The 70,244-nt window shown below is 43.1% G+C and overlaps 3 protein-coding genes and 1 pseudogene across 5 annotated transcripts; 1 reads left to right on the forward strand and 3 right to left on the reverse strand.

Annotated features, from left to right (window-relative positions):
* The first annotated feature begins 914 nt into the window (after positions 1-914).
* On the forward strand, positions 915-1,286 carry LOC130842097 (myosin regulatory light chain RLC-A-like). The gene has a single exon (XM_057718756.1). It carries the CDS (start codon positions 915-917, stop codon positions 1,284-1,286), a length of 372 nt encoding a protein of 123 aa, XP_057574739.1.
* Positions 1,287-15,222: 13,936 nt separating this feature from the next.
* Positions 15,223-18,058, reverse strand: SMIM10L2A (small integral membrane protein 10 like 2A). The gene is made up of 2 exons (XM_057718980.1): positions 17,471-18,058; positions 15,223-15,867 (listed from the first exon to the last, which is right to left on the reverse strand). The coding sequence occupies exon 1, from the start codon at positions 18,044-18,046 to the stop codon at positions 17,810-17,812; it is 237 nt and encodes a 78-aa protein (XP_057574963.1). The 5' UTR covers positions 18,047-18,058; the 3' UTR covers positions 15,223-15,867; positions 17,471-17,809.
* A 25,960-nt stretch (positions 18,059-44,018) lies between these two features.
* Positions 44,019-44,546, reverse strand: LOC130841378 (cAMP-responsive element modulator-like; annotated as a pseudogene).
* A 5,425-nt stretch (positions 44,547-49,971) lies between these two features.
* ZNF449 (zinc finger protein 449) lies at positions 49,972-67,888 on the reverse strand. Of its 3 annotated transcripts, none has more exons than XM_057719421.1 (6): positions 67,841-67,888; positions 64,935-65,379; positions 63,016-63,220; positions 53,086-53,199; positions 52,279-52,899; positions 49,972-50,200 (listed from the first exon to the last, which is right to left on the reverse strand). In XM_057719421.1, the coding sequence occupies exons 2-6, from the start codon at positions 65,286-65,288 to the stop codon at positions 50,178-50,180; spliced, it is 1,317 nt and encodes a 438-aa protein (XP_057575404.1). In that variant the 5' UTR covers positions 65,289-65,379; positions 67,841-67,888; the 3' UTR covers positions 49,972-50,177. The 3 variants fall into 3 exon arrangements, with proteins under 3 accessions (XP_057575404.1, XP_057575403.1, XP_057575405.1); XM_057719422.1 differs by lacking the exon at positions 49,972-50,200 and adding an exon at positions 61,741-61,826 and having other exon boundaries at positions 52,768-52,899; XM_057719420.1 differs by having other exon boundaries at positions 49,972-52,899.
* Between the last annotated feature and the right edge of the window lie 2,356 nt (positions 67,889-70,244).

Raw genomic sequence — 70,244 nt, forward strand, 5'->3', positions numbered from 1 at the left:
GAGGGGAAACTGCCATAGGGTGCTATTGACAAGAGTAGTGCAGAAATGCTTGAGCTGAAAGTCAGGCAACCTTGCTGCTAACCTTGGCTCTCCTACTTGCTAGTTGTGTGGCTTTGCGCACATCACTGTGAGCCTTCCTTAGTTCATTTGTAAAATACAGTTCACTTATGTCAGCCTCTTGAGCCTCAAGCTACCACAGAGTAGTGCTTCTCAAACTCTAATGTGCGCTGGAATCACTGAGCATATTATGAAAGTGCACATCCTGATTCAGTTGGTCTGGGGTGGAAGCCTCAGAGTCACAAGCTCCCACGTGATGCTGATGCTGCTGGTCCCTGGCCCACACTTTGAGCAGCAAGCAAGCATAGACTACAGGAGTGGCTCAAGGGCTCTCACTGCTGGTGTGGATGGAAGGCCAGAGGCAAGATTTTAGTGATCACCTCCTCCCCAGCTTCAGCCGGAGCAGCTCGCCTTTGATTTGTCTTACATATTAGGGTTCCACCTAAGATTTTATTTGAGAAACAAAAGGAGTCATTTTGTTTACTTTTTTAAGAGCTTGACAGCCACTGAATTGCAGCCCTTTTGGGGGAATGGGATAATTTAACCTATTTTTATTATGGAAAATTTCAAACATACAACAAATTCAAAAGAAAAGTCTAACAAACTCGCAAGTACCCATTACCCAGATTCAACAAGTACCACAATTTGTCAGTCTCGTTTCATATCCAACTGATAGGAACTTAAAAAACCAGGGCACAGGCAGCTCTCATGTCTGGCCTTGGGCTCTGTTAAATGAGACTTCTACAGTGGCTGACTGGATATTCATTCATGCTTTAATGGGACTGAGTTTGGACAAGATTAACTGCAACATCTGAAGGACAGCTTCCCAGAATTAAACAGCCACCGTGTAGAGCAAAATGGCAAAGGATAAGACCACCAAGAAATGTCTTCAATTCGCCACATCCAATGTGTTTGCCATATTTGACCAAAGACAGAGTCAAGAGTTCAAAGAGGCCTCCAACATGATTGATCAGAACAGAGATGGTTTCATCAACGAGGAAAATTTGCGTGATATGCTTGCTTCACCAGGGACGAACCCAGCTGATACTCACCACGATGCCATGATGAATGAGGCCCCAGGGCCCGTAAATTTCATCTTGCTCCTCCTGGTGTTTGGTGAGAGCTTAAATAGTGCAGATCCAGAAGGTGTCATCAGAAATGCTCTTGCTTGCTTTGATGAAGAACCAATAGGCACCATTCAGGTGGATTATCCAAAACTGCTCAGATGACAATGGGAGATCAGTTCATAGACATGGAAGTAGATGAACTGTACAGAGGCAATTGACAAAAAGGGAAATTTTAATTTAATTGAGTTCACGTGCATTCTTAACCATGGCGCAAAAGACAAAGTAGACGTGGAAAGAACTTTAGCTAAAAACTCCCAATTACATAAAGATCGAAAGAAAAAAAAACTTCCAATTACTATGTCTTACTCTTTAAAAATTTTTTTTATTAGAGTATAGTTAATTTACAATGTTGTATTAGTTTCAGGTGTACAGCAAGTGATTCAGTTATATATATTATACATATAAATATATATATTCTTTTTCACATTCTTTTCCATTACAGTTTGTTACAAGATATTGATATAGTTCCCTGTGTTATAGAGTAGGGCCTTGTTTATCTATTTTATATGTAGTAGTTTGTCTTACTCTTTTTTTTAATTGAAGTATAGTTGATTTACAATATTATATGTTTCAGGATTTTTAAAGGTTACACTCCATTTACAGTTATAAAATAGTTTCTATATTCCTTGTATTGTACCATATATCCTTGTAGCTTATTTTATGTGTCTTACTTGTTAGTATTTCCCAGATACTTAACCCCACCCTCATAGAACCTGTTGAATGCGACTTAGTTTCACGGCTTCCCCCCATCCCACTGTTTTTGGAATATATTTATTCCGGAACTTTCTGCCACTTAACATTTGTATAATCAGACTGAAAATGGTGATCAGGTTGTCAATTGTATTGAAAAAGAGGTTGTGAATAAAAATCTACATGTGAACCTCCAGAAAAATATATCCATAACTCTGGTTTTGCTAGCTTTTTATATTTTTGGTATAATAAAAATATTTTGAAATAAAGATTATTCTGACTGAAATGGAATATAATGGCAGGTTAAACAAATGAGTGGTGGTTTGGAGATAGTTCTTTTTTCAGGTTTGCAATGTCACGTAATTCAGATTTCATGGTAAATTTGATTTTTCTCATATATGGGACAATGTCCTTCAAAACTCTTAAGTACACTTTAACATTAGTATGCACTAAAAACTAGTTGCCTTTTTTTATGCTTCTAAGTCAAGACGTTTAAACTATTGAATGACACGTGTAGAATGTATCTGAGAGAACATTAAACATTTTATTGGTCTAAGATTCTGAGAAGATGAGGCAAAGTTCCGCAGAATAGTTATGACTGAGCATTTACTGTGTCTGAGGCATTGCACATATACGATTTTCACTGAATCTTCCCAACAACCTTGTGAGATAGATATTTATTCTCCCTGTATTTCAAGTCCAGGAACCGAGCTCTGAGTAGCTGAGTACTTGATCAGAGTCACTCTTCATACATGAGAGTTGGAATTCCAACCTAGGGTACCTCACCACAGAGCTTACAGTGCTGGAACCACTATACTCTCTCTACGAAAACTCCCAAATTCCTAAAAAAACAAGACATTTCCATTACAACATAATTCTGTAGTCACTATTGAAATTTAAAATAATTGGGGTAACTGATTATTTGAATCGAATTTCAGAAAATTCTATCCCAGGTTTAAAAAAATACAGAAGACAAAAAACGATAAGCAATACCACTGTCTGTTTGAAGGCAGCTCGTGTAGTGTAGACTCTAGGGAAGGGGAAGCACTGAAAAACATGGAGACAAGGCTGCTAGGAGCTCATTTTAAATTCTCAAGGCCCAGCAATTTGAGAAAGAGGAGAGAACAATTTTAAAAAGGAAAGAAATCCATTGAAAAAACGTTTCTCAACATTGTTCAACACCTATTCCCTCTCCTAAAAGTGTACTTTATCTCCTTAAAATCAATGCATTTACATACTGTTTAATATTAGTGCTTTATAGCTTGGTGCAGTAGGCAGATCTTTGTTGACCTGTTATCACTTAAATTTTTTTTCTTGGCTTCTTTTCCCCACAGAAATAGAAAACAAACTTATCGCTACCAAATGGGAGAGGGAAGGGAGCAGGAGTAAATTAGGAGTATGGGATTAACAAAGTACTATACACAAAATAGATAAGCCGCAGGGACTTACTGTATAACACAGGGAACAATATTCAATATCTGGTAATAACCTATAATGGAAAAGAATCTGCAAAAAAACAAAACAAAACACAAAACCCTGAAACTAACACAGTTGAAACTAACACAATATTGAAAATCAACTCTACTTCAATAAAAAAAAAAATGAGGGAGCAGTTCGACCATGGTGGTCTAGTACAGTGCTTTGAAGTTCATAAGCACTTTCTCATTCATTACCTAATCCTCACAGCCCACAAAGTAAGTAGAGCATAAGTTGAGTTGAAGTTTTGGAAAGTCAAAGCACTTATCTAAGGTTTCTCAAGTACAAGAGTCCACATGCGGCTCCCTTTTCTACTTACAAGCTTAAAGTCACAGTGACGTGTCACAAAACCAGGTGGAGAATCCCTCTATGTTTAAGGAAAGGGGATAAGATGGTAGGATTATCTTGATCACCATTAAACAAGTATTTCTCAGGCATTGTTTGAGTGTTGGGGACAGCTGGGGGCAGGACAGACAAGGACGCTGCCCTCTTGGGATTCACACTCTCTAGTGAGAGCCAGATGATCAATGTCATCTCAAATAAGACCTGTGGGACAAAGGACTGGGCATGTGCAGCAGAGGGTGGTCAGGAAGGGCCTCTTTGAGATGTCATGTTAAGCTGAGGTCTCAATGACAAGAAAGAGGTCTCATGAGATGATCGAGGTTTGAAAGGGACAGATCCTCCCAAGGCACTTGTGGCAGGAGCATTGGGGGAGCACGAGAGAACACGAGGATGGTGTTTGCTGCGTAGTTTAAGTGTGGAATCCTAAGGCTTTAGGCAGGGAAGAGACATGATTCATGTTTAAAAAAACTCAACCTTGCTGCTCTGTAGAGGGGCAAGATGCTTCCAGGTAGAAGGCTGTCACCATCATCCAGGCAAGACATGGGGACAGCTTGGACTCGGGAATTGGTTGAGGAGGTGGCTATAAAAAGCCTCTCCTTGTCTGACCTATTTCCTCCCCTCCAACTACCATCTTTCTGGCATAATTTTAACTTCATTTATTCTATTGCTCTGCTTGGAGCCAGATTCAAAAGATTGGGCGGGGGGGGGGGGCAGTGCGGGGGTAATCTTTCAAGATTAAAAACAAAACAAAACAAACTTGGTTGTTTCTTGAATGCCTTATGTTCATCTGACACAAGCTGCTCTGTTTCATCTATATTGTCTACAAAGAACATTGTAGAATCCAATACTATAAGGCACCTAGGTCAGAACCTTGTTCCTCTTCAAGGGCCAATAAATATTATTAGCGATAATGATGCAATCAAACCTTTTTGTTTGTTTTTCTGTTTGGTTGATTTGTTTGTTGCCTTTTGTTTAAAGCAACAACAAAGGAACATGAAGACTATCTTTGGTTCAACAAGCTCCAGAACCTCACTGGCTGGACTGAACGGACAAGCGGGGAATAAGTGGGCCCAGTTTGGAGCATCCACAGGAAGAAGGGACAGGAAACTGCACGAAGCATTGCAAGGCCTGCTTCTCCCTGCCAAGGCGAAGTCACAGGAAGGACGGAGTGGGGACAGGAATGTGGCCGGGCTCTTGTCCTTCACTTGTTCTCCCAGAGGCACTGGCAAGGAGAGACAGGGCTAAGAGGCTGCGGGAGGCCAAAGGTTCAGGTGAACTCAGCCTCTGGACATTTCCAGCAAAGCTGTGAACCAGCAGAGGAAGGTCGTGAGCTTCAGGGAGGCTCACTGCGGATTTCAGCTGTAGTCCAGCCATCAAAGTCATAGGGTGGCTTTGTCTTTTCCAAATCCGGGGAAATATTGATAGATAGAATCCCCTCCGTTTCCTGTTTTCTTTTTCCCCTTTGGAGCTCGGCTACCCCCTCTGTGCAGCTGAGGGCCAGCAGACGAGAACGGGGTGAACGCGGGGCTGACCAGGCGGAAAGAGTGCATTGGTTCAGGGAGGTGCGCGGTGCGGGCGCCCCCGCGGCCGGGTTCCCAAGGCAGCCGCCATTCACCCAGCCAGTCCCAAGAGCCAAGCCCTTCCCCATGCTCGCGGCCGCATTGGACCCCGCGACAGCCGCCAGATGGGTGCTGCCCACGCCAATTTGACCAGTCACGAAGCTGCGGCTCAGAGAGGCCAGTGTCATCCCGCTGCCCTGATTAAGTGGTAGAGCTGCTGTGTCTAACGACAGAGTTTGTGCTCTCGACCCCGACGCAGTGCTGCCTTTTGACGTTCTGATTCTGAGCGGCTGGTCTGATTCAGGCTGATCACTAACACAGACGAGTCCTTGTGTACAGACCGCTTCCACGTGTCAGCCACCGTGCTCAGTGTTCACTGATGGATGTGCGTTAGTTCACCGTTTCCTCAGAGAACCTCGGAATTACTCATCATCTCGCAGGTGAAGGAAGCGAGGCGCAGAGAGCCTGAAGGACCTGGCCATCCGGCTGGTAACCTGAAGGGCTTCGAACCCAGCTGGTTTCGCCTCCCAAGCCTGATCCAACCGCCGTGCGCCTGGTTTAAAGATGGGCCTACACATGTCCAGTACTGATGGTGTTCTGAAAAGTCCTTGGTGACTTACTGGGATGCCCTGCTACCCGGCTGCATCTGCAAATCTTGCAGCTTGCATAGAAATAGGAAGCACATAATCAGCTCATAGGTTCTTATTTGCTCAAGATCTTGCACCTCGTATAACTCGAAAACCTGCATGTCTCATCCTCATGGTTTGTTCATTTACAGAAAGCGAATTCTGCCCAAGCTGGGTGAATACTCCACGCCCCAGCGCGAGGCTGGCCGGCGTTAATGGAGCATCGCCATCTCCTGGTGGATTCCTTGAACTACATCAGAAACCGCTGGAGGGTGTTGTGTTGCCAAGGCCTTCAGCGACAGGAACAGTCACCTGTGCACGCCAGTTTTGATAAGGGGAAGAGAAGGAAGAGAAGAGAGGTCTTAGGGTATAGGGAAGGGAGTGGGGAGAGTGGTTGTCAATGTGAGGTTGTAGAGCCTCTGCTTTAGCCATTTCGCTGTGATCCCCAGGGTGATAGAATCTGACTTTTTATTAAAATTGACATCAGAGAAAGGGAACCCAACAGTGCAACATTGAGCCGCAGGAATTCCCAGGTGGCATGTATTGTGGTTTTGGCTCATATGTATGTCATGATATCGAGTTAATGTTTGTATATGATGTGAGTTAAGTTTTGCGTGCTGCAACAAATATCCCACATGCTGCAAGTAAGACCCAGAGCAGCCAAATAAATAAATAAATAAATAGATAGATATTTTTGTTTAAAGTCAAGTTTTGTTTTTAAAGATGTGTTTTTCCAATGTTTCCAGTACTTTGTTGAAAATATGATATTTTCTCCGTTGTATTGCCTTGACACCTCAGTCAAAAGGCAATTACAGTTGTGAGTATATTCTAAACTCTCTGTTCTGTTCCATTGATCTCTAAATCTATCTTTATGCCAAGATCACACTGCCTGGATTATTCTGTACTAAGTCTTGAAATGAGGTAGTGCAAATCCTGCATTTTTGTTCTTTTTCAAAAATGTTTGGCTGTCCTTAACCCTTTGCATTTCTATAGAAATTTTGGAATCACTTTGTCAATTTCTTTTAAAAGTACTACTGTGGTTTTATTGGGAATGCACTGAATCTATAGATCAGTTTGGTAGAGTTGACATCCAGCAACACTGTCTTCAAATCTGTAAGGTATATCACTCCATTTATTTATGTATTATTTAATTTCTTCTGTAGTTTTCAGTGTACAGGTCTTGCAGAACTTTTGTCAAATTTATCTCTAAGTACTTAATATTCCTGCAAAGAAGACGTATAAATGGCCACCAAGCAAATGAACAGATGCTCCACATCATTAGCTCTAGTGAAATGCAAATGAAAATTAGGAGATAGTACTTCACACATACTAGGAATGCCATAAATTTAAAAAAGAAAAATAACAACTCTTGGAGAGGATGTGGAACCATCGTACATTACTAAGTGGGACTGTACATGGTGCCACCTCTGTGTAAAACAGTTTGGTGGTTCCTCAATAAGTTAAACATAGAACTACCATGTGATCCAGCAAGTCCACTCCTAGATGTGGACCCCCAAAATTGAAATCAGGTGTTCAAACAAAACTTGTACTTGAATGTCCATAGTAGCACTATTCACATGGCCAAAAAGTGTAAACAATACAAATGTCCATCAACATATGAATGGATAAATAAAATATACATCCATACAATGGAATGCTATTCAGCCATAAAAAGGAACAAAGTACCGATACATGCAATACTGTGATTGAACTCCCAAAATCTTATGCTAAGTTAAAGAAGCCAGACATAAAATGTCACATATTGTATGATTCCATTTTTATAAAATATCCATAAAAAGCATATACATAGAGATAGAAAGCATATTTGTGTTTGCCTAGGGTAGGGAAGGAATGGAGACTGACCATTTAATGGGCATGGTGTTCTCATTTGGGGTGATGAAAATGTTCTAGAACTAAAGAATGGTGATGGTTGCACAACACTGTGAATGTACTTCATGCCACTGAATTCTATACTTTAAAATGGCAAAATTTTTATATGTATTTTGCCACAATAAAAGGCCCAATTGATCATAAATTTAAGGATGTTTCATAGTCTCTCGATCTGTTCCACTGATCTACACACCTATCTTTGCACGAGTACCACACTGTCTCAATTACTGTGGATTTATAAGTTTTGAAATAGGTATGGTAAATCCTTTAATTGTTTTCCTTTTTCAAAATGTTTTGGCTGTTAAAGGTAACATAAATGTATGGTCCACATACATTTTAAGACCAGCTTGTCAATTTCTACAGGAAAGTCAGCTGAGTTTTGATAGATATTGTGTTCAATCTACAGAAAAATTTGGAGAAGCTTGCCATATTGACAATATTGAGTCTCCCAATCCATGAACTGCCTCTATTTATCGAGTTCTTTAAATTTTTTCAGCAATGTTTTGTAATTCTTAGTAATTTTTAGTATGCAGGTCTTGTACGTATTTTATCAGATTTAACCCTAATTGTTTTATTCTTTTTTAAGGCTATTGTGAATCAAATTGTTTTCTTAATTTCGTTTTTGGAATTTTTGTTGCTAATATATACAAATACAATTGATATTTTTATGTTGATATTGTGTCTTGTGGCCTTGCTAAATTTGTCTTTCAGTTTAGTAGCTTTTATGTGTGTGTGCATCTCTTGGGATTTTCTCCATATAGGATCATCTGTGAATAAGTACAGTTTTATTTCTTCCCTTCCAATCAAGATGGCTTTATTTTGGTGGGGTTGGGGCTTATTCCACTAGCTAGAACCTCCAGTACAATGTGGAAGAGAAATGGCAAAAGTGGACACCCTGCATTGTTCCCAATAGGAGGGAAAATACTCATTCTTTCACTATTAAGTCTTAAGCACACTGAGGTTTCTGTAGACACTATTTGCCAGGATGAATTTCCTATCCCAAATTTGTTAAAAGTTTTTAAAATCATGAATGGGTGTTGGATTTCATCAAGTCCATCTTTTTAATCTATTGCAATGATCATGTGTTACTGTCACTTAGTGCATGACAGGCCAATAAATTGGAGACAGGTGTTGAGGCAAGGAATACAACTTTATTCAGAAAGCTGGCAGACTGAGAAGATAGCAGAGTAATGTCTCTAAACTAACCATCTTATCTGGCTTTGGAGGTCAGTTTCTTTTATATAATGGGGGGGTGGGGATGAGGAAGTAAAGTAAAAAGGCTGTAAGATTTGCAAATGTCCCCTGGAATGGCCAGCCTCAGGTTGGGGAGGGGATGTGTTAATTTCTTCTTTCTTGCAGCCATCCACATGTGCACAGGGTCAGGATGTTTCCTTGAACAAAGGCACTTTGGTTTAACATTCAGGCAGAAGGGCAGGGTTCCCTGAAGTAGGCCATTGTGTATAGACAGCATCATTTTAGTGAACAAAAGCAATGGGAGGCAAAGATTAAAGTAAAAGAGACAGATCCAACATGTAGTCAGATTTAGCTCTTTCCTGCTATATTACCCCTCTGTTCTATTAATATGGAGTATAACGTTAATTGGTTTTCTGATGTTAAACCAACTTTGCAATCCTGGGATAAATGCCACTTGGTCATGGTATATATGCCTCGGGTGTTTGGACCAGGCCTCCCTATTTCCCATTTACAGAGGATGTGATCCATGAGGCAGGAAAAAGAGAATCATAGTAATGGGGGTGTGGATCGCCCAGGTTCTTCTAGGGCTGCATCTCTGATCAAAAAGCCACATCTTCCATTCCCGGCTCCCATCCTCCCAAGGACTCCACAGACCAGCCCCTCATCCCCTGAAGCACACACAGGGCATGGACCCCAGTCTATTTCCTTACAGCCACTATATTGGTGCCCTCACCAATGATGGGAGGAGCTAGAATGTCCCCGCTCACCTCCTCTTAGTGATCATAGGAGCCTGTCCACCGCACCATCATTGGCTGGAGGGCAGCAGAGGTGGGCCCTGTGCATTGCACACCCAATGGGATTCGAGCATGCGGCCCGTGTCGCCTCCTAGGGTGGCAGCAGGGTCCACTAGGGGCACAGAGGCTGAGGACTGACAGCAGGAGCCTCAGGCCCTGAGAGGTTACTGTGGCCAGAGGCCCTGAGAGGTGACTGTGACCAGAGGGTATCCGCGAGGCAGCAGCTTTGACAGAAGCAGACCTCATGCTTCCTCCTGTGTGGCATGTGCCCAGGCCTCGGTGACCACACTTAGGCCTCTGACCAGGGCGGTGCCCATCTTCCATAGAAGGGGGGAACCCTCAGAGAGAGAGGGTACTCAGGCAGCAGTGCTCCCGCCAGGTATCCTCTCGTTTCCCTGTCCCCCATGCAAAGACCCTACCCAGAGGGGCTCCACCACCCCTGTTCTGACAGCAGAACTGGCTCCATCTTGTGTGCGTTGGTCCCAAGGGGAGAAGGTGGGGGCAGAGAAGGCCCGTGGGGGCACTTCCCAGACCCTGCATTTCCCCAGCTGCTCCTGTAGCAGATGCCTTCCCAGATTTCCCGTGCAGTGCATCGCCCTGAGTTGAGGGTGAATTTGATTTTGTTTCACAAATGCCCATGTATTAGATGCCAAGTGGATGAATCATGTATCTGTTCCCAGTCGGAGGGCAGAGATCGCATTTAACTTGCTCTCCTTTGTGCCCTAAAAACCTGCCCCAGCGTCTGGCACTGAGGGGATGACTCGGGGGACACTGAGAAGGTGTCATTTTGTTGGTGGGAATCTATTAAACTGAGAAGGTTTATTAGGGAAAATGACATCGGTGCTCTGATTGCATTAATCCTATTGTTTGTTGAGTATTTGTCTGTGCCCAGGCAGGAGAAGGAAGTGAGCACCCGACTTCACCTCAAACACAGGCAGGCTGGCCTCAGCACCACCACAGCTCCCGTACCTCTAGGTTCTAGACTTTAAAAACAGAACTACCATATGATCCAGCAATTCCACTTCTGGGCATATGTTTAAAGAAAATGAAAACAGGATATTGAAAATATATCTGAACTCCCATGCTTATTGCAGCATTATTCACAATTGCCAAGATATGGAAACAATCTAAGTATCCATCAATGGATGAATGGACAAAGAAGATGTGAGATGCACGTGTGTGTGCATACACACACACACACACAGGAATACTATTCAGCTGTGAAAAAGAAGGAAATCCTTCCATTTGTGACAACATGGATGGACTTTAAGGGCATTATGCTAAGTTAGACAAGAATAATAGAGAAAGACAAATACTATATGATATTACATTATGTGGAATCTAAAAAAACCAAACCCATAAAAACAGAGTAGAACCATGGTTAGCAGGGGTTGGGAGGTTGGGGAATTGGGGAGATGTTGTTTCAGGATACAAACTTGCAACCAGTAGGTGAAAAAGTTCTGGAGATCTAATGCACAGCATAGTGATTATAGTCAACAACACTGTATCATAAACTTCAAAGTTGCTAAGAGACTAGATCTTAATTATTCTTACTACAAAATAGAAACGATAATTATGTGATGTGATGGAGGTGTCAGCTACCACTACAGTGGTAATCTAATTATAACATATAAATGTATCAAAGCAACAGGTTGTACACTTTAAAGGTAGACGATTTACAGGTCAATTATATCTCAATAAAAAATTACTCCCTACAGTTAAAAACTACAATGGCTAATGGACATACAAAAACAATTATCTTGATATGTATTCAAAGGCATGCAAAATAAAATTACCACAATAAATTATTTGGCTTATCTAATTGAGAGATTTAAAACCTGTCATGAGACTTCCGTACAGGTAAAGGGGAAGAGAAGAAAGAAGGGATCCTCGCCTTTACCCCAAGACAATTGGAGACTGTATTTAATTCTAGCCATGAGTTGGGGATGATGGGAAAGGAAGAGTTTTAGGGAAATGATGAGTTAACTGAAAGATTATACGCATCTTGAGAAGAGAGAAATGCATCCAGCTTGAGGCAGGAAAGGCAGTAACAAATTTTAAAACCTGTTGTGATCCAGAACTGCCACCCTTATCTCAAAACAGTCTCCCTCCTGAGTGGAATGAGCAGAGTAGCTCGGCACCACTGCTCCGGAGGGTGTCAAACCCCTAAGACATGCATACCCTTTGGCCCACTTGCAGGAGTGTCTGCTGAGACAGTGACCGTGGCTGTGCCACGGCATTTATCCACAATGACATCTGTCACCGCATCATTGATAAAAACAACAAGAGCAAATGAAACCCAGTAACAACCCCAAATCCAACCCCCCAAACAAAAAACAACAAAGGAAAACAACTGAGAGGCAGTGGGAAATACATGATGAAAGCTTCATACCAGAGATGCTGTGTGGTTTTAGAGGCAGAGCATACTTAATCACACGGCAAGACAAGCAGGAAGAGTTTATATCCTAAAGTGAAAAAAGTCATATGTTCCTAATTTTATATACATAAGGACATGAATGCAAAGTGAAAATTCATCCGAAATCAAAACTCTATATTCATTAAGCTGCGATATCTGTTTCTTTGTGACAGACAAAACAGACATCTGAAACTTGGCAGTTTCCCTCGGGGTGGGGTGGGCTGGGACGCTGTACGCCGTTTGCATCTCTCCTGTTCTGACTGTAGAGGCTCTAGTCCTCCTGGAACTGGTTGCTCTTTTGCCCTCCCTGGACTCAGTTGCTTGGATCCCAGTCAGCCTCCAGAGGTGGGAGGTTCGGGAGAAGACAGGTGCCCACCTCAGCGTGGCCCCAGCTGCCCCCACTGGGGAGCTCCATGTTGATAACACTCCCAGCTCTGCCCCAGGCCCTGGATTTCTAACCTGTCCGCTGGTGCCTACCCAGAAAGACCAGGGTCGCCTTCAGCCTGTGCCCTTCCACCACCTCTCCAGCCTAATTCCCTGCCCCTCCAGGGGGCACTGGGGCCTCGGGAAAGGAGCTTCTGCTTGGGGTTCTAGTTCAGACTGGGCTCCAAGCCTCAGCGTCCCCCCAAAATGGGGATAACGGTGGTGCTGGTATGCAAACTGGTCCTGTACACAGAAAGCAAAGAGAGACCTAGAAAGAGGCAGAACGCTCCAGATTGGGAAGGGGGCAGGGTTCAAAGACAAGTAGATCTCCGCAGCCGCCTGCCAGAATCTTAAAATGTTATAGGGAGGCCTTAACGGGATTCTGTCACATATTCAGGCCAGATGGTCTTACTCTCTCAAGGCTGCACCCTTGAAAGGGCTCTGGCTTTGGAAACAGTGGGCAGGACCTGCATTCCAAGGACACGGGAAGGGTGAGGAACCTCTGACTGCCCTGGGCCAGCTCTCAGGTCAACCTGCAGTGACATCCTCTCGGTGACCTCCTCCAACAGGTGGCCCGGGGATTACGCCGTGAGGGAAACAAGGCACCCAGCACTGTGCCTGCAGCTCAGCAGGCTCTCATCAGCTGTCGGTTCGTTTCCGTTCCTCATGGTGACAGGGCTGCTCCAGCTGAGACCTGAGGACACTTGTTAAAGAGACATCATCACACTGAAGGCCCACAGCACCCTGAAGGCTCCCTCCTGAAAACGCACGAGTGCTCGTGGCTGGCCTGGGGCCCTGCCGCTGTCAGTGGAGGAGCTGGGCTCAGGGTTCAGGTCTCTGGTCTCCTAGGTGCCCCTCTTAACCAGAGCACAACGTACCAGCCTGCCTTCCTCCCTGCAGGGAAACGTGGTCCTCCCTCATCATGGTGCCTCGGCCCCCGGGCATTGCATCGTCCTCTCCCATCTGCTTGTGCCAGGCTACCTGGTCCCTGAAGCGGGTGTGGGACCATCAGGGACTGAACAGAACCATCCGGACAAAGGGGCAGGAAGCTCGGGGCTCTGACAGGGACAGGGTCCACCCCTCCCTCCTGTGGTGGCAGATGGTGGAAGGGGCCCTCTTGTCAAGATGCTTTCACCCCTGGGGAACTCTTGGCAACAGGTGTCTTACCCCAGGCTGTGTTTCTCGTGTGGCCACACCAGGAGTCCTCAGGACACCTCTCTCCTGGGTCCTGCGGGCCTTCCTTCCTCTGAGGCGGGTGCTGTGTTCCTCGGCAGGCCACCCTCCCCCTGCGGCAGCCTCAGAGCCCCCACCCCGGCTTCTCTGACAGGACAGCCTGGGTGTAAGGTGGGGGGACGGGACGCAGATTTCCAGTCCCGGAGGCGGATCTTCTCCAAAACTGGGTACTCCCTGGTGGCTGCCAGGGAGGCAAGGGGGACCTTGCCACCTGCTGCTGCAGAGGGGCCTCCGGGTGACACAAAAGGATCTGCAGACAGGCCATTTCACCTCACCTACCCCAGCCCACCCTCGGGGCTCAACTGAATTAAGCGCTTTCTAACATCAGGCTCTAAAATAAAGACTTAGTTGATTGGTTATTCAAATAAAGTTTTGTGAATGGGACAAACTGGGACACATTGCCACCTCTTAGGCCAGGCCTATGCAGCTGCCTTCTCCTCACGGGGGCAGTGGTCCAGGTCAGGTCGGCTCTCGGCTCTCGGAGCACCTTCTGAACAGGCCACTGTCCCCTGCTGCGGCCCCGCCCCCTTAGAGCCCTCAGGGTGCTCCCCTCCCCCAGCTCCTCACCACCGGCCCCTCTCTCCTCCAAGGCGGCACCACACCAGAAACGGGAGGCCTCCAGTTTCCATTTTATTGAACTCAAAGGACGTTTTTCTTAACTTAGACGGACAACAAGTTTTGACAACACCGGAAACGAGAACATGTCTCTGCCCAGACTGTGCTGACTGCTGCAGAGTTCATCACACACAGAAACGTGAACGTCGTCCTATTCACGTCGGTGTCCAAGCGCCGCTGTCTGAGAAACAGACTGCAGATAAATAAAGTGCAGCGAGAGCCTGTCAGGCAGCAAGGGCCCAGTGGGGGGACGAGGAAGAGGTGGGAAAGCGGAAGCAGCGGACTACTCAAGGCCAAAACGGTAAGAAAGGCAGCGGCAGGAACACACGCTGAGGACGTGTCCCCGGCCCCTCCCACGGCCAATCCCTCTGCGCGCAGACAGCCCCGGCCAGAGCCACCGCCGTGCCCCTCTCATGGGGAGGGGATGAGATTCTCTGCAGGAGAGAGGGGGTCTCTGAGCCCGGGGACCCTGAGGCTCCAACACACTTTCTCCCTGCTGGGAAGCGGCCCCAGGCAGCTCCGGGTGAGCCCCGAGCCCAGGGAGGACAGGGCACCCCGAGCAGCTCACCCTGCTCAACAGCTGCACGCCCGCTACAATGCACAGCCACTCGTGTGCGTGTGGGAACATTCACACACACACACGCACAGTCACACACGCGCACACACGGTCAGTGAAGAGCCTCCCTCGTGCCATTCCCGGGCCCTCCTCCTCCCTGCCTGGCCCAGGAAGAGGCTGGAGCTGGGGATCGAGTCACCCAGAGGGGGAGACCTGGGCTTGAAAGGGGCACATCTGCCCATCACCTCCAAGGAGGCCCCTCGTCCTCTCTGCTCTCTTCCCATCAGCCCCACGTCAGTCTCTCAGAGGCTGTCCCCAGAGCTCCACGGAGGCAGTCCGCAGGCTGGCAGCCTCCCAGAAGTGGTCCTGGGTAGACACAGTCGGGGTGGAGGAGGGGCCACCAGGATCAGGGACTCCTGGGTGACTTGGCACAAAGAAGGAAGCCTTCAGGCCCCGTCTGTGGCATCTGCGAGGGGCACGTGGTGGCCTGGGTGCAGCCTCAGGCCCTGGGATCTTCATCGGCTCTCAGGCTGGGGTGGACAGCAGCCTGTGCGGCCACAGGACCCGGGCTCCAGCTGGGCGGCTGAGGGGGGCACGTGGTGAGGCTCGGCCACTCGGTCCCGGGGCGGGGGAGGGGCAACCAGGCTGCTGTGGTTCTCCGTCCCAGGAACTCTGAGTACGTCGTGGACCACGAGCAACCAGTGCCCGAGCAGATGTGGGACCGGGTGGGGGGTGAGGGCCAGGGTCTCTCCCGGCTCCCCTCTGCACTGCTCCGGGTGCGCCAGTCAGCAGCGCAGCCAGGCCCTCCAGGACCAATGCCGGCCCATCCAGAGGAGCCTCTCCCATGCGATCCTGGGCAGGGGGCCAGCCTGGGGACAGAGACATGGGGTCATGCGTGGGTGTCAGCCACCATTATCCCTTCCCCTCCTGCTTACACCAGGTCCCCAGGACCCACCCAGCACCACCACCCTCCTGACCCCATCACCCAAACTGAGAAGCCTGTGCCACTCAACCCTGAGGAGCCCTTGGTCAGGCCTTGGGTGGGATTAGGGGAGGGATGGGGAGGTCCAGCTCAGTGGGGGAGGGCCTTGCTCCCCACGGGGTTCTGGGACTCATCGCTCCTCTTCCCATCTCAGCTCAGACTGTCCCCCTGGTCTTCCCTGTGACCTCCCATACACCCTACCTTCCCTACCATGGGTCCCTCTGTCTCTAGGTCCCCTGGGAGCCTGTGCACCCCTCCCATCCCAATGTCCTAAGTCTTCCAGAAGAATGGAGGGCAACTGGGGGAGTGCAGGCTGAGAGGCAGATTCAGCTCCACCACTTCTTTTCTCTGTGACAAGGGCAAAACCCTCCCCTCCCAGAGCCCCAGTAGGTGGGGAGGACAGACCTCCCCAGAGTGTCACTAGGTCCGTCCTTCCTTCCCCATGCCAGAGCCAGACCACTGGGCAACCCCACCCCTCAGGGTCTCTGCCTGGAAGGCCCTTTCTCTACACATGGATCAGGCCCTTCTCTCAGCTGCTCCCCAGGCAGCTCTAGGGTCAGGGGCGCCCTGGGCAGGGATCTGACTCTCTTCGCAAGACCAGAGAAGGCGCGGGCCACCTCCTATAAACACCAGTTCGTGAGAGAAAGAAAGAGATCGGGACTTGAGAGTTGCTCCCCACCCAGAGAGGTCCCTGTCTCCCCAAGTGTTGCCTCCTCTACAAGCCCCTTCTCCATCTGCTCTCCACCGCAGCCTGAGAGCTGCCCTCCACTCAAGGAGATTCCCACTTCCCCAAATCCTTTGGGACACGGGGGCTGCTGGAGGTCGTCCAGAGCTAGAGGACCGCATTCTGTGGCACTGGGAGGGCACTGGGAGGAGCTGGAGGGAGCGTGGCTGAGATGGGGGGAGGGCCGGGGCGGAACCCATCTTTCCCACTCTTCCCGGTCCCCAGATGCAGAGCTTTGGAGGATGCCCTGGGAGAGTGGGGACGGGAGCAACAGAGACAGCAGGAGCAGGCAGAGAGCAGTCCCCTGGCCCCAGAGACCGGGCAGGAGGCAGTTTTGTGAAGGGCTGAGAAAGAGACAGACCTGGCATTTGGCCAAGAACACCATCCTTCCAGGCTGCCTCCCAGGCGGATGGAGGACAAGGGTGGCAGCATCTTTTCTCCTTCAGGGCCCTCCCCGGGCCTCCCCAAGCCCATTTCCTCCACTCCCCCGTGTTCAGGTGACACCGCCGGGGCCGTGGGCGGGAGGTGATGGGCTGACCCTCCAAGATGCCCAGGCCGTCGCCCCTCACCCCCATCTTGGAACTGTGACAAGGGAGTCTGGACGGCCTTCGTCCGCCCTGTCTCGCCTGCTCTCGGCTCGGCAGCTTTCCGGGCTGGCTTCCTCGGGCCCCTTCCACGTCTCCCTCAAACCGCCGAGGGGCCTGGTCATCTAGACGTCATGGCAACCACCTCCCTCCCTCCGAAAGTCCAACCTCTGGCCTCCTACCGCTTTGGTCAGGGCCAGTCCTTCAGGTACCTGCTGCAGAATTTCTTCCTTCTGCTCCCCGCTTCGGCCAAGGTGAGGCAACAGGTCGGCCGCAGGCAAATAATTTTCTCGAGTTCGATGGAAAGGGCCCGTTTCACGAGCTTCTGTGCAGTTCAGCACTGGCCGCGTCAAGGGTGGCAGGAGCGGGGGCACGGGGCTCGGTCCTCCGCGCAGATCTAGGGCCCTGGGGCGCGGGCCGCCCCTCCTCCTTCCCCCGCGGAGTGCCGGCGGCCGCGGGCCCCGCGGTCCTTCATGCTGGTGCCCCTGCCGTCGCGGCCGGGCTGAGGTTGCCGCGGATGCTCACTCGATCCGCACCTGCAGGCGGACGTTGAGCATCACCGAGGCCACGATGTAGAAGTAGGGGAAGTTCATGCGCAGCCGCCAGGCCAGGTCGAAGAAGGTGATCAGCGTGCGCGTGAGCCCCTTGCAGAAGGCGCCGTACGAGCCGCGGGCCGCTGCCGAGCGCGACAGCCGCACCGCCAGGCCCGACAGGGCCGCCGCCGCCGCCGCTGCGGACAGGGCCGCTGACGCCGCCATGGGCCAGGGCCGGCGCAGACCCGGGACAGACTGCAGCGGGAGCGGGCGGGCAGGTGGACGCGAGGCCTTGAGCCGCCTGCCAGCAGCCCTCTGGTCCTCGCCCGCCCCGCCTCCCCGCGCCCCGCCCTCGGTCTCCCCTCCCAGGCTGGGCTCCAGCTGCAGCGGCAGCCCCGGCCCCAGCCAAGGCCCCGCCTCAGCCGCCCAGGGACAGCTCCGCCCCCTCGCCTGCTCTCGGAGTGGCGACCGCCAGCCTAGCTGCGCCCCCAGCGTGGCCACGCCCCTTGCCGGGCTCCACAGAGCTGCTGCTGCCTACTCGGCCCCGCCCCCGGGACCCGCCCCGCCGGCAAGCCCCGCCTCCTCTAGGACTCCCAAGAAGTGAGCCCCAGGACCTGAGCGCTTTGGAAGGCGCTGCTCTCCAGGGATCCTTTTGCAGAATGCGCTAGAGCAGGGGAGTGGAGTCCCAGAGGGTCTGGACCGCTGTGCTGATTCTGCGGTCAGAATCAGCCCGTTTACCCTGTGCCTGTTTACATCATCCCCTTTCCCTCAGTTTCTCCGCAGAAAACCGGGCCAGCCAATCCATTGTACTTTAATTCACATTTTTCTGGTACCTCTGCGCTATGGAGTTTCACCGAACCCACACGCACATGTTTTTCTTTCTGGTATATTTGCTGGTCATGTGTATTTCTTTATTCGTGAATTGCTCCGTTGCCTCATTTTCCTTACCTTTGACCCCATAGTGATTTCTTAGCACTTCCCTTAGTCTATCTTTGCCCTGGATACTGCACAAGGTCCTCTCGGGTATTCACTTGCTCTCATTCATTGACTTTTTCTTCCTGTTGGACTTTAAAGCCCTTTCATAGCGACTTCCCTGGTGGCTCAGTTAAGAATCCACCTGCCAACGCAGGGGACACGGGTTCAATCCCTGGTGTTGCGGCAGAGCAACTACGTCCATGCGCCACAACTACTGAGCCTGTGCTCTAGAGCCCACAAACCACAACTACTGAAGCCCTCGTGCCTAGAGCCCGTGCTCTGCAACAAGAGAAGCCACGGCAATGAAAAGCCTGCGCACCACGGCGAAGAGTAGCCCCTGCTTGCCACAACTAGAGAAAGCCTGAGCACAGCAATGAAGAGTCAACACAGCAATAAATAAATAAATAATTTTTTTAAAAAGCCCTTTCGTGGTTTCATCTTATCTTTTTCTAAACCAAATCCAATCCAAACTCCATCACGTTTTCAAGACTATTGAAATAAGCATGCTTCATTATAGTCAGGACTTGCAAAAAGCTGTCTGCAAGAAGTTGATTCACGAAGACCTCATCCCAATTTGCACAAGGAGGGCTGGCCTAAGTTAATACCTTAATAGTCCCTCTCAAAATGCCTGTTCACCATCACACTGAATATCTCTGTGGCATCTGTATAAGCATGTAAGGAACCCAGCAGATTCATGTACAGTTGTAATAGAGAAAAGCCAAATCTGACTATATGTTGGATCTGTTTCTTTTACTTTAGCATTTGCTTCCTGTTGCTTTTGTTCACTAAAAGTATACTGTCTATACCTCACGGTCTGCCTCAGGGAACCCTGCCCCTCTGCCTGAATGTTAAACCAAAGTGCCTTTGTTCAGGGAAACATCCAGACCCTGTGCACCTGTGGATGGCTGCAAGAAAGAAGAAATTAACACATCCCCTACCCGAGGCTGGCCATTCCAGGGGACATTTGCAAATCTTACAGCCTTTTTACTTTACTTCCTCATCTCCTCCGCCCTTTCTGTACTATAAGAGAAACTGGCATCCAAACCCAGATAAGATGGTTATTTAGAGACATTTGTCTGCCATCTTCTTGGTTTGCCGGCTTTCTGAATAAAGTCATATTCCTTGCCTCAACACCTTGTCTTCAATTTATTGGCCTGTTGTGCGGCGAGCAGAGTGAGCTTGGACTTGGTAACACATGGATATGAATGCATAAAAACAACCAGGGCATATATGTATCAAATTACTGAATATTGTTTACTCTGGTTAAGGCAGTAAGAAGGAAGACATACTTTTTATTCTCCGTGTATAGGTATGTATATCCATATGTATAAGTATTACTTGTATAATATAATAAAAAATTATTTGGAAAAAGAAACAGCCACAGGAATATAGACTTGAGCTTTATTGAAACCCTTTGTTCCAGACTGGATCCAGCCTCATTCATTTGCAGAGCCTGTTCCCTCCAATCATTTCTGAAACCTCTCCTTGCCCTTATCTCATTTATTTTTAAGATTTTATTTTGATATAATTATAGACTCACAGGAAGTTGCACAAATAGCACAAAAAAGACCTTGTGCCTTTCACCCAGCTTCCCAATGGTGACATTTTCTATAGATGCAGTATAATATTAAAACCAGGAAACTGACACTGGTATATTACTCTTGACTAGACTACAGGCCTAATTCAGCTTTCACCATTTTTCTCACCTGCAATAATGTGTGTGTGTGTGTGTGTGTGTGTGTGTGTATAGCTCTAGCAATTTTATTCCATGTGAGGATTCATGTAACCAACACTACAATCAAGATACAAAAATATTTCATCACCACAAAAGAACTGCTTTGGTCTACTTCTTTGTACTTCATCAGCAACCCTGTACTATTTTGTTAGAGTTACATCTATCTCATTTCCTTTAGAGTGGCTGTAAGTGGTACTGTGTGTTTAATTTTCATTTACACATGTTCATTGTTAGTATATAGAACTGCAATTGATTTTTTAATTAAAATTTTTCTTTTAAGATAATTGTAGATTTACATACAGCTGCAAGAAAAAAGTGCCTTTTACCCAGTTTTCCACCTTTTGAAGTTGGTAGCAACCTCAAAACTGCAGTACTGTACAATATCAAAATCAGGATTGTAGTGGGAACTCTAGGAACTTTAGGACCTAGAGGCCATAATTCAACCGGAGAAAAACAAAGCTGGGTACAGTTGTTATCTATATGTGCCTGCTTACTCCACAACTCCTCTTGCATGTTTTCTGCATATCTTCCCTTGTAACTCTGAAGCTGCCCCAGAGGCCTTGAGAGAAGAGTATCCAATCAAGTCACATGCTACCTTCCGTGTTACCTTATTTGGGGGACAAAGAAAGCCTAATGTATAGAAAGTTAACAGAAAGTATAAAAGAAAGGGTCCCGCTTTGTTCAGGGCTCAGCCTCTGGATATGAATCCGCGGGGCCTATGCCGGCATAAATAAATGCTGCTTCCTGCATATAGCCTCGCTCTCTTGCTTCACTCTGTAAAATCCTACAACAGGATATTGGCACAATCTATCTTGTTCAGATTTCCCCAATTTACTTTGTGTGTGTGTGTGTTTAGTTCAATGCAGTTTTATCACTTGTGTGGATTCATGCATCCACCATCACCAACAAGATACAGAACAGGTCCATAACTATAAGGATCCCTTGTGTTGACCTTTTTTGACCACACCCACTTGCCTCCTGATCTCCCTCCTTAATGCTTGGCAACCACTAATCTATTGTCTGCTTCTAAAATTTTGTCTTTTTGAGAATGTTATATAAATGGAATCATACAGTATGTAACCTTTTGGGATTGGCTTTTTCACTCAGTGTCATTCTTTGGAGAGTCATCCAAGTTGCTGGGAATGTCAAGTGTCAATAGTTTACTGCTTCTATTGCTGAGTTAGTATTCCTTGGTATGGTTGTACCATAGTTTGTATACCAGTTACCCAGGAAGGACACCAGGGTTTCCAGTTTTTGGCTATCAGGAATAAAGCTGCTGTGAATATTTGTTCACTGGTTGTTGTGTGAACAAAAATTTCTATTTATCTGTGATAAATGCCCAAGAGTGCAATTGCTGGGTTGTATGGTAAGTGCATGTTTAGTTTCATAACACTCAGCCAAACTTTTCCAGTGTGGCTGTAACATTTTACATTCCCATCAGCAGTTTATGAATATATCTAATTTCTCTTCATCCTCATCAGCATTTGGTGTTATCACTATTTTTTATTCTTGCCATTCTGATAGGTATGTAGTGATATCTCATTGTGGTTTTAATTTATATTTCCATAATGGCTAATAATGGTGAAAATCTTTTTATGGGCTTATTTTCTATCTGTATATCCTCTTTAGTGAATTGCCTTTTGTCATGTTCTAATTGAACCATTTGTTTTTGTTGTTAAGTTTTGTGAGTTCTTTATATATTTCAGATATACCTCTTTTGTTAGATATATGGTTTGCAAATATTTTCCACCCAGTCTGTAGCTTGTCTTTTCATTCTGTTAACAAGGGCTTTCTCACAGCAAAAGTTTTTAATTTTGATGAGGTCCAATTTTTTTATGGATCATGGTTTTGGTATCATACATCAGGACTTTTTACCAAGCCTTAGGTCCTAAAGATATTCTCCTATGTTTTCTTTTAAATTTTTTAAAGGTTTTATTTCACATTTAAGTCTGTGGTCCATTTTGAGTTAATTTTTATGTAGGGTTTGGAGGTTTAAATCCAGGTTCAATTTTTGACTATGAATATCTAATTGCTAGAGCACAGTTTGTCTAAAAAGGCTCTCCTTCCTCCATTGAATTTCTTTTTCACCTTTGTCAAAAACCAGTGGAGTATTTTTCTGTGGGTCTATTTTGGTGTTTTCTCTTCCATTCCATTGACCTATGTGTCTATCTGTCCTTTCTCCAATACCACACTGTTTTGATTACTGTAGCTGTAGAGTGTGTGTTAATATCAGGTAGGGTGATTCCTCGAACTTTATATTTCTTTTTCAACATTTCTTAAGCTATTCTAGGGCTGGTGTTTGTCCATATAAATTTTAGAATAATCTTGTCTATGGATACAAAAAACCTTGCTAGAAATAGTTAAACTTACAAACCGCTCAAAAAAGATGGTGGCGAAGTAGAGGGATGTGGAATGCATCCCTCTCCACAGATGCATTGGGAATGCACCGAAGGACACAATAATTCCCACAGAGAACCAGCTGAACACCAGCAGACGGCCTCGGACACCAGAAAGGACCGCAAGGAGCCAGACATAACCGGTAGGGAGGCATCTACGACAGCTCAGAGAGGGTGAAGCGGTGGAGCTGTGGCAGACGGGAGGGAGTGAGAAACACACGCAGGGTCCGCACCACAGCTCAGCATTCTGGGACCGAGACGACGATCCACAGCTGAACAGAGGGTCCAGGAGCAGGAGCATGGGAACCGGAGAGCTGGTTCAGGGTGAGAAACATTGTTGCCAGTAAGGTGACGGACTGAGAGGACAGGAGAGAAGAGGTCCGCGGCGAGGAGTTCCCGTCCCTGAGAGCTGCCAGGCCATGATGGCGGCTGGAAGGTGCAGGCTCATGGGCCAGGGGCGGGGGGGGGGAGGAGCAGCGGGCATAGCCTCTCTCTCTCTTTCGGCGCCTCTGCAACAGGCAGTGGAGAGATGCCCTGTGGGCCACCTAAGGCGCTCAGGGATAACAAGTACCCTCAGACACTCGGGTGGGGCTAGATTAAAACCTCTTGGAATGCCGGCAGCAGGGAGGCTGCTGAGAAAAACAAACAAACAAACAAAAAAAACCCGAGAGAGGCCCAACTCTAAGACTTTCTGTTTACACCTGAGCCACCGGCATCCCTCTGCAACAGGCACCTCCAAGCCCGACTGAAACAACAGTGCGCCACTGCTCACTCATTCCCAGGGGAAGGAGCCATTATTGTACCCTCTCCCTCCCCAAACACTGATGCTTACAGACAAACAATAAAGGAACTTCTGCTGGTCACAGAATAATGCAAAAAAACCCAAGGTGAGTAGAAGGACACTTACAGCTGAGACTCTAAGGAAACAGAAATATTAGTATCAATCCTATTGAACTGGCCCATTCTGGGATCAGTTCTGGATTTTTTTTCTCTCTCTTTTTTTTTTTCTTTATTAATTACGATCTTAGTCCTAAGAGATCTACAAGTTTTATAACATAACTTTTAATGCTATTTTTTATTCTATTTTTATTTTTTTATTTTTTATTTTTTTGCCTTTTTTATATACTTCTATATCTAGCTAAGTTTTTGGTAGTACAGACAATATATCTCTCATACTTTCCTTTCATCCCTATCTTTTATACATTTCTAATCCTTTCTTTTTATTTGCATATTTCCAATCACACTACGCTCTTCTGTTCCCCTTTCTTCCAGCCATTTTAAGTTTATTTTATCTTAACATACTTATAAGCAACACTGTCGATCTGCTCAGACTCCTTGCTCTATTCTCCAGATGAACCACCACCTTGGTATTTAATATGGTATTTAATATTAGGTTTTTGTCTTTATCTTAGTTCTTAGTACAGTTCTCTAATTTCATTCTGAGAATCTCCATTCTGTCTGGTGGTATTCTAGCTCTTTTCTATATTTGATCCTAGCTTACAAAATCTCCCTGGATTAGTGTTTGTATGTGTAAGGTGTTATTTGTTTGTTTGCTTTTGCTTTTGTCTCTGATTTGTTCTGTTTCAGTTGTCAATTTCTGTTGGGTTTCTCTTTGAATATATATCTGATAGCATACTGGGGTTCTGTCAGGTCTTTTCAGAGCCTTATGTCCTAATGTATTCAGTAATTGTGTGTCTTATACATGTATGTGTTTCCTAGACTTAGTATTTGTTTAATCCAATACTTGGACATTAGACTGAGGCTTGGACAGTCTTCTATAAACATCTCTATCACCAGGACAAGCAACCCCAAAAGTTTGGACAACCATGAGGAAACAAAGAAACACCATGCAGGCAAAGGAGCAGGAAAAAAACCCACAAGACCAAATAAATGAGGAGGAAATAGGAAAAATGCCTGAAAAAGAATTCAGAGTAATGATAGTAAAAATGATACAAAATCTCAATAACAAAATAGAGAAAGTACAAGAAACAGTTCATAAGAACTCAGAAAAACAAACAGCAATGGATAACAAAATAACTGAAATTAAAAATACTCTAGACGCTATAACCAGCAGAATGACTGAGGCAGAAGAATGAATAAGTGAGTTGGAAGATAGAACGGGGGAAATAAATGCCACAGAGCAGGAAAAAGAAAAAAGAATAAAAAGAATAGAAGACAGTCTCAGAGACCTCAGTGATAACATTAAGCGTACCAGCATTCGAATTATAGGCATCCCAGAAGAAGAAGAAAACAAGAAAGGGTCTGAGAAAATATTGAAAGAGGTTATAGTGGAAAACTTCCCCAACATGGGAAAGGAAATAATTAACCAAGTCCAAGAAGAACAGAGAGTCCCATACAGAATAAACCCAAGGAGAAATACACCAAGGCACATATAAATCAAACTAATGACAATTAAACACAAAGAAAAAATATTAAAAGCAGCAAGAGAAAAGCAACAAACAACATATAAGGGAAAACCCATAAGGATAACAGCTGACCTTTCTACAGAAACTCTGCAGGCCAGAAGGGAATGGCAGGATATACTGAAAGTCCTGAAAGAGAGAAACCTACAGCCAAGAATACTCTACCCAGCAAGAATCTCACTGTGATTCGACAGAGAAACCAAAAGCTTTCCAGACAAGCAAAAGGTAAGAGAATTCAGCACCACCAAACCAGCCTTACAACAAGTGCTAAAGGAACTTCTCTAAGTAGGAAACACAAGAAAAGGAAAACACCTACAAATACAAACCCAAAACAATTCAGAAAATGGTAATTGGAACACACATGTCAATAATCACCTTAAATGTAAATGGATTAAATGCTCCAACCAAAAGACACAGACTGGCTGAATGGATACAAAAACAAGACCCTTCTATATGTTGCCTACAAGAAACCCACTTCAGACCAAGGGATACATATAGACGGAAAGTAAAGGGATGGAAAAAGTTATTCCATGCAAATGGAAGTCAAAAGAAAGCTGGAGTAGCAATACTCATATCAGGCACATTAGACTTGAAAGTAAAGACTATTAAAAGAGACAAGGAAGGATACTACCTAATGATCAAGGGATCCATTCAAGAAGAACATATCACAATGGTAAATATCTATGCCCCCAACATAGGAGCACCCCAATACATAAGGCAAATGCTAACAGCTATAAAAGGGGACATCGACAGTAACACAATAATAGTGGGAGACTTGTACACCCCACTTACATCAATGGACAGATCGTCCAAACAGAAAATAAATAAAGACACACAAGCTTTAAATGACACATTAGACCATCTCGACTGAATTGATATTTATAGGACATTCCATCCAAAAATGACGGACTACACTTTCTTCTCAAGTGCACACGGAACATTTTCCAGGATAGATCACATCTTGGGTCACAGATCAAACCTTGGCAAATTCAAGAAAATTGAAATCATATCAAGCATCTTCTCAGACCACAACGCCATGAGACTAGATATCAATTACAGGAAAAAAACTGTAAAAAATACAATACAAGGCTAAACAATTCACTCTTAAACAACCAAGAAATCACTAAAGAAATCAAAGAGGAAATCAAAAAATATCTAGAAACAAATGACAATGAAAACACAACAACCCAAAACCTATGGGACACAGCAAAAGCAGTTCTAAGAGGGAAGTTTATAGCAATACAGTCCTACCTTAAGAAACAAGAAAATTATCGAATAAACAACCTAACCTTACACCTAAAACAATTAGAAAAAGAAGAATAAAGAAACCCCAAAGTGAGCAGAAGGAAAGAAATCATAAAGATCAGAGCAGAAATAAATGAAAAAGAAAGGAAAGAAACCATAAGAAAAATAAATAAAACTAAAAGCTGGTTCTTTGAGAAGATTAACGAAATTGATAAACCATTAGCCAGACTCATCAAGAAAAAAAGGGAGAAGATGCAAATCAACAGAATTAGAAATGAAAAAGGAGAAGTCACAACGGACACCACAGAAATACAAAAGATCATGAGAGACTACTACAAGCAACTATATGCCAATAAATTGGATAACCTGGAAGAAATGGATACATTCTTAGAAAAATACAATCTTCCAAGACTGAACCAGGAGGAAATAGAAACCATGAACAGACCAATCACAAGTACGGAAATTGAGGCAGTGATTAAAAATCTCCCAACACACAAAAGCCCAGGACCAGATGGGTTCACGGGCGAATTCTATCAAACATTTCGAGAAGAGCTAACACCTATCCTTCTCAAACTCTTCCAAAATATTGCAGAAGGCGGAACACTCCCAAACTCATTCTACGAGGCTACCATCACCCTGATACCAAAACCAGGCAAAGATGTCACAAAAAAAGAAAACTACAGACCAATATCACTGATGAATATAGATGCAAAAATCCTCAACAAAATACTAGCTAACAGACTCCAACAGCACATTAAAAAAATCATACACCACGATCAAGTGGGGTTTATCCCTGGGATGCAAGGATTCTTCAATAGACGCAAATCAATCAACGTGATACATCATATCAACAAATTGAAGGATAAAAACCATATGATCATCTCAATAGATGCAGAAAAAGCTTTTGACAAAGTTCAACATCCATTTACGATAAAAGCTCTCCAGAAAATGGGCATAGAAGGAAATTACCTCAACATAATAAAAGCCATATATGACAAACCAAAAGCCAACATTGTTCTCAATGGGGAAAAACTGAAAGAATTCCCTCTAAGAAGAAGAACAAGACAAGGGTGTTCACTCTCACCATTATTATTCAACATAGTTTTGGAAGTATTAGCCACAGCAATCAGAGGAGAAAATGAAATAAAAGGAATCCAAATTGGAAAAGAAGGAAAATTGTCACTCTTTGCAGATGACATGATATTATACATAGAAAACCCTAAAGACTCTACCAGAAAACTGCTAGCACTAATTGATGAGTTTAGTAAAGTAGCAGGATACAAAATTAATGCACAGAAATCTCTTGCATTCCTATACACTAACAACGGAAGAGCAGAAAGAGAAATTAAGGAAACTCTCCCATTCACCATTGCAACAAAAAGAATAAAATACCTAGGAATAAACCTGCCTAAGGAGGCAAAAGATCTGTATGCAGAAAACTTTAAGACATTGATGAAAGAAATCAAAGACGACACAAACAGATGGAGGGACATACCATGTTCCTGGATTGGAAGAATCAACATCGTGAAAATGACTGTACTACCCAAAGCAATGAACAGATTCAATGCAATCCCTATCAAATTACCAATGGCATTTTTCACAGAACTAGAGCAAGAAATCTTACGATTTGTATGGAAACGCAAACGACCCTGAATAGCCAAAGCAATCTTGAGAAGGAAAAATGGAGTTGGTGGAATCAGGCTTCCTGACTTCAAACTATACTACAAGGCCATAGTGATCAAGACAGTACGGTACTGGCACAAAAATAGAAAGAAATATCAATGGAATAGAATAGAGAACTCAGAAGTAAGCCCAAACACATATGGGCACCTTATCTTTGACAAAGGAGGCATGAATATACAATGGAAAAAAGACAGCCTCTTCAATAAGTGGTGCTGGGAAAATTGGACAGCAACATGTCAAAGAATGAAATTAGAACACTTCCTAACACCATACACAAAAATGAACTCAAAATGGATTAAAGACCTCAATGTAAGGCCAGACACTATAAAACTCCTAGAGGAAAACATAGGCAGAACACTCTATGACATCCATCAAAGCAAGATCCTTTTGGACCCACCTCCTAGAATCATGGAAATAAAATCAAGAATAAACAAATGGGACCTCATGAAACTTAAAAGCTTTTGCACAGCGAAAGAAACCATAAACAAGACTAAAAGGCAACCCTCAGAATGGAAAAAAATAGTTGCCTGTGGAACAACGGACAAAGGATTAACCTCCAAAATATACAAGCAGCTCATGCAGCTTCATACCAAAAAAGCAAATAACCCAGTCCACAAATTGGCAGAAGACCTAAATAGGCATTTCTCCAAAGAAGACATACAGATGGCCAACAAACACATGAAAAGATGCTCAACATCACTAATCATTAGAGAAATGCAAGTCAAAGCCACAATGAGGTATCACCTCACACCAATCAGATTGACCATCATCACAAAATCTGGAAACAACAAATGTTGGAGAGGGTGTGGAGAAAAGGGAACTCTCCTGCACTGTTGGTGGGACTGTAAGGTGGTACAGCCACTATGGAAAACAATTTGGAGGTTCCTTAAAAAACTACAAATAGAACTACCATATGATCCAGTAATCCCACTACTGGGCATATACCCAAAGAAAACCATAATCCCAAAAGAAACATGTACCATAATGTTAATTGCAGCACTATTTACAATAGCCAGAACATGGAAGCAACCTAAATGCCCATCAACAAATGAATGGATACAGAAGATGTGGCATATATATACAATGGAATATTACTCAGCTATAAAAAGGGATGAGATGGAGCTATATGCAATGAGGTGGATAGACCTACAGTCTGTCATACAGAGTGAAGTAAGTCAGAGAGAGAAAGACAAATATTGTATGCTAACTCACATATACGGAATCTAAAAATGGTACTGATGAACTCAGTGACAAGACAAGAACAAGGACGCAGATGCAGAGAATGGACTGGAGAACTCGAGGTTTGGGGGGCGGGGGGTGAAGGGGAAGCTGAGATGAAGCGAGAGAGTAGCATAGACATAAATATACTACCAACTGTAAAATAGATAGCCAGTGGGAAGTTGTTGTATAACAAAGGGAGTTCAACTCGAGGATGTAAGATGCCTTAGAGGACTGGGACGGGGAGGATGGGGGGGACTCGAGGGAGGGTGGGGGGGTAGTCAAGGGAGGGTGGGGGGGAGTCAAGGGAGGGAGGGAATACGGAGATCTGTGTATAAAAACAGATGATTGAACTTGGTGTACCCCCCCAAAAATAATAAATAAATAAATAAAATTTAAAAACAAAAAAAAAAACTTACAGACCAATTTGGGGGAAAATTGACATCATTTATATGTTTTGTCTTCCAATCCACAAACACAGTATATCTCTTTTTATTTATTTAGATCTTTGATTTCTTTCATCAAAATTTCTATTATTTTCTGCATTCAGATCCTGTACATGTTTAATAAATATGTTCTTAAGTATTCATTTTCTTTGAAGCCATTATAAATCACATTGTTTTTTAATTTTAGTTTCCACATGCTCGTTGTTACTATGTAGAATTTATGGAGAATTAATTAGAAGTGTGTTGTTTATTTTCCACGTTTAGAGATTTTCTTGCCGTCTTTGTTATTAATTTCTAATTTGATCCCACTGTGGTCAGAAATTGAACTCTGTATACTTTCAATTCTTTTAAATATTTTAAGATTTTTTTTATGACTTTAAGAAATACATTCCTTTGGAATGTTTCCAGAAGAAGGTGATGTGGTAATTGAGCCAGATCCATATCTTGTGATGAATGGTTGAAAGAAACATTTGTAGTTTAGAGAACAAAGACTTGAAAAGGAGATTTGAGAGCACATTCAGATACTTGAAGGTCTACCATACTTAAGAGGGATTAAACTACAACTGTAGTATTGCTTGGATTAGAATTTAAGCCAATGGGCTGAAACTGTCCTTGGTCAACATAGGGAATGGACAGCCTTGAGGAGGAATGAGGCTCTTGCCATTTTAAGTGTCGTAACACCATCTGGAAATTAATTCTTGGCCTAGGATATTGTTAAATTAAGTTTTCCATGATGAGGCCATTAAACTAGGTGGCCTGATGAGGCCATTAAACTAGGTGGCCTGAAAGATCCTTCACAATTCCAGGCTTGTTTGCTTCCAAGTTCACTATTGTTTATGTCCATTATAAAATTAAGTAATTTTATTTTGTGATTTATTTGGAAAACATGTTTTTAGTGTAAGAAGTATGACGCTTAAAATGAATAAATCTTTAAAATAACATAAAAATTTGAAGTGAGGTGCTTGTAGACAGCTTAGTTGGGTGGTGGTGTTTAAAAACCTCTGCTAATTCCTGTCTTTTAATTGTTATTCTTACACCACTTACATTTAAAGTAATTATTTGTGGAGCCCTATACCAAAATCACAAGACAAAATTCCAGAGTTAACCCGACCCCCATAGCAACCTAATTCCATAGTTAACTTGACCCGCATAGCAACCTTTGTCACATACATCCCATGACTCATGACTTGGGCTAGCCGATGACCAGACCCCATATTAGGGAAGGTATTCACCATATAGGATCCTAGCCTATCACCAAACGACACCCTTCGCCTTATGGCGCACTGACCAATTGATTAACACTGTTTTCTTAGCAGGAATTTTCTTTGTCTTGGGGTTATAAAAGTTGGCTGCGAGCCCACAAAAGGGGTCAGCTCTCCCTGGTCTGCCAAGAAGTTGGCCCGCTGTTTCCCCAGCGCCCTTCCCACCATCTCTGTTCTTTGTTCTCAATAAACTTGCTTTTTCCTACACTACGTTATGCCTGGAAATTCTTTTCCAACCCGCACTCGGTCCACAATGTTATTGATATTTTAGAGCATAAGTCTGCCAGTTTATTATTTGTTTTCTGTTTATTCATTTTGTTTCTCATTCCTCTGTTTTCCTTTTCTTGCTTTCCTGTGGGACACTTGAGCATTTTTTAGAAATTCCATTTTTATTTATTTATAGTGGTTTTGAATATACCTATTTATATAGTTTTATTATTTTATTTTATAGTTTTATTATTTATTTTATAGTTTCTAATGCAATATGCATGTGTACATATCACAGTTTACTAGTATTAGCATGTCAACCACTTCGGGTCAAGTAGAAAAACTATACTTTCATTTTGGTTCCTTTATCCTCCTGCTTTTAAATAGAAATAGCTTAAGTATTTCCTCTATGTACATTGAACCCACATCAGACGATGTTATAAATTTTACTTTAACCATAAGGCATGATCTTAAAAGCTCATGAGGAGACAGTATTCTATTATATTTACCCCAACTTTTACTCACTCCATTGCTCTTCCTTCCTGAAGACCCATCCTCCTTGTGTTGTAATTTCCTTTCTGGCTAGAGAATTTCCTTTAGCCATTCTTTAAACGTAGGTCTGTTGGCAACCAATTCTCTTAGATTTCCTTCATCTGAGAATATCTTTATTTCACCTTCATTCCTGAAGGTTGTATTTGCTGGATACAGAATTGGCTGTTGACATTAAAAGAAATGAAATTGTGTCATTTACAGAGACGTGGATGGACCTAGAGACTGTCATACAGAGTGAAGTAAGTCAGAAAGAGAAAAACAAATATCGTATAATATTGTTTATATTTGGAATCTAGAAAAATAATACAGATGAACTCTTTTACAAAGCAGAAATAGAGACACAGATGTAGAGAATGGATGTATGGATACCAGGGAGGGAAGGGGAGATGGGATGAATTGGGAGATTGGGATTGACATGTATACACTATTATGTATAAAATAGATAACTAATGAGAACCTGCTGTATAGCACAGGGAACTCTACTCAGTGCTCTGTGGTGACCTAAACGGGAAGGAAATCCAAAAAAGAGGGGACATATGTATACATATAGCTGATTCACTTTGCCGTACAGTAGAAACCAACACAACATTGTAAAGCAACTCTACTCCAATAAAAATTAATTTTAAAAAATAAATAAAAATTAAAAATGAAAGCTGAAAAAAAAAAGAATTGGCTCTTGACAGCAGGTGGAAAAGTAGAGGGCTGATTAGACCTGCCCGCCTATTTCCATGAGGGGAATTGAAGATCGGCAACCAACGCAGCCCTGCTGAAACATTAGAGAAACGTGAGTTACTTAGACTGGAGGAAGATGGCTATTGCCAAAAAGGTGCTCTGTTCTGTTAGGCCACCCTTTACCCAGTACTTTGGCTTAGGGAGGACAGCTTTTCTTGCAGTTTTTCTTTGTTGGTGGTTCTGGGTTGCAGACTCCTATATTGTGGAAGGCTAAAAGAACACCCAGGGAGCTCACTGCCATGTCTTTCCTCAAGTCCCAAGGTCCCTAGGGAGTCCTTACTTCCACCTTTCAGAGTTTCCTAAGTTTGAGGCATAATTAACATGCAACCCTATTAAGTACACATTTGGTTGAGTTCTGTTAAATGTATTCATCTCTGTAGCCATCGCCACAATCAAGATATAGAACATTTCCATCACAACGAAAAGTTCCTTTGTGCCCCTCCCAGTCAAATGCCTTCCTTCTATGCCCATGTCCAGGCCACCCCTGATATGTTTTCTGTCACTATACGTTTGTTTTTGTTATTATAGATTTGTTTTTCTAGCTGTTTCACATACATGGAATCATACACTATGAAATCTAGCCTCTTGCACTAAGCATATTATTTTCTTTGTTGTTTTGTTTTGTTTTTCTTTAATTTTTAAATTTTTTAACTTTTATTTTATATTGGAGTATAGTTGATTAACAATGTTGTGATAGTTTCAGGTGTACAGCAAAGTGATTCAGTTATACATGTACATGTACCTATTTTTTTTTCAAATTCTTTCCCCTTAAGGTTGTTACATAATATTGAGCAGAACGCCCTGTGCTATACAGTAGGTCCTTGTTGGTTATCTATTTTAAATATAGTAGAGTGTATATAAACATTATTTTTAAGATTCATCCTTGTTGCATGTTAATATTTAATTCCTTTTTATTGCTAAGTAGTTTTCTATTGTATGGATATATCATAAATCATTGAGCAATTCACTTACAGCAATCAGCGTTTAAGGTTGTACCCAGTTGTGGTCTCAATAACTTATACTGCTTACCAAGCAGAATGAAAATCTTAACAACTTCTATGATCTTAAAAATACACTGGCTGAATGACTCAAAAAAACAAAAATTGCATCCAATGATCCCCACTGCCTGGTATTCACTCCCTTGGGCAATCACAGTTTTTAATGTGGGCTGGACTTACTGACTTACATTTAATAGCAACCCTTGGTAGTTTGAGTGTTTTTAATACTAGCCATCCTAATGGATGCATACTGATATTTCATTGCAGTTTTCTTTTGCATTTCCCTTACGACTAATGATGTTGAGTATTTTTTCATGTGCTTGTTTGCCATTCAATATTTATTTTCTTGTAGAGTATCCATTCAAATCTTTTACTCCTTTAAAAAAGTTAGGTTGTTTATTTACTATTGAGTTGTAAGAGGTCTTTATATAGTCTATATACCAAGCCTTTTGGGAATGTATGTTTTGAAAGTATTTTCTCCCAGTCTGTGGCTTACTGCTTAATTTTCACAAAGTATTTCAAAGACCAGAATTTTCAAATTTTGATGAAGTTTAATTTATCAGTGTTTTCTTTATGGTTCATGGTTTTTGATCCTGTGTAAGAAATCTGTGCCTGTTACAAAGTTGCCAAGACCTCCTAAGCTTTATTTTCAAGGTCTTATAGTTTTAGTTTTGCATTTTGATCTGTCATCCATTTCAAAATAATTTTGGTTTTCCCCTACCTGGCCAGAATGGTGGCTGGGCACTTCTGGCTCACAGTGCAAAGAACTGTCAAGAGAGTAGGAGGGTGGACTTGCTGGAATTGTCTGCACACAGGAGAGATTTTGTCGACTATGGGCAAAAAAATGTGTGTATGTGTGGCATGAGAGACAATGTTCATTTTATTTGTTTTTAATTAATTAATTAATTGGATTTATTTTATTTTTTTATTGGCTGTGTTGGATCTTCGTTGCTACACATGATCTTTCTCTGGCTGTGGCGAGCAAGGGCTACTCTTCATTGTGGTGGGTGGGCTCCTCATTGTAGTGGCTTCTCTTGTTGTGGACTCTAGGTGGGTGGGCTTCAGTAGTTGTGGCATATGGGCTCAATAGTTGTGGCTCATGGGCTTAGTTGCTCTGCGGCATGTGGTATCTTCCTGGGGCAGGGCTCGAACCCATGTCCCCTGCATCAGCAGGCAGATTCTTAACCACTGCGCCACCTAGGAAGTCCCCATTTTATTGAAGTATAATTGACTTACAATATATGGAACATATTTAAAGTACATCATTTAATAAGTTTTGACATATGTGTGTCCACTTGAAACCATCAGTACAATCAAGTGAATATATCCATCACCCGCAGTTCTCCTCATTCCCCTTTGTAATTTCTTCCTCTTGTCCTTTCCTGCCTCCCACGCCTAAGCTACCACTGATCTACTTTCTGTCATTATAGGTTCATAGTGGAAGGGCCACTCACCAGGAACCACAATTGTGGAGGGACACAGCCACAGCCAGAGACACAATGTAACCGAGTAAGACCCTATGGGGACTTCCCGGGACAGACCCCTCCCACATAACCTCTGCTGTAGCTCCTCCCTGAAGTACCTAGATAATGGTATCTGGTGCATATTTCCTGAGTTTTCCAGATGCTAAAACAACCAAAATCCAATGGAAGAAATTAACTTCTTGATGATCATGAGCACCATGTAGCCCCTAGACCTTCTGGCACCTAAGGATTGATCACCATATACCCATCAAAGAACTGTGCATGAGCTGATCTTGCCCCTCCCTCACCTGGCCTTTAAAAATGCTTTGCTGAAACCCTCTGGGGAGTTCAGGGTTTTAGAGCACAAGCCACCCCTCCTCCTTGTATTGGCACCTTTACAATAAATGCTGCCTTTTCCTTCACCACAACCCGGTGTCAGTAGATTGGCTTTACAGCACACAGGCAAGTGGACCCAAGGTTGGTTTGGTAACAACAATGACAAGTCAGGGTTGTGGTAGAGAGTAAACACCTGGGCCTCTCTCTGCCATCCTTGGATTTCATGAAGTTGCTACCCCAACTATCAGCCAGAGGGCAAGGGAGCCCAGGTAATACAGCCTTCTAGGACACATAGCACATAGAGATAGTCATATGTACATAGCATGTACAATAGTCATTGTTTCAGGACCTGCTGATGGAGAAAGTTTAATACTGGTCAGCCTAGGGACCTGTGAAGAAAAGTAGAACCAGAACTAATTGTCAAGACCAGCTAAAAAAGTAGTGTGTCTCCATGTAGTGGGAGGTGAGGGGTACTGGGCAGAGGCAGCTCGTCTCTCCTGTCTCCTGTACCAACATTAAAGATGGTACTGAAATCCCTTCCCTGGATGTCTAGAGACAGGAACTACCAGCAGTGTCAGGGTCACTGTGGGGCACTGCTGATTTGCTCCATGACAGAGACCCCATTTCTATAACCTACTCCTTTCACTAGTCAGCGCCATCTTTTTCCAGCCCTAATTTGTGTTCCTCTGTCCACTGTGGGTGCTGCTGTAACAGACACATTGACTTTACTAGATGGTTCTCATTTAAAATAAACCTAACTTCGTTCTTTTAAGCACCAAAGTTTTGGTCTTTATTTTTATGCTTTCTTAAAAAAGAAAGCCTTACCATAGCAGGAAGCAGCAGGAAGATGGACCGGATAGGATTGCAGGAGTGCTGCTCAGGTGCCTTTGTCTCAGGGATGGGAACGTGGATCTAAATGTTATTTAAAGGCAGCTTTATCCATGAAAAAGGGGAAAGATGGGACCCGTGGACCTAGTGGGGAGTGGGCACTGGTACTCTGCCAGTCTCCCCCTGCAGTGGTGTAGTAGGCATCTGGAAAGGGTTTTGAAGGCATAGACCAACAAAGTAATATATACATCAATATTACTCCACATCTTTACCTTTGATATGTTGTTGTCCATTCTTGCTTTGCAGACATTGCTGAGACTACAAACCATGTCCATTCACGAGTCTCCATTATCTGAGTCGGAAATGAAACAAAACTGGACCCTATGATCCTTCCCCCCATGTCCTCTGGCTGCCTTTTGTTTGTGGAAAAAATTTAGCCAAAGAATAAGTTTAATCAGAGAAGTGAGAAAATACAGAAGCAAAGGAAAACAGTCAAACAGGACAAAACAAACAATAATAGTTTAGTCAGTAAACAAAGTCAAGGACCTTTAGTTCCTTCTCAAGGGTTATAGATAACATTCTGAGCCATATCCTGTGAGCTGTCTTACAGATGCTGAAACCCCCACCAGGTGGAAGAAGTTAACTACATGGTGACCAGGCTATAGCCACAACATAAGCTGCCATGATTCCTAGAATTGGCGTCAAAGAAATGGGAACAAACCCATCCTGGAACTGAAGACAAACTATATTTAAAACAATCAAGATGATACTGGTCAGACCACTGCATGACCAATGTCAAGATGACTGTCAGAGCTGACTGTGCTGTTTCTGCATGTAGCCCCCTCCCTCTGTCTATAAAAGCTCTTCCCCCTGATTGTCTGAGGTGGGAGGAGTTGGCCTTTGGACAGGCTTCTGCCCACTCCCCCACCCCTGGTTGCCGGCAACTAAAATTAAGCAAACTTTCCTTCCCACCAACCTTGCCTCTTTATTGGCTTTTGAACGACGAGCAGCTGCACCCCAACTTTCGGTAACAGAAAGACCTTTAGCTCATTCTCACTAAATCTCATCTTCAAGCCTAAGTTTCCTCAGCCATAAAATGGGAATCGTACTTTGCTATCAGTGATGTTGTGAGGATCAAGTGTGATTATCTTTCTAAAATGCTCAGCGCACAGGAGATACTCAAGGAATTAGTATGCCGTGTCCTTAATCCATATTTTGGAGCAGGACGTTATGGCGCTTGGCTTACCATTTCTTCCTACCCAACTGTCTTCCCATCCCTCATCCCCCTCCCCTCCTCCTTCCAAGCTTTTTAGACTTTGTCTCCATTTCCTTTCATTGCTTGCTTTCTTCCCCAGGGCAGTAAGTTTCCTCAGAGAGTACATGGGCTTCTCTTTGGAAACCATACTCCAGTAATCTTGCTGTGAAGCAAGAGGCAGCCCAGGACCCCAGGCTTCTCCTTGCTCTGAGCGACATTCTGCGCTGGTCAACTCAGACCCCTTCCGTGGAGGCTGTCGTGGCTCCACACCCGCAATTGTGAGGACTTTCTAGGGTATGAGCCTGTGCAGGCCAGGGGGTGCCTGTTCCCTGGCAGTGCCAGAAAGGTCTCTACTCTTTCCTTTTCTGTATAAATCACTTTTTTCTGTGTGGTGATTCATTTATCAACATTCAGGTGAAGACATTTGACAATTTGGAACAAGGCCAGTGACTTCAACTATGGATCATCTATGCAGGAAGCTATTTTGCTAGTACTTGATGAAAAATCAGAACATACAAAAAAGCCTGGCTGTACTCAATTTTTATTCTTTTTGAAATCACTTGTCTTAACTATAGATGTAATATGTGCTTATGTAGAAGTCCTACAGACTTCAAAAGTGTATAACGACATTTCAAATCACCAAAAATCCATCCACCCAGAATTACACCCACTGTTAGCCTTGTAGGGTATTTCTTCTTAGGTTTTCCTAACTCTCTGACTAGGCAAGGCAGAAGGTCTACGTGCCTTTGATGTACTGTTGTATAAAGTGGCACATAGTAGCCTAGGAACTGCTAGATTTCCAAAGAGCAGAGCTGTGAACTTCTGCTAGAGCTCTCCTCCCAGAGTCAGACCTGGCTTGGATTCTTCTCCATCTGATGACACAGTGATTAATGTCTGGGCAACAACTTCACTAGAGGAGACAGGTAAGTGATGCCAGCTGGAAGCATGGTGGGAAAGGAGTAGGGAGAGAAGCAGGACCATTCATAGTGCACAAAGGACCCTGTGTGGCCTCCCACTCAGAGGGTGGCTTTGTTCCTTCTCTAAATGTACTATGTACACAACAGACCCAATTTATGGTTTTCACTGTTTCCTTGTTGGCTGCTCAGTGCCTGCCTCTCTCAGGATCCTTGTAAAGTGACGGTGTGTGCACAGAAGAGAATAGCTAATTTTTAATTGATTAATAATTAATTAGTTAGTTAATTATTTATTGGCTGCATTGGGTCTTGGGTCTTCGTTGCTGTGCACGGGATTTCTCTAATTGTGGTGAATGGGAGCTACTCTTTGTTGTGGTGCACGGGCTTCTCATTGCAGTGTCTTCTCTTGTTGTGGAGCATGGGCTCTAGGCATGCGGGCTTTAGTAGTTGTGGCACGTGGGCTCAATAGTTGTGGCTCATGGACTCTAGAGGACAGGCTCAGTAATTGTGGTGCACTGGCTTAGTAGCTCCGCGGCATGTGGGATCTTCCCGTACAAGGGATCAAACCCATGTCCCCTGCATTAGCAGGTGGATTCTTAACCACTGTGCCACCAGAGAAGCCTGAGAAGCACTAATTTTTAAAAAATTATAGATAGGCGAAAGGTACCCTCCCTTCCTTCCCTGTTGGAAACTTCAGGCTTCTCCTTCCCACCTTGAATGCCATCTTCAGTCCTCCCAGTGACTGTGCTGTTTCTCTGGAGCCTAGGTTCCCACCATAGATGGGAGACAATAGCCACTGAAAACAATGTAGCTGTGGGTATACTTTCCTAAAAGAAGGGTTCCTGTTAAACCCAGCCAATAGAGGAGCCCAGGCAGCAACAGTCATTTTGAAAGAGGCACTAGTTTGCTGGCACTGACCATTGTGATGGTGATGATGGTGCTATTGGTGTTGGAGGAGATGATCATAAGAAAACAGCCACAGCTACCGATAATTTAAAGCTTACTAGGACCAAGATCAGCTCTTTTCATCTATCTCACTTAATCTCCTCGAACATCCTATAAGTACTACTTTTATCTCCATTTCTATAGACGGGTTGATTATTCCAGCATTCATGATCCTATTTGATGTCACACCTTATTGCTGTCATCATTTTCCTGCTTGCTGTTGCACTCCAAACCTCACACTTCTCCAGCAGTCAGCTTCTTGCTTATAGTCTCACACTGACCCAGAAGTCACTCCAGTAGCCATCTTCATGCTTGTTGTGAACCTTCACCTTATCCCAGCCTTCATCATCGTCATGCTGATGCTTTTGCATTGAATCTTAACTGTGTTTCAGTAGGCATCGGCATGCTTGCTGCCTCACCCTGATCATTATCCTTAGTCAAGCAGACAACATCATGCTTGCTGTCTCACACTGACTAGGGACCATATTCCAGGAACCATCGTTCTTCTTGTTATCTTGTTGTTTAGACACTGAACCTACACCTTTTCCAGGTGGCATCATCATGTTGATTATCTCACACTGAAACTTGACCTTATTGCAGTGGGAATCTTCACTCTGATCTCACACTGCAGTGAACTCCTTTGAAGTTGTCATATTCATGCCCGTTGTCTCACGCTGAATAATTGCCTTCTCTTTTTTTATGAATTTGTATTGGAGTAGGGTTGCTTTACAATGTTGTGTTAGCTTCTACTGCACAACACAATGAATCAGCCATACACATACAGATATCCCCTCCCTTTCGGACTTCCCTCCCATTTAGGTGACCACAGTGCATTAGGTAGATAGAGTTCCCTGTGCTATAGGGTATGTTTCCATCAGTTGTCTAATTTATACATAGTATCAATAAGGTACATGTGTCAATCCCAGTCTCCCAATTCCCCTCATCCCTTTCCCCCTTGGCATCCATACATTTGTTCTCTATGTCTGTGTCTCCATTTCTGCTTTGCAGATGAGATCATCTATACCATTTTTCTAGATTTCACATATATGTATTATTATACGGTATTTGCTTTTCTCTTTCTTACTTCACTCTATGTGACACTCTCTAGGTCCATCCACGTATCTACAAATGACCCAATTTCACTGAATAATTGCCTTCTATCAGCATTCACCATCATGCTTGTGGTCAGACATATGCTGAAAATTAAAATTATTCCAGTAGTCATATTCATGCTTTTTTTTTTAATTGAAATATAATTAGGGACTTCCCTGGTGGCACGGTGGTTAAGAATCGTCCTGCCAATGCAGGGAACATGGGTTCGATAACTGGCCCGGGAAGATCCCACATGCTGCAGAGCAGCTAAGCCCATGCACCACCACTATTGAAACCCATGTGCCTAGAGTCCGTGCTTCGCAACCAGAGAAGCCACCGCAATGAGAAGCCCATGCACTGCAATCAAGAGTAACCCCCGCTTGCCGCAACTGGAGAAAGCCCGTGAGCAGCAACGATGACCCAACGCAGCCAATACATATATATAGTTTTTTATTTTTTTAATAGTTTAATTAATTAATTAATTAATTAAATTTTGGCTGTATTGGGTCTTTGTTGCTGCCCACGGCTTTCTCTAGTTGTGGCGAGTGGGGGCTACTCTTCGTTTTGGTGCATGGGCTTTTGTGTGGAGCATGGGCTCTAGGTACATGGGCTTCAGTAGTTGTGGGACGTGGGCTCAGTAGTTGTGGCTGGCAGGCTCTAGAGCGGGGGCTCAGTAGTTATGGTGCACGAGCTTAGTTGCTCCTCGGCATGTGGGATCTTCCCGGGCCAGAAATCGAACCCATGTCCCCCTGCATTGGCAGGTGGATTCTTAACCACTGTGCCACCAGGGAAGTCCAGAAATATAGTTAATTTACAATGTTTGTGTTAATTTCTGCTGTACAGCAAAATGACTCAGTTATACACATACACATTCTTTTTCCTATTCTTTTCCATGATGGTTTATCACAAGATATGGACTATAGTTTCCTGTGCTCTACAGTAGGACCTTGCTGTTTTCATGCTTCTTATCTCACCTGAATGTTGTCCTTATTCCTACAGGCATCCTTTCCTCTTGGTAGTTGTGTCACACTGAATCTTAACTTGTTCCATCAGTAATGTTCTAGATTGTTGACACTCTTTTAACCTTATTCCAGTGGCTATGCTAATGGTTGTTTGTGTCACACTGAACTTTAACATTTCTACCACTTATCTTGTTTGTGTTGGCTTGCTGAACCTTAGCTTTCTTCCAGCAGTCAACTGAATGTTTGATCACACATTGTAGCAAGACATGAGTCTACCAGCCATCTTCATGCATTTTGTTTCATACCGAACCTTAACCTGGTTCCAGCAGTCATATCCTGCTTACCATCCCACACGCAACCTTAACCTCATTCAAGCAGTCACGTTTCTGACATTGACACTTAACCCTGTGATACTTAACCTTAACCTTATGTCAGTGGTCATCTTCAGGTTGGTTGACTCACACCGAACAATAATGGAATAGTAGTGGTCAGCTTCATGCTTGATGTTTCTGAATAAACCTTATCTGTATTCCAGCGGTCTTGCTCATGATTATAGTCTCACACTGAGCTGTCCCTTATTCCAGAGGCCATCTTCTTGCTTTTTGCCTCACTGAAGCCTAATTATTTTTGTAATCCATCCACTTCCTTATTGTTGCACACAGAACCTTAACCTTATTCCAGCAGCCATCTTCATACAAATTGTCACCCTTTGAACCTTAACCATATTTCCACAGTCATTTTCAGGTTGGTGGCCTCATCCTCAGCCTTTATTGTAGCAATCGCCAACATGCTTGTCGGGTCACACTGAGTCAATGGGAGAAAACAGGCCTGTTGCTGACTGGTGGAATAAATATAGGTCCTCCTATCTAGCACAGGGAACTATATTGCATACCTTGTGATAAACCATAATGGAAAAGAATAGGAAAAAGAATCTATATATGTATAACTGAATCACTTTGCTATACAGTAGAAATGAACACCAAACATTGTAAACTAACTATATTTATTCCAGCAGTCAGCAACAGGCCTGTTTTCTCCCATTGACTCTAAGTTTATTCCAGAACTCATCTTCTAGCTTTTTGTCCCACCCTGAAAAATAACTTTCATCCAGTGGTTATCTTTCTGATTGCACCTCACACTGGACCTTAACCTTCTCCCAGCGGTCATCTTCACGCTCTTGTCTCACTCTGATCCTTAACCATAATCCATCATTTTCATGGTGGTGGTGTCAACACTGAACATTATCCTATTGTTGCAATGACCTTCTGGCTTGTCATACTCTAAGCCTTTACCTGATTCCAGTGTCATGTTCAGGAATGCTGTGGCAGCCTGAGCTTTATACTTATTTCCCTGGTGATCTTCTTTCTTATCGCACGCCAAACCTACCTCATTCAGCAGTCAGCTGGATGCTTTCGGGCTCACACTGAAGAATAAATTCTGGCATTCATTGTTCTGCTTGCTGCATTAAATTCAAAACGTGATCTTATTTGAGCCGCCGTCAAATTGCTTGTGCTGCCCAGTGAATCTTGACCTCCTTCCAGCAGAATGAGGATGGAAGATTCCAGTCCAATCTTCAGGACTGTTTCTCACACTGAACCATAACCTTTTCCCAGTGAACATTTCCTGCTTTTGTCTCACATCAAACAAACGGTTGTCTTTGTGCTTGTTGTTTCAGCCTGAATCTTAAACTTTATTCCAGCGGCCACCTTTATGTGTGATGTTTCACACTGAACCATAAAAGATCTATATTCCTGTTATCAAACACTGAACACTCACTTTATTCCAACTGTCACTTATGCTTGTTGTCTTGCTCTGAACCTTAATATAATTTATGGAAGTCATTTGAAAAGTAAATGTCACTTTATCTGTTTGGTGCTTACCATTTAAAATAAAATGATCTCCCTCCCACTCTCCCTGTCCTGGCCCTCTGCGGGAGGGAGGGGATATGGGGATATATGTATAAATACAGCTGATTCACTTTGGTATACCTCAAAAGCTGGTACAAGAATGTAAAGCAATTATATTCTAATAAAGAGCTTAAAAAATGATCCAATTGCTAAAGTTTTATAAAGTAGATCATTTTTCCATTCTCTTTCAGGAAAAAACTGCAGCACAAATTAACTCAGTAGAAAGTAGTGAAAACAGAATTACATTTAAAACATAATTTTGAAATCAGATGTGCTTATTTCAGGTTAGTATGTATGGGATGTAATTGTTGGTAGCAAAACCAACAAGAATGAAATACAGACATTTGTATCTTATCATATTTGCGTGCATCATAAAGACAACATAAAACATGTTTTAAACTTTTATGAGATAGACATAAACATATAAATAGGAAAAACTGTCCCTTGTGTATTTGTACCCTAAATTTTCTTCTATATTCAGTAATAAAAATTTTTTTTTAGTTTTCAAAAGTATTTGACAGCTATCAGTACAAATGTCTCACTTTAACATTCACTTTTAATTTTATCATACACTGGTTAGGTATTAATGATGCCTAACCTAGTGCTGTATCATACACACTGTATTACTCTGGGCTAGTCTGATATATGCTAGTTAGTACTGCCATGGTAGTCAGCTTAGCGGGCACTCCTTGGTCCTCTGCATTTTATTTCTCAATCTTGGGAACACCAGGCACATCAGAGAAAAGTTCACTCAGTATTTTTCTATAAAGGGTCTTCGTGAAAAGATTCCTCTATGAAATTCGATTACCTCTTCTGATTCTGCAGACTCATCTGTCTTTGCAATTGCTGCTGTCTGAACAGTTTGTATTTGTGGCGACTGACTAACTGATGACTGTGGTGTCTCAATTTTTATTGCCTGGGCATGTACGCTTTGGCCAGAAGGTGACTGCTTTAGAGTGACAGCTGGGGAGACTCTTCCGGTGCCTGATTCAGCTATAGAAACCTGAGCTAAACCAGGGATTGAATTTTGACAGTCTGAGTCTGTATATGAGCAGATTCACTCCCTGACACAGACTCTGTTACACCTGTTACAGAATCTGTCACACAGAAACTGTACCATCCTGCTGGGATTCAACTGTTTCCATGGTCATTTGTCTTCTATTTTTCCTGCCACATTTGCTTATTAGTAACCGTTTGCCATTTGCAATTGATGCTTTGCCCCTTCCCCATTTCCTTTTGCATTTATCCTGCCGCGATGTGATTTCTGCAGGGGACCTGGTCACTGATTACGGATGGGAGGGGTGGAGATGAGGAGCCCACTGCCCCTTGGGAGGCACGCTGCTGCCCAGCAACCCGGTGAAGGCGGCTCTTTGTTGGCTGCACTCAGCTCTGATGCACAGCTGCGTTTCCCTGCTGAGCCAGGACCTGGAGCAGTCATTTTTATGCTGTTGTCACACACTGACATTAACATTATTTGAATCTTTGTCTTAATGTTTTTTTGTCTCCTGACCAGTTCCAGGTGTCATCATCATTCTTGTCTCACAATAAACCTCAAATTTACTCCACCGAACATCCTTATACATATCTCATGTTTAACTTGAACTTATCCCAAAGCCAGCTTCATGCTGCCTTATGGTGAACCTTACCTTTTTTCAGGATGGTCGACTCTGAATCCTAATGGGCATTTGTAGATGAAACTGGATGTCTGGCTCTCTCCCAGATCAGGTCTCCAGACTGGCTGCTTAACCCCTGCTATTCCTCAGTGCCTAAGAGGGCACACAGCTGCGGGCTGCCTCAAAGGCAGGGAAACGTTAGATTACAAAGATGGCACAGGCAACTATACCCCAATTAAAGAAAAAAAAAAAGATGGCAGTCTTGAGATCAGGACAAGTACTAAATCCCTGAATCACAAGGAGTGCCCATCAAATATAATTATTCCAGGAACCATAAGCTGTGACTCAGAAGCAGACCACTTCTGTATGAGTTTATTTGATGTGGCTTCAAATCAAAAGAAAGAGACTCAGATCCTACTTTAAAGCACATATTGTTTACTCCTTGGGGGAGCAACATCATCACACTATAAGGTGTGGAGAAGAAGGGGAAACCTTGAATTCATTTTGTAGAGCAGAACGCAGAGGATTGTCTAAGGCTTCACAGATTAAGCTCTGGTAAACAATGTCCCTTTGAGGCAACGCGGGTGCCCCTCCAAGAAGGTCAAACTGACTACTGTGTTCAGACGACCAACAGCCAACGGCTTTTAGCAGAGAAAAAAGGAGAGTGAGCCCTTCTCTTGAGGGCAAATCAACTTCTCCATACTAAAGCTGGTAGGCAGCTACATCTAGTAGCAATGTGCACCTTTACTATGAACAAATGACTTGCACTAAGAGGCTTCCTGGCATCACATAGAAGAATCGAAATTTCCATCCCACCTTTACCAATATGGGTGACGCTTTCCCTTGTATATGGATCTTGGTACCACTATATATATTAATCCAAGAGCTAGTTGATTCTTTTAATCTTGGGAGCCTTTAGAGAGGTGAATCGGAATGTAGTAGTATGGGAAAGTTAAGATAATGCTCTTTAAGGGGAAAACCAGACTTCCAAACTTGGAGGTTCTTCTCCTTCTCTTCTTCCTCCTCCTCCTCCTCCTCCTCCTCCTCCTGTTCCCCCTCCTTTCTCCTCCTTCTCCTCCTCTTCCTTCTTCTTCCTCTTTTTCTTCCTCTTCTTCTCCTTCTCCTTATTCCTGGCCTCGCCACAAGGCTTGAGGGAACTTATTTCCCCTACCTGGGATCGAACCTGTGCCCCTTGAGATGGAAGCTCGAAATCCTAACCCTTGGACTGCCAGGGAATTCCGGAAGCTTGGTGATTCTATTGTTCAGAGCTCATGTGTAAAGAAGGAGGTCTGAATGGAACCCAAAGTTGCTGAGATGGACAGAGGGAGCAGCCTGGCTTGACTTCATCACTTTCAGGGAAGGTGCTACAGACACAACAGGGAGATTTATTTAACTTCTTTAGCAGTTCAGCAGCTGAAGTAGTTGAAGGATAAGCTCAAAGTTGCACGAAGAAGGGTAGTCTGGTTTCTCTATTTCATGCTTTGACTTCTCTAGAAGCATCCAATCTGGGTCAGTTTATGTAGGAGTCAGAGCAGGGGCTTTGGTAAGACTGAGCAGAAAGGCATTTTGAAAAGGAGTATGAAGAAGCAAGTGGCTTAAGGGATATAAAGTGTGGTATGAAGCACAGAATATTGTTAATCTTGCACAGTCTTCCTGTAAGCAGCTCTTCTGCCCCTTTTCTGTTTGTCCATTTCTGTTCCCCCTCAGACCTTAGTTTTAAAAATGAGATCACAAGGTAACGTTTAACCTAACTCCTGACTTATGCTCTGCTCAATGTACACAATGCCTTCCCTAACCTGCTGAATCCTTTCCTGGATTATAAGGAGTAAGAATGAAGAATTAAATAGCTGAAGAATGACTGACTCTCTATCCCTAGTTTCCCCCTTAGCAAATTTGCAGGCGGACCACATGGGCAAGATAGTATCCAAAGGAAGATCACAAGTCAGCACATCTGCATGTAACAGAAAAATGACAAAGAATCTGACCCCCTACCTTAATGATTAACTGAGATTATTTCCCCTTTTTCCCTTTAAAAACTCTCATGGCCGAGTAGAATCTTTGGAGTTGGTTTTGGGACATGACTCCACCTTCTCCCTGGGTAGCCGGTTTCCTGATTAAAGCAAATTTTCCTTTCCAAACAACTCTTGTCTCTTGAATATTGACTTTCCGAGTGGTGAGCAGCCGAACCTGAGTTTGTAACACTCCCTTTAGCACTAAGCACTTCAAAATGCAGGCCACAATGAAAGGTGAAGACGGCAGGAGGAGTATCCAGGAGAGGGAAGACCACGGACAGACCCATTATTGTTGTGTTGAAAGGAAACTCTGAGTGCAGCAGTAAGTGGTTGCATACAATCAACATGGAGTACTAGCATTGTTTATTCCTAATAACATTGAGAGGAATTCTTCAGTGACTCGGGACTTATATACATATTTTGAGTGTAAACTGATTCTCCAATATATGAATGAGGTTTCCAGGTAATCCTTGGAGATAAAATTTTGTTTCTGAAAATCAGTGTATCATGTTGGGGATTGCGATGGGTTTCACTCACTGAGAGGAAAGATAGAACATTTTAATACCTTCTGATCCTTAAAAAATGTGAACTTGGGCCATGCTAGACCTCTGAGAAGTCCTGTGTGATGCAAGCTGGAAAAGGCTAGACAGAGACTAACTTATACATCACTCTGGTGAGGAAAGAATCTACACCCCTCCAAACCCAGCAGTTAAAATTTCAGAATTGGGGGACTGAGTAAGCTGATTATTAATGCTGAAAAAAGACTAAGAGATGAGCTCTCTTCTCGTCTGTTCCTTATTTGTTACAGAGGACTAGAAAAGACACAGGAGCTGCCCAAGGCTTAAGTGTAAGCTTTGGTTCTTTTTAAGAATGTTCAGCTCATACACTGGGCTAGAAATGAGAGCGGGTTGCGGAAAGAAAGAGCATGCAGTTTCCTGGAAGTGCCTAAGACTGTTTCTTTTCAGAATGTTACGGTGATGCAGGTGCAAGAGGTCAAAAGCTTCATGTCTCTGCTCACCCAACCTGATGGTGAGCCACTTGGGTGCTGATTCACCTGTATGTTCCCTAGACAACCTTGCCGGCACACTGGCAAACAATCCCTGCTGACTCAGGAGGGCCACTGTTGCAAAAACCTCAAAATCCCATTGCAAGTTCTCGCTGCTTTCAGGACAGACCACTGTGGAATCCTGAGGGAGAGCTTTCTCAACTTGGTTGGGAAAGGGTAGGTCTCTCTGAAGTCCTTTAGCCTGCTGCTTTTAGGGCCAGCCTTGATAGCTGGACAGCTGCTAACAATCGCTATATAACATCCATAAAAAGGATCCAATAAAACTTTTACCAAGGGAATTGGAGTACAAAATTGCAGGGAGGCCGAATGGGGAGCAAGGCAATCTCTTCTAAGTTACTACCTTTTCACAAATATCAAGAGCACTGCCAGACATTAAAGTAATTTAGAGGTCCAAGACTGTATTCTAAATTTGTGCCTTACAAATAGAATCCTGATTCTCTACAATTTTTAGGATATTTAGCAAATTTTGTCAAATATGTGTCTTTTTAAAAAACCTAAATGAACTTTAAAAGTAGAAATAGAGTGAACCTCATTTTCTAATCACAGTGCAGGAAAACCAAAACTTAAGAGGAAAATGGCAATATCGTACAGTTCTTGGGTCAAAGAGGAATTATAATTGCAAATTGTGATAGTAAATAATTTTGAAATCATCAATAATAACGCTGTGATACTTAATTTTATGTGCCAACTTGACTGGGCTAAAGGATGCCTAGATAGCTGGTAAAACATTATTTCTGGGTGTCTGTGAGAGTGTTTTCAGAAGAGGTTTGCGTTCATTCAGTGACCGAGTAGAGTTCTGCCCTCACCGATGTGGGTGGGCATCTTCTAATCTACTGACGGTCTGAATAGAACAAAAAGGCAGAGGAAGGGTGAATTCCTTTGTTCTCTTCTTCAGCTGGGATGTCCATCTTTTCTTGCCCTTGAATATTGGAGCTCCTGGTTCTCTGGCTTTTAGACTCAGGGACCTATACCTGCAGCTCCCCCTGCAAACCCCCTTCATTCTCAGGCTTTTGGCCTTGGACTGGGAGTTAAGCCATTGGCTCCCCTGGTTTTTACATCTTCAGACCTGGACTGAATTCTGCCACCAGGTTTCCTGGTTCTCCAGCTTATGGCAGGTTATGGGACATGTCAATCTTCATAACTGTATGAGTGAATTTCGATCATATATATACATATATCTCCATCTATCCATCCCGTTTCTCTGGAGAATCCTGGCTAATATAAGCATTCCATATAAAAAGTATGGAATGTGCCTAAAGGCATATTTAGAGGAAAATCCATAGCCTTAAATGCTTTTATCATCAAACAACAAATAGATACAATATGCTGGATATTTATTGAAAGCTTACACTGTGTAGGGCCTGAAAAAAAAATTTCATTTAATCCTCCCAGTGCTTATGAGGTGGGTACTGTGTTTTGCCGTTCATAATACTTAGGAGGTAGTTACTGTAATTTGCCCTTATCTTTTTGAAATGGTCAGAAATATAATTAGGCACATCCACACAATATTTGAACTATGATATGTTTCCAAGAACTATTTCACATAATTCTTGATTCAATGCCACAAATATTCATTAGTGCTTATTATATATGGGACACTATGACAAAGAAATGAATAATAGATGTTCTCTACCCTGTAAAATCCAGTCATGTGTGTTTATGATATAGATGGATACAGCTTATATTATGATTGGAACTAATGCTACTAGCTAAACTGATTGTATTAAATGCTAAAACTGATACATAAACCCAGCACCAAGGTTGCAGGGAGTAAAGTGATTCCAACTGAGGGTGGGGGCAGGAGTCCATTGTGGTGCTTGTTGCCACTGCTCAGGGAAGCATCTCTAAGCTGTTCAAACAATTCGTTAATGTGATTGAAGCAGGAAGAGCACATACGTTTCCACTTTATTAAAATATTGCATAGGTACAGAGCAGTTGGGCACATCCATTCTAAGGCACTGTCCTGGTTTGAATGCAATTCCACAAGAGAGAAAAGAGAAGCCATTACATTCGGTATTATTCACCTCTACATTCAGACTCCTCCCATGTTCCATGTTTATTGCTCCTGGGATCTCAGTTTTAATCCCAAACTTATAGCAGCATCATACTGGGACCTAGATGACAAAATGAAAGACACATCCTGGCTCTAGCACTTGATATGCTTTGGCACTTAACTACGAACTCTCTTGCATTGCTCTCCATGTGTTTCCCAACTCTTGTTTAACTAAAGATATTATAAACTCTTTATGAATTAATTTCTTTACTAGTTTCCATTAAGCCTAGAACAGGACTAGTCAGGCACATAGTAGATACCCCCAAAATGCTTAGGTTAAATATCATTTCCAAGAACTTCAATGGAATAGAAAAAAAATATACTTTCCCTAATTCTAGTTTAAGGAAAGGATGGCTGGTATCTTCATAAAGGGGAAATACTTGAATGTCCTATTTCTTGTATTTTACAACAAAGAACTAGGCTGAATGAATATTTTCACGTATTAACAGCTTTAACTGGCAAAGAGAGTTCTTCCCTTGCTACAGGAACTTGAGTCATACCACTATTATATAAGAACATTTATATAAGTAGCGATGTGTGTGTATGTGAGAGATTATAAGTAAAATTCAAAGAGGCTGTGAATCACTGAGCAACGTATAAATATCTGAATTAGTGACCCTCACCTCCTTAAATAATGTGTGTGTTACATAAAAACATATAAGTGTAAAGAGTTTTTCATAATACCCTTGAAACAACTGGAGATAACTAGGCTTGGGAACAATCAGACTATACGGATAGCTATAGAAATATCTGTTAAAGGCAGTGTGTTTGAAAGAATATTTGCAGAATACTAGCTCTGTGAGTTATTACTGGGTATACATGAAAAAGGGTTCTGGACTCAAACAGGACTGTAAAACACTGAGCCAAAAGAGGTGCTTTTTCCGTCTTTACCAGAGGACCTCTCAGAATTCTTATATGCCGATGTGCACTGTGAATCTACAAATCAGAAACAGCAGGAAGGGATTCCCAAACTTATTTGCAGACTATCTTGTAGAACTGGGTGTTCCATGCCACACACTTAGGGAGACACCGAATTAAAGGATGGGTAAAATTTAAAAGCACTGAGAGATACACAGATGAAAAGCAAAGGAGAGTGAAAAGCAATGGACACTGATTCCTCAGTCCATCTAAATTAAATTAGATTCTACTTGTATGACTTCAACTGTCAAATGGGTTCTTCCACAAAGAGCTGACTTATTCTGGGAACAAAACAGATCATCGAATCAATACTTAGCTCTAAGCAGCATCACCCCAGACCGCAACTAAGCAGACTAGCCAACTTTGCAAAATTCAAATGGAAAGGTTAAAATTCTAATTTCCTCAAAAATAAAATTTTCAGTGGAAAAAACCCAGTTCATACCAGGCAAATGAAATCCTCTTCATCCATGTGTTCCTAACACATTTTTATTATTTCGTAAAATACACTGTCTCCTTTCTTGCCACCTGGGACACACATAAAGCTTTCAACTAATATAATCACCTTTAATAATGACAGCAGAATAATTATGGTGCTGCTATAATAGATACGTCAGATAAATATGATTATCCATTATGTTGATCCTACCCTGAAAAGGATTGCCATTATTTTTATGCTTATATCCATGATATGGTTCGCTTGGTACATAAAAATTTTCCACGTAATACAAAAATAAGAGCTGTAGAGACAGAATAAATCAAATCTAGGAAAACTGGAAGAGTAGATGGATACTCTAGAATTCATATGACTTTTCTACTTTTTAAAGTAGAAAAAAAAAGCTGTTCTTATAAGCTCAAACAAAAAAATACTTCCAAGACAAACAGGCTGCTGCAGGTTTAAGATTTTGTTTTTTGAGTTAGCGTCAATGTCTGCAGGACTTGTTTCCTTTAATGATCCTTAAAGAAGACCTCTAAAGTGAGTGACTTGGTGCATAATAAGGCCTGCTCTCTGTCTGAAGCTTTTAGAACAATGACTACACTTGTATGGCTTCTCCCCTGTATGAATTCTTAAATGAATAACAAGGCTTGGTCTCTGTCTAAAGCTTTTCCCACAATAATTACATTTAAAAGGTCTCTCTTCAGTGTGAGTTCTCTGGTGCAAAGTAAGAGCTGTCAGCCTACTAAAACTTTTCCCACAATTATGACATCTATGAGGTTTCTCACCCGAATGAGTTTTCAGATGTCTTTTAAGACTTGATCCATGACAAAAGCTTTTCCCACACTCAAGGCATTTATATGTTTCTTCTTCAGAATGGGTTCTCTGGTGCCCTATGAGGTGTGATCGCCGAGTGAATCGCTTTTTACACACAGTGCATTCATAGGGTCTCTCCCCTGTATGAAGTCGTTGGTGTCTGTAAAGGTCTGAACTACGAAGGAATCTTTTTCCACATTCAGGGCACTTATGAGGTTCCTCTCCTGAATGAATTCTCTGGTGCCCTGTAAGTTGTGACTTTCGAGCAAAACATTTCCCACACTGAGAACATCGGTGAGGTTTGTCTCCTGGACTCTTTTTTTTATGGGGTCTAGAGTTGAGAGGTTCTTCCAAGTTGGAGCTCTCAGGTTTCTCTCCTGTTGAGGGGTTCTGATGCTCTACAAGTTTTGTTAAATCTGTCTGTAAATCCTCTGGGGGGGTTTCCCATTGATTTTCTAACTGTACATAGTCTTTTTGCAAGACGGGGCCATGAAGAGCATTCCCCTCTAAAGTAACAATAAACGGATACATATTCTCCATTTTTTTCTGTTTTTCTGAAGTATCTTCTTCATTTTCTATCCCGATCTCAAAACCTGAGAGAAGAAACAGAATGCAGATATCACTGTGTCCCACATTGAAAAGAACAGCAGGGAAAATGAGGAGTTATATTAAACCACCGGTAGAGATAGAGACATTTCAAAGTACAACAGAATCCAACCCTGATCAAGGTTGATTTTTTTCTTTTCTTTCTTCTGTGGCATCAATGAACAATTACTTACCTAACTTGGAATCAAGTAATTGCTTAATTTCTTTGGAATCTTGTAGTTCCTTCACCCATGCCTCTTCTCTATGCTCCAATGGAAAGCTCACGTCAAGTTTTGGTATTGGATATCCTGGCCAGAGAAAGATGAGAAGCATAATAGTTTGGGTCATCAAAGGTTTTCCCCAGAGTTCAGGCTGATATCTTGCACATATGGCCGCTTAATATCTACTTCCTCCTCGATTACTATTACGTCACCTGGAATCTCTTACAAGAGTCTTTTTTTTTTTAAGGTAAGAACAAAACAAAAAATGAGAGAATACCTTTGGTGCTCAATTTAAGCCTATTTTCTTCTAATCTGTGGAAGGGGTGTGAATCAATTCTATGCAGAAATCAATACACTAAATTGCTACTGTATCCTTTTTGATAATAGATTTGTTTAAGTTAGAGCCAAAATATGAAGTAAATCTTCATAAAGTTTTGGTATATTAAAACTGAGAAAAGCTGATATTGAGTACTACGTGAAGAGAGAGAGGTAAAGCCAGAAGTTATAAACTGCTTCCTGGAATAACTTCAGTTGAGATTTTCAAATTATAATGGAAACTGACTGGGTTAGCAACCAGAGAAGCAGTCTTTATGTTTGTTTCAGCTGAAATATAGAAGTGGATTCTCTTGAAATTAACCCAAGTAACCATCAAAGAGTGTTTCTCATTGTGAAGCTAAGGACAACCAGAGAAGTTTCTACACTCAGTGTCCCTCTGTGTTCTACCACCCTGTCCTCACTGAGAGCCACTCTGGCTGCCATCCTCTCTCCATGCCCCTTCCTCCCCTTCCTCTGCTCTGGCTAAGTTAACTGATCTGCCATCAAGTGTGAGTTGGAATTGGCTCATTTGAGATCAAAATGCAAAATGATATTTAAATATTAGCATCATTAAAATAATATTAGCAAGTTACTTTGATGAAAATTTAAAATTTAAAACATATCAAAACATAGGAAGTGGACTAAAATACCTTATTTTATATTTTTGTTAGGGGAAACACTGACTGAAACCGCCCTGGCCAGGCACCACAAAAAACATCTGCATGAGTTACTTTACAACAGGAAGTCCTGGTATGGAACATGTAACTAACAAGCCACTATCAACGGGAAGAATTCAGGAAAGGTCAAAAGGACAGAGGAGACGCCAGTCCATGTGCCCTACCAACCTCCCAGAATCCTCCTCTCTGGAATCCAGCTTGGCTAAGCTATATATGGACCACTAGGAAGAACTCTGAGTCATAATGACTGGCCAGAGACAACCTGGAAACTAACCCCATCACCATAAAACCTGAGACTGTGAGCCACGAGGCAGAGCAGTCCTCCTGGGTTCCCTTACCCTGCTGCTCTCCATCTGGGCGCCCCTTCCCAATAAAGTCTCTTGCTTGGTCAGCATGTGTGTGTCCTCAGACAATTCATTTCCGAGTGTCAGACAAGAGCCCTCTCTTGGGCCCTGGAAGGGGTCCCCCTTCCTCCAATATTTTCATGAAAAAAAAAGACCTTTTAAGATTACGAAACAAAAATGCGCTGCAAATAAAATTCTGTTTAAATTCATTATATTGTTTTTGTTTGGGTTTCAAAGCTAAGAATAAGATGAGAAGGTAATGAGACCAAGGTCGAGTAAAACTGGAAGTCATAGATCAAAGGAAAGCTGCCATTGAGTAAAAGTGGGAGCAAACTGAAACATGAAATAAGCAGAGAGAATAGCAAAGGCCTCAGTGTGAAATACTGAATTATAATCTAAATGCAGGGAGGGTGACAAATTTCCAGCATGGTACCATGAGGAGCTCTGCAGACCTATTTCCCAGTGACACGGGTGAAAATTATTAAAAGTAATAAAAGAAACATTTAAAGTCTCTCAAAATGGTCCTAAGGGCATACAGAAAATTAGGAAACATCTATTTTTTAAAATCTGCTACAATTCACAGAGAATAGCAAGAGTCGTAAGTATTTAAACCAAAACTGTTCTCGTTAGTCACCCTCCCAGCTCCACTCTAGACTGGCATAGCCAAGAGCCTGGGGCACTCTTTCCCCCAGCTCCCATTGAGAGGGATATCTTCCCGGGAGGGGCAATTAATAGCTGGGTCTGGTCAGGGTAAGAGACAGCCAAAGAAAGCCCCGCAAAAACTACTTCTGTTCCAGGGTGACTATGTGCATACCCAAGGCTGTGCTCCATGAGGGCAACAGCAAATACTAAACATTGCAGGGTGAACTAGAATAATCCAGCCACTCACCAAACAAAACTAAATAAGCTCTGGGGAGGGGGAAAAAGGACACAGAGTTGCTATAGTATATTATCTAAAATGTCCAGTTTCCAACAAAAAATAAGACATGTATGTGGACAGGAAAGTATGACCTCTACACTGAAAAAAAAAAGCAGGCAACAGAATCTGCCTATGAAAGTGACTAGATACCTAATTTAACAAAGACTTCAAAGTAGCCATTATGAATGTTTCAAGGACTAAAAGAAACTATGATTAAAGAAGTAAATTATGATGACATCACATCACATCAAAATAGAGAATATCAATAAATAGACAGAAATTATAAAAAATAATTGAAACCAAGTCCCCCTAAAACCGAGTTCATCTGCTGAGTTTATGATTAACCTCTCCATCCAAAATTTTATTCCCTTTCTTGTCTGGCACGTGTTCTCCTCAGGACTGAGGAGTATCAATGAAAAGGGGGGATTGAAACCAAGCAGGACCCTCTGCGTCCTCTGTTTCCTGTTTGTAGAAAAAGGCTTTAGTCTTCTAGGCCTTCCCTGATCCCAAAGAGCAAATTCAAGCAGTTACTAACTAGGGAGGTGAGGAAATGCAGAAACAAAGGAAAAGCAGTCAAGAAACAATAGTTCAGTAAAATAGAGTCCTAGTTCCTCCTCAAGGGATGTACATATATAATAATTGGATGCATATATTTGAGTTGTTCTGTAGGAGCTAAGGTCCCCACCCAGGCAGAGGATGGTAACTACATGCTGAGACCCCTGACTGGTCAGAACCAGGAAGGTGATGACTGAGATTCCCGAAACACCACCCTGTTACCTCACTACCAACCAATCAGAAGAAAGTCATGTACCCTGGAGCCTTCACTCCAAATGTTGTCTTTAAAACTCTCTCCTGAAACCCATCAGGGAGTTCAGGTCTTTTGAGTATGAGCCTCCTGTTCTTCTTGCTTGGCCCTTGGAATAAACCTTTCTCTGCTCCAAACTCCGATGTTTCAGTTTGTTTGGCCTCACTGTGTGTCAGGCACAAAAACTTGGGTTTGACAACAGAATCAAGTGGAAAATCTGGAGTTGAAAAGTACAATGACTGGAATGAAAAATTCACTACAGTGGCTCAAGAGTAGGTTTGAACTGTCAGAAGAATTAGTCAACTTGAAGATAGATCAAAAGAGGTTATGTTATCAAAAGAACAGAGAGAAAAGAATGAAGAAACAGGAATGGAGTCTCAGAGAAAAGTGGGGCACCATTAAGTGCACCAATAGATATAGAATGAGGAAACCAGAAGGAGAGGAGTGAGAGAAAGGAGCAGAAAAAATATCAAGGAAATAATGACCCCAAACTCCCCAAATGTATTTAAAAATATCAATATACACATCTAGGAGGCTCAATAAATTCCATGTACGATAAGTACAAAGATTTCTACAAATAGACATATCAAAGTGAAAATCCTAAAAGCCAAATAAAAAGAAAAAACCTTGAAATACAGCAAGTGAAAAACGATTTGCCACTTACAAGGGAACCCTAGCAAGATTAAAAGCTGAGTTCTCATGAGAAATAACAGAGACTAGAAGACAGTGGGATAACATATTCAAAGTGTTCAAAGAAAAATAAAAACTGTCAACCAAGAATCTTATATCCAGAAATGCTACCTTTAAAAAATGAATATGAAATAACAACATTTCTGATAAACAAAAACTGATGAGAATTCATTGGTAGCAGACCTGCCTAACAAGAAATACTAAAGGAAGTTTCTCAGTCTGAAAGCAAGTGATCCCAAACAGTACTTTAAGTCCACATGGAAAAACAAAGGGCACAAGTAAGGGTAATTATTTGATTATAAAAGATAGTATAAATACAAATTTCTGTTTCTTCTCTTAAAAGATTTTCAAAGCAATTACATAAAACAACATGTATGTAGTACATTGTTGGGCGTATAACATATAGAAATGTAACATATTTGCCAGTAACAGCACAAATGAAGTGGGTAGGAGAAAGCTGTATTGGGCTAAAGAAATGACCAGTTACTAACTTGAATCCACAGGAAAAATGAAGAAAATCAGAAATGATAAATAATGCTAATATAACAAAAACTATACCATATACTTGTTTTCCTTTCTTCTCTCAGCTTCTTTAAAAGTCTTAAAATTATATAAAGTAATAGCTATAACAAGATATTGTTGAGTTTGTAACATTTTTGATGTAATATGTATGATAGTAATACCCCAAAAGGGGGAAAAGGGAACAGAGTTACATAGGAGAAATATTTCTATATCTCACTGACATTAAGTTAGTATAAATCTGAAGCTGATTATGATAAGTTAAGATGTACATGCTAAGCCCTAGAGTAACTACTAAGGAAATAACTTTAAAAATAGTGAAAATTCATTAAAGTAAGTAAAATGTTACATTCAAAATATTTACTTGGTGTCAAAGAAAGTAGTAAATGAGAGAGGAACAAAAAAGATATGAAACATATACAAAGAGTAAAATGGCAGATATAAATCCAACCATATCAAAAATAAGATTAAATGATATGAATTAAACAACTCAATCAAAACGCAGAGACTGTCAGACTGGAATTTTAAAAATCCAACTGTGCTGTCTAAGGAGACACACTTCAGATTCAAAGGTACAAGCAGATTGAATGTAAAGGAACGGAAAAAGACATATCATGCAAGTAGCAACCACAAGACAGCCAGAATGACTACATTAATATCAGACAGAATAATCATTAAAACAAGAGAATCATTTTATAATGATAAAATGATCAATCCATCAGGAAGGTGTAACAATTATAACCACACATGCACTTAATAAGAGAGTCAAAATACCTGAAGAAAAAATTGACAGAAATAGTAAAAGAAATAGACAATTGAATAGTAATAGTTGTAGACTTCAATGGCTCCTTGCACTACTGGATAGAAAATTTAGGCAGAAGATCAACGATAGAAGACTTAAAAAATAACATAAACCAAGTAAACATCATAGACATTTATAGATAACACTCCAACCAACAATAGCACAACGTACACGCTTCTCAAGTGCACAGAGAAAATTCTACAGGACAGTTGAGATGCTATACCATAAAACGAATGTTTAAAAATGTTAAAGGATCACAATTACAAAGTATATTCTCCCATCGAATGGAATGAAGCTATAAATAAATAACAGAAAAGAAAACTGGGAACTTCACAAATACATAGAAATTGAACAACACACTCCTAAGTAATCAATCAAAGAAGAAATCAAAAGGGAGAAGTATTTTGAGGTAAATGAAAATGAAAACTTAGGGATGTAAAAACAGTGTTTAGAGGGAAATTTATAGCTATGAAGAAAAATCTCAATAACCTAGCTTTGTACCTTACACCACCTCTGGATACAGAGAACATGTGCTCAAACTTGAGCTTCTTCTTGGATGAACTTCTTAATTATCGACCCCAACCCTCACTCATCGTGTCGTCCTATATAACATGTAGATCCATCCTTGTGCCTCTGGTGCACTCAGCCTCCATTTCCTGGACTCTCAGAGCCCTGCTCCTGAAACTATCACCAGTTTGCATTCCCCAACCTATGTTCGTGACCCATGTCAGTGGAGGCCAGTAACCATTCCCCTTGACCCATCTCCCATCCTTCTGACCTTAGTTCCCATCCTCTACTCTTATACACTCCATAGAATACCATCATGAATGCTGAATGAACTGGACACTTATTGAAAAGGTTTTCACAGATATCAGCCCTCCTTCTATCTGCCAACATGGTGAGAACAGTTATGACTTTTATACAGCAAAGATCAAACAGTTTGATGATACAGAATAAGTGAAGGCAAGGAGAATTTGGCACTTTCATACGCTGTGGTGGAAGAATAAATTTGTACAATAATTTTGGAGGACAATTTGACAATATCTATTAAAGTTTTAAATACCCATTAACCAATCAATCCCTCTTCTAGAAATCTATCCTGTCGACACCTGCATATACATAAGGATGCTCATTGTATGTTTTATAGCTTGGCTCTAGGGCTCTGAGTCAATGTTGAATGCCAGTCAGAAAGCAGCCTCTAATGTCTACTTCTGTCGGGGGGCTCTTCTCTTCACCCTCAGTACAGACTAGTCTGTGTAGCTACTATTACCATTGGATGAATGGTTTTATAGCAATAGAAGAAACATAAATTGCTAGTCAGTTGGTATAAAATTAGAGGGTCCTATTAAGTTAAATTCAACCATTGCTTCTGTCTTTTAGACTATAGTCTAGAGCATTAGTTTCCAAGTGATGATAATGTATTGTCCAGGGTGTTAAAACTCATCTCATGGCTGTAGCCAAGAGACTCATCATGGGTATATTCTCTTTGACCTAATTAACTGGAGAAATTTACTCAAGAAAAAAAAAGATACAAGGATATAATGTATAGCACAGGGAATATAACCAATATTTTACAATAACTTTAAACGCAGTACAGTCTATAAAAATACTGAATCACCATGTTTTACACCTGAAACTAATATAATATTGTAAATCAACTATACTTCAACTTAAAAAAATAGTTTCTGACCTAAAAAAACTGCAGTATAAAGTAAAAGGCTGGTAGGGACAGGGAAGCATAGGTACATAGTTGTTTTAAAATATGCCTCCAAATTCTTTGATATTTTTCCCTTCAAGTGGTGGAGTTTAATTTTCTTCCCCTTAAGTGTGGGTTGGATTTAGTGACTCTCTTCTAATGAATAGAATATTGTAGAAGTGATGGTGTGTGACTAGTTCATCAAAAACATTGTGGCATCCTCCTTGCTTTCTCGATTCATTTGCTCTGGGAGAAATCTGCTGCCCTGTTGTGAGGACACTCAGGCAGCCTATGGAGAAGATTGCTTAGCAGGGAATTGAGGTCTCCTGCCAGCCCCTGCCTTCATCTTGACAGCAACTACATGAGTGGCTCTGGGCCAGAAACACCCTGTCAGCTACTCCCAAATTCCTGACTCTCAGAAACTGTGAAGTGATAAATGCTTTTTCTTTTAAAATGCTAAGTTTTAGGGGGTGATTTGTTATTCAGCAGTAGCTATCTAATACAAAGAGGGAAAAAGCAATTTAAGGTTAATAAAGAAGGTACTTGATTGATGAAACTTTCCCCACATCCCAGGCTCAGGGAATGACTTCATTAAGCCCCATTATCAAAGACTGTGTCACAAAGTCTCCACTGTACCAAGAAATATCATTACTATGGTTAGGGTTGGATATTAGCTAATGATACATTATACAGTATAATAGAATAACCCGAAGAAATTTAAGTCATAAAACTCTTTTGTTGCTTTGCAGACAGCATTTTTTTTGCCTGACATTTTACTTTAAATTTTCATCTCTCATATCCTGCATCACCAAAAAGATGTGATCTTTGACATTTTGCATACAATTTCCTAGTGTAAGCTCATGAATTTAAATAAAAAAACTGGGCCTTTGGCAAATGAAAATTGTTTCTGGTATACTAATTTTGAACTCCAGATTTTCAAAGATAAGCATGGTATACTTTATATTTTTAGGACCAGCACATCTTTTCTTTCTGATTGCAGACATTCTAGTATCTTTGCCTACCTCTAGCATCTGGTGTGTCTGGCTTGAATTCAAATAAGGGATTTTTTAAAGCTCATGTGTTTCTTAGATCTCTTTATATTTTCTACTTAAGTTCTTTCCTCTCTTCCCACCCCCTCTGTATTCACATTAAATGAATATCATTAGGTGGCTATATGTGTGTGTATACACATATGCTTTTCCATTTCATATATACCCAACAACTTAATGTTTTGCTGACAGGGAATACATTCCAAATTTTAATATAAAATCAATTGACCTCTTCCATTACTTTAAAATTTCTTCTACTCTGCCAGGATTTTGTGCTTTCCACTTAGCCTACAATATGATGTGTGTGCTTCATGTAATATACCAAAGATGTTCTCATTAAAAAAAACAGTAAAATATAAGCAACTTTTAAATTATGGAACAAGTCTTGCATCATTTTGCAAAGCATAATATATCACTTTAACAGTGATGAGAAAGGGGTAGTTTCCTCTCCTCCAACTGGTATATTTTACTTGTTTAATTCATTATATCCCTTCCTTGTTAAATACACTGGATATTCCTATGCTTTAAAGAGTGAAGTATTCTAATCAAGAGCAACATTGCTGCTGTGATCTTTGTACCTGGGACTGTTGCTAAGAGAAGCAAATTAACATGAGGAATGAGAGCTGAATATGCAGAAACATTTATAATTAAATATTACTAGCTAAGTTTTACTACTTGTAGGTTTCTATCCAGATCCCCCTTCCTCAAGAATGCCTTCCCTCTCTGCCAAAAGCTGGTTAGGCGGCCCTCCTAGGAGCTCCCATAGCATCCTACTCCCTCCAATGCATCATTTTACAGTCCTATTTACAGACCGGAATCATCCAGAGGAGTTGAAGGTCCAAGGTGCCTGGGACTGATTTTCTGTCTTGTGTACTAGTGATCCCAGGATGGCAACCAACTGAATGGGGAAAATATTTGTAAATCATATACCTGATAAAAGATTGATATCCAGAATATATAGATAACTCTAATTCAACAACAATTCCCCCCCCAAAAAAAAACCAGTTCAAAAATGTGCAAAGGACCTGACTAGACATTCTCCAAGGAAGATTTACAAATGGTCAATAAGCACATGAAAAGATGTTCAACATCACTAATCATTTGGGAAATGCAAATCAAAATTACAATGAGATACCACCTCAAACCCATTAGAAGTGCTACTATCAAAAAAAAAAATAACAGGTGTTGGTGAAGATGTGGAGAAACTGGAAACCTTGTGCACAGTTGGTGGGAATGTAAAATGGTACAGTGTCTGTAGAAGACAGAATGGATATTCCTCAAAAAATTAAAACTAGAAATATCATATGATCCAGCAATTTCACTTCTGCTTATATACCCCAAAGAAGTAAAAGCAGGGTCTCAAACAGATATTTGTACACCCATGTTCATAGAAGCATTATTCACAATAGCTAAGATGTAGAAGCAACCCAAGTATATGTTTATGGAAAATGGATAAGTTAAATGTGATATTATACATACAAAGGATTATTATTTAGCCTTTAAAAGGACATAAATTCTGACATATGCTACAACATGAATGAACCCTGAGGAGATTATGCTAAGTGAAATAAGCCAGTCACAAAAAGATAAATACTGGATGATTTCATTTATATGAGGTACACAGAGTAGTCAAATTCATTGAAACAGAGATGAATGGTGGTTGCCAGGAGCTGGCCGGGTGGGGGTTGGGGTGGAATGGAGAAATGGGGAGTTATTGTTTAAATGGGTACAGGGTTTCAGTTTTACAAGATGAAAATAGTTATGGAGATGGAAGTTGGTAATGGCGCCACAAAATTATAAATGTATTAATACCACTGAACTGTACACATAAAAATAGTTAAGGTGGTAAATCTTAGGTTGTGGGTATTTTACCACAATAAAAAAAAACCTAAAAGAGAAAAATAGGCTTCATTAGCTTAAGGGGTTTTCAATCCCATTCGATCGAAGGTGCTTTGTGCCCAGCTATTCCCAAAGAGATGTTTTCTCTTCTACTCTTTCTTTTTTTTTTTGATGTGAACACCAACCCTGGAGGGCTCTTGAGCTCTCAAAACAGAAACCAAAGAAAGGAAATAAAACCCTTGCCTTACCAGGGTCCAGAAAGGGCTGGCCTTCCCCAGCAGCACCGAAGCTTAGCTCCTGCGGCCCTGCCTGTGGGATCCACGCCTCTGCCACTGGGACCTCCGGGACAGGTCCCATTACTTGGAGTGGGGGTGACTCCAGGTGGATGTTTGGTGGTATGTGTGCCATTCCCACTGGTGCCAGTTCTTCCAAGAGCATTTCCTGCCTATTGAGCTGGGGGAAATGCCAGAACCGTCACTAAAGTCCAGACCAGCCCTGCCCAGTAGCAATATAATGCAAGCCACCCATGTCCTTTTAAATTTACTGATGGCCATATGAAACAAAAAATGAAATAGGTAAAGTTGATCTTAATAACATGCAGTATGTAACCAAATATATCTAAAATATCATAATTTCAGAATGTAATCAATATAAACAATTGTTAGTGAGATATTACACGGATTTTTATCTCATACTAAGTTTTTGGAATGTGCTGTGCATGTTATACTTACAGCATATCTCAGTTTGGACTAGACACATTGCAAGTGCTCAAGAGCCACACTTGGCTAGTGGCTACTGTACTGGGCGGTACATGACTAGACCATACAAAGATAAAATCTTATATGGTAAGCTAAACCAAGAAGACAAAAAAAGGAAGGGAAACCATAAATTCATTCTATCCTAGAGGGGCAGGAAACCTTGGATAACTCCTGTTCAGACAGGCTAACTACAGAGCCCCATCAACACAGCAGGCAGAAGTGCCCCTAATGCTCCCCCACAAGCACTTCCTTCTCCCAAAGATTCTGCCTGTGCTCAGCTATGGGTTTCATTCAATGGTTCTGAACAGAGGCCAGTGCCACCATCCCCATGGGGCATTTTGCCTATGATGGCAGGTGGTGGCTATCAGAAAGTAATGTGCCAGAGATGGGAGTCTATATATTTGGTTGGCCAAAAAGTTTGTTCGGGTTTTTCTGTAATGTCTTATGGAAAAACCCGAACAAACTTTTTGGATAACGCAAAAATTCATAGGGCAGAATTTTTCCACCTCCCAAACAATTTAGGAATGTCCTCTTAAACAGTCATGTAGGTAAAAGAGAACCTGTCAAGGACCTCACCCTGTTGGTCATATAAACACAAAATATATTTGCATATTTTAGCATGACTTGAATGTTCTAGGAAAGCATTACTTTGGAAATAAAAGGAAGACTATACTACTTATTGTTCGGATTGACCAAGAGCTGTTTCACGCTTTGAGAAATCACATGACCAGCAGCAACACTGCTTGTAGTGTTTGAGCTGTATCACATCAGTCAGAAGTGCTGGCTGTCACCTTCCCAGTGAATCTATGCAGAGATTTAAGCAAATGACAATTTCCTGAAGTTTTTGGTGCAGTCAAGCCCAAAAATGTGCACGCTGATGTGCTTATTGAGTTCATAAGAAATCACATTCCTTTTCCTTTATATTCCTTCTAGACTCTACTCAACTCAGGGTTGGCAAAATTTTCTTGTAAAGATACAGACAGTAAATATTTTAGGCTTTGTGGGTGGTATCGGTCTGTTGTCTCTTCTTTTTTTTTTAACCACCCTTGAAAAAGGTAAGAACCATTACTGGTTCATGGATTGTATAAAAACAGGCTTTGTGCAATATTTGGCTCACAGAGCACTTATTATGTTGATTTTTTTTCTAATTTGGTGTGTGTAAGGAAGTAATATTATCTATAAATTTCATTTTAGGATAGTAAAGGGGACATTACCAAATTGCTGTTATAGAAGTGGAGTTGGGTTTAATAGTTGAGAATCACTGAAACATATGCTGATTCCAGCAGAAGGAAAAAATGGAAGGCCCTGCAGGCAAATCCTGGGGCACCAGACAGAATGTCTGAGCCAGTCCCAGCTGCCTCTGCTACTTCTTTTGGTCTAATTCCCAAGATCCCAACCTCTTTTCTCACCTGCTGCTCTGGTATCTCAAGTTCTCTCTGTAAGTCTTCTATCAGTGACACAACTCTTTCTCTGTTCTCTGGGCAATGTTCCCTCACCCAGGTCTCTATCTCCGTGGGCAGAATTGTTAGGAATTGCTCCAACACCAGCAGCTCCAAGATTTGCTCCTTAGAACGCATCTTTGGCTTCAGCCATTGACAGCAGAGCTCCCAGAGTTTGTTGAAAGCTTCATGAGGTCCAGCAGCTTCTTTGTACTGGAACTGCCGGAAGCGCTGGCGGAAGACCTCACAGTCGGTATCATACTCTTGAAACACGGAGCCCTGATTCAAGGAGGCCTGGATTGCACAACCCAGGGCCACAGCCATCGCCCCCTTCCGTGCACAATTTATCTGGGTCTGGAAGTGGCAGATTCCAATTTCTTTCTTTGTGTTACCCTCTGGGCGGAGCCAGTACAAGCTGAGGACAGAACAAAATGAGAAAGGAGAAACAGCAGTGGTTATCAGAGGGAAGACTTACCTCCCTTAACTTGCTTACTTTTCTCCAAAGCCCCAAAAAGGCAGATCATAATCTTTTGGGGGTTTTGAGAATCTGATGAAAGTCATGGACAATTTCTAGAAGAATACACATCACATTAAATGCTACATTTAATTTTAAAAATTCAGTTTACAAAATCTTCAAGACCATGCACGGATTCTCTAGAACTGTGCTATCCAATATGGTATTCAATAGTCCCATGTGGGTGGGGGGAGAGAGAAATTAGGAGTTTGGGATTATACACACTACTATATATAAAATAGGTAACCAACAAGGACCTATTGTATAGCACAGGGAACTATACTCAATATCTTGTAATAACCTATAATGGAAAAGAATCTGAAAAAGAACATAAATATACATGTATGTGTATATGTATATATGTATATGTATATATTGGATTGGCCAAAAAGTTCGTTTGGTAAGTGAATACATTGTTCAATAAAGTTTTTCATGAAAATGAAAAATGTGTCTTATTTTTACTTAAAACCGAACGAACTTTTGGGCTGACCCAATACATATATATCCGAATCACTTTGCTGTACACCTGAAACTAACACAACATAGTAAATCAACTATAAACCAATAAAATTTTTTTAAAAAGAGGCACCTTTGCAGAAAATTCTATTGGACAGCTCTGCTCTAGAATTCCATGGACGCAATGAACCCTACAGATTTAGTGGCTTTTAAACCCACTCCCAGCCTAATACCAATTGTCTTGTGTTTCTGAATATAGCTAGGCCACAGAAGAAATGGAAGAGCAATACTTACAGTGGCGAAGAACCCTAAAAGTCCATCTACCTTTGAGTAACCCTTAGTCACCTTCAACCATGGGCATCTTAGCTAGAGCTATGTCTTACCAAGATAGCAAACCACCAATCAATCCCTCATTCCACTCCACTGGAGGTTACATGCAGTTCAGCCAACAGCACTGTGACCCTCATCCTGAAACAGCATTCTAAGCGACTTTCTCATGAGAAAAAAACACACGGCAACAGGGCACGCCAGCAGGAATCGGGTCTGCCTTCATCACCAAGGACATTCATCACATTCATCACGCCTTGTGCCAGGCACTGTTCTAAGCCTCCCACCTATAGCAGTTCATTTAGCCCTCACCCAACGCTAGGAGGTGGGCTCTAGTACTGTGCCCTGCACACACATGAGGGGACCCAGGGGAGGCTGAGGAGGACAGAAGAACTTGTCCCAAGTCACACAGTAAATGCCAGAGGGAAGTGGTGAGGAGGGTGCAGTCAACAGGCTCCTGCAATGTTCATTCTAAAAGCATCCAAGTGTCCTCTGAGGGCGATCTCTGAGGTCAGAGAGGCCATCACACACATGTCCCCACAGGTCTCAACACTGGCGCCCCCGCCCCTGACCCCCTCCCCCCGCTGTGCCTCCTCTCCGCCTGCATTTGCCAGGATGCCTCGTGTACATGTCCTCTTCCTTGGAGGGGGTCAAGGAAAACACTACTCAGGATCCCACCCAGTCATCCCAAATGCACCCTGCCCCCATATCACCTTTATCTTCACGGCAGCCGGGGCGTTAGCGGCCGACCCATCTAGTGATAACCTGCTAGCTGTGTGACCCTGACACCCAGGGCTTCTGTCGCTAACAGGAGACAATCCCAGCATCTCCTTCACAGAAGTTCCTGCGGCGGATCCCACTGCAGGGAAACGAACAGCAGTGTGCCTGCCACAGAGGAAGCGCTCAGGAAAGGTCACTTCCTAGGAAGCTTCTATTTCCCCCCAAGCCCGCCAAGGCACCTAACCGTCGCTGGAGGGCATCCAGGGACCCTACAGCCTTGGGCTGTGGACCCGCCTAGAACGCGCTGCAGCTTCACAGCTGGGCAGCCCTCCCCGGACGGTCCCGAACCTTCCACCCCCGTCGACCAGGCAATGACCCTCCGGGTTTCCCCCCGTCGGCCCTTCCGGATGAAAACGGCACTCCACCCCGGGGCTGATGGCTTCTCCCCAAACCCTCCTGAATGAACCCGGGCCCATAGGGCCCGTGGCCGAAGAGGAGTGTAAAGAGAGGACACTCGGGAAAAGGCTGGGGGGACAAGCCTAAAAGCCGCTTGAAAATCGGGTGCCCGCGGCGCGGCGTGGCGCGGCCCCAGTGCGCTCCCGGGGGAGGACATCCCGCCGCCCGGAGGGGCGCTCCCCGCCCTGGAGAAGCCTGGGAAGGCCCGGCCGGCTCGCAGGGAGCGGCGGCGGGGACCCGGGCGGGACAGGGGCCCGCTGTCCGTCGCTCCTCCCCGCGCCCGCACCCGGATCCGGGCTGGAAGCGGCCGGTTCGCGCGGCCGGAGCGGGAAGGGAGCCCCGCGCCCGCGCCCGCGCCCGCGCCCCAGGGACGGCCACGCCCTCTGGCCGCTCCGGGACTCACCGCCTCAGCGCCCACGGCTCTCCCAGGCTCACCGGGTGCAGCTGCCCAGGGCGCAGGCGCGCGGCCGCGCAGGGAACTACAACTCCCGGCAGGCTCCACGGTACTCGCTCAGCCTTCTCGGGCCCCTAAGGATGCTGGCGCGGGAGAGGCTGCGACTTTCCTTGCCCTCCCCTCCGCCTGAGGCCGCTTTGGAGAAGATCCCATATCCGGTCTTAAAAGCACCTTAGATTCCCCAGGATCTCTCCCATCAGCCCTAGAGTAAACCGGAGCGGCTGGGGAATCCTTAAATCTGTTATCACTGGATCAGATTCTCAAACCTCTCCTTTTAGGAAGAATTTTTTGCGAGAACCTGCTAAAAATTCAGATTTCTGGGCTCTAACCCGACATCCGTACGCATTGGATCTCTTATGGGCTCGAGAATTCGCATTTTAATAAACTTTTCTGGGGATAATGACTCTGATCTTGCGCTCCCGGGTCACAGTGGCCTTGAGCTACATTTGTGTTTTCTTAAAGAACCTAGCTTCGACGAAACTACCCGGTGCATTCCTCTCCGCTTTCTGCCGCCACCAGAGGGCTCTTGGGTCTTTAGGCTCGCCCAAATGGCCCCGCCTCTTGTCTTCCAATTGGTCGTTCGCTGGTCCCGTCCCGGAGTCAAATTTTCTCTTCTGGGTGGTCAGCGGTGAGTTGTGGCCAGGCCAGAAGCGATGATGTCATTCGGGAGATGTAATCCTCACATTTGTCCCGAACTAGTGTGTGTGTGTGTGTGTGTGTGTGTGTGTGTGTGCGCGCGTGCGTGTGTGTGTGCGCGCGTGTGTGTCTGTGTCTTTGGATGCCAAACTTTAGTATTGGTCCAAGACAGAGAAGAATGAGCTGCCTGCCTGAGATTGTGCCTCCCAGAGGCTCTGGTGGAAGGGAGACCCAGGGCAGGGGCCCCACTGTCCCGAGCTCACAGAGGCCAAGGCACTTGAAACAGCTCCGCCTAGGCTGGAGTTGAGCTCAAGGACTGGGATTTGGCCCCAGGGGAATGCCAACTCCTGCGGATTCTGTTTATTTTTGCATGGGGCGCCTGGAGCCTTCGCCCGCTGTCCTGGCTGGTTTCTGGGCTCAGGTGGTCTGCATCTGACTCCAATTCCCAGGAGCAAAAAGTAGTCCTCATTGTGAAACCAGAGTAGTTTTTGCGCCTGCAGCCAAGCAAGGCCCAGCTTGGAAGCCTCTCATCTGCACTGCTGTGGGTTCTGCCACTGGCCCCCCGGAAACCCTCAGGCGGCCTCTGAAGCTTTGCCACGGCTGGGTGGCTTTGGCTTGAGATGCGCACCATGGAGCAGGTCCTGGAGCTGCTGGTGGTGAAGCAGTTCCTGACCATCCTGTCCCAGGCTGCAGAAGCTGCATCCGCACAGCTTGCCAGGAAGCTGTGAGTCCCTAAAAATGCAGAGAGAGCTTGTGAGACTGGGGGAGTAGGTGAGTGAGAGAGAAAGATGTTTTACCTGTGGTTTGGTGGCCCAGACTAGGACATCACGGTGTCTTACTTCCCCACTAGGAGTCTCTTGGTTGCCCTGAGTAGACCTACAAGGGGAAGTGACTTTGTAGTTTAGTCTGGAACGTTCATCCTCCAGATTTTCCCCCAAGCGCACAGAGGGAACAGTGAAGACTGCCTGTTTCCACAGGGAGGCAGGTCACTGCTGCAATAGGCAGTGTCAGCTTGGATCAAAGGGGTTCGAATGCTGGCTCTGCCCTCTGCCCACCGGCTCCGTGACTTGGGGCAAGTTACTTTCCTCTTTTTGCCTCAATTTCCCCTTTGGTAAAATGGCTTCTGGGATTGTTTTGAGGATTAAAGGTGGGGGAGGGGGTCACACGTGCACTTTGATCACACTGCTGGCACATAGAGCTTAAAACTGTGAGCTGGCTGGGTGCGGTGGCCGACGCTGGCATTCCCAGCTATTCCCGTGGCTCAGGCGGGAGGACCGCTTGAGCCCTGGACTTCTGGGCTGTAGGGCGCTCTGTGATCGCGCATCTGCATGAAGTTCAGCATCAATGCAGGAATCTCCCAGAAGCGGGGGACCACCAGGTTTCCTGTGGAGGGGTGAACCCACCCAGGTCTGAAGTGGAGCAGGTCAAAACTGCCCTGCTGCTCAGTAGCCACGTCCTGCCTGTGAGTAGCCACTGCCCTCCAGCCTGGGCAACATAGCAAGACCCCTCCCTGACAAACAAACAAAACTCTGAGCTGTTATATTAGGGTCAGCAATCTGGTCCCCTCTGCAGAGCCAGGTCTCAGGTAATGGCGAACTTAGAAAAACTGCTTGGCACTGAGGCCTTGCAGTCACTGCCCCCAGGGCCCCCCAGGTTAACTTGGCTAGCAGGGAGGAAAGAGGGCATCTGGGAAAGGAGGGGGAGGGAAAGGGGGAGT

Source organism: Hippopotamus amphibius, chromosome X (assembly GCF_030028045.1).
Source record: "Hippopotamus amphibius kiboko isolate mHipAmp2 chromosome X, mHipAmp2.hap2, whole genome shotgun sequence".
Taxonomy (NCBI): domain Eukaryota; kingdom Metazoa; phylum Chordata; class Mammalia; order Artiodactyla; family Hippopotamidae; genus Hippopotamus; species Hippopotamus amphibius.

Bases quoted from the DNA above. Each gene is read 5' to 3' on its own strand.
- LOC130842097 (XM_057718756.1), top strand. From the start codon at position 915: ATGGCAAAGGATAAGACCACCAAGAAATGTCTTCAATTCGCCACATCC.
- ZNF449 (XM_057719420.1), bottom strand. From the start codon at position 65,288: ATGGCTGTGGCCCTGGGTTGTGCAATCCAGGCCTCCTTGAATCAGGGC. The intron at 63,221-64,934 runs GTGAGAAAAGAG...CATTTCCCCCAG, and splicing joins TTGAGATACCAGAGCAGCAG to CTCAATAGGCAGGAAATGCT. The intron at 52,900-53,085 runs GTAAGTAATTGT...TTCTTCTCTCAG, and splicing joins ATTACTTGATTCCAAGTTAG to GTTTTGAGATCGGGATAGAA.
- SMIM10L2A (XM_057718980.1), bottom strand. From the start codon at position 18,046: ATGGCGGCGTCAGCGGCCCTGTCCGCAGCGGCGGCGGCGGCGGCCCTG.